Source organism: Pygocentrus nattereri, chromosome 1 (genome assembly GCF_015220715.1).
Source record: "Pygocentrus nattereri isolate fPygNat1 chromosome 1, fPygNat1.pri, whole genome shotgun sequence".
NCBI lineage: Eukaryota > Metazoa > Chordata > Actinopteri > Characiformes > Serrasalmidae > Pygocentrus > Pygocentrus nattereri.
The window spans coordinates 12,423,411-12,495,499 of NC_051211.1; the positions used below are offsets into that span (position 1 = coordinate 12,423,411).

The window sequence follows — 72,089 nt, forward strand, 5'->3', positions numbered from 1 at the left end:
CCTTGCCCAATTAGGCCACTTCACACTGCATTTTTATTGTGTAGGAAAATGTAGCTTTTGGATGGTGAGTCTAAAATTGGCGACATTTCCCTCCTCAAAAACATGTCATATTAACTGAAGGGAAGGAAGTAAATGCATTGTTTCGTACATCGACGTATGAAACATATGGTGGGAATATGCATTATAGCTAAGGCATGTTAAGCACTGTTAGCTGAATGTAAACATGTTGCTTTTGCTCTGGTTCACAGATATTACTGAAGGTCAGCTACGCTTTGAGCGTTTAAATAAAGGAAAACTGAAAAACGAAACTATACTGCAGTAAACACGATGGTTGCAACTTCACAAAAGCACTTTTGCTGCCTAATTTTACAGCAATACAGATACTATATGCTTTGATGTGTTACTACAATGTGGTGCCAATAGAATCTTGCTCCACATATCAGAAACCCAGTTTTATACTGTAAATTTTCATCTTTTTTGTCTCAGTCATGGCTTGGATGCTGCTGTTCTTTCACATATCTTCTTCTCTATGCAAGTGGATTATCATCTATCTTGTCTGCTCAAAAATATCTTCTTTAGCCATTTTAGATGCACATGAGAAAGAAATGTGTGAGGAAATTATGCCTTAGTGCTGGACACTGCCCATTTTACCTGGGAATTACATAGACAGGTGTCTCTGAATAATACATTGCACTGCATTATGCCGATCTACATTATTAGTAAATATGCTATTCAGTCCCCCCCACCCCGTCATCCCATCTGACAAAGCTTGATGACATCAAACCTTCTATTCATCAAGCCTGCACTGTTGTTCACACACTGTGACGCTTCACCTTCTGCAAACCTCTGACTCAGTGGCTGGCCTGCTGTTCAGCAGAAACCACAGCTTAGTCCCCGAGGCCTGAGACTCCACATCCAAACACATTATGGCCCATAATGCCAGTCGGAACAAGCCTCCCCATGGGTCTCCATGGAGATGGCACTGTTTTGGATGCAGCCCATGTTTAATTCCTCCAGGGAGCCTTTTTATTTGGTAACATACTGACAAAACAAGCAATTAATAGATGCCGAGTGCCAAGTGCCTTTAAAGATCTGCTTTGCTGTTTGTTTATATCAAGATGATGTCCTCGAGGAGATAGGAGGAAATGACATCATCGTTTGGTTTGAATAATTCCCTTGTTGATTCACTTGTTTGCTTTTTTACTGGGATGAAATAATTCATCATTTGTTAGCGAGCTTTTCCTAATAAATATGCCCTTGCTGTGTTTTCGAGTCCCTCTCAGACATTTAGCATTGTGCTCTCATGTTCAGCTTGAAGTAGAAAGTTTGGAGTCATTATTAATGACCTGAGCCGATGGTGATTTATGTCGACTGTTCCCTGCCTAATAAGTTCCCCCGTCCCTTTCAGTTTCTTTAGTACTCTTTGCCAAATTAGGCCGCTTCACACTCAAGTGGGCCATTTTTATTGTGTAGGAAAATATAGCTTTTGGAAGGTGAGACTATAATTAGGCAATCTTTCCCTCTTCAAAAGCATGGCATATTAACTGAAGGAAGGGAAATGAATGTATTGTTTCATACATCAAAGACATGCTTGGTGGGAATATACCTTGTAGCTAATGCATGTGAAGTATTGTTAGCTAAGTGGACGGGGAAACGTGTTGCTTTTGTCCTGGTTCACAGATGTTATTGAAGCTCAGCTTTGCTTTAAACATTTAAATAATGGAAAGCAATACAACAAAACTATTTTGCAGTAAAGATGATGGTTGATGCTTTAGAAAAGCACTTTGAGGCCTATTTTTACAGTTAAGCTTCGATATGCTTCAATATGCTTTGATGTGTTATTACACTATGATTTCAGTAATATTGCAGTAATCATACTGTAAAATAAGGGGTTTGACACAGAATCATCTGTCTGTACCAAAGAATGTGTGATGAGAAGAACTGCCACTCAATAATGTCTTTCAGATTTGTCAAATGATCGATTGCGTCCACTTGCAAGTCCAGAACGATTGGGATCCTATAGAGCTTTTCTGCAAAATCATAATTTGTAATATGTTTTAGAGAGTAAAATGCACTACTATTCTTTATACTATAACCTTACTGGACTTTCTAACAGCGCTGATGTAGGTCAGTGAGCATGATCCGCTTCACTTTGCCAATAAGCTGATCAGCTCACCAACCGTTTGTCACAGTAATGTTAGCATCCTGCCGACTAAAATCTGTCTGCTGTAGAACAAAGGAAAGATACTAGTAGGTTTTTTTTATGAAATATATCCTTCTACCTTCCAAAATTAAAGCAAATGTCTGCATAAATGGCTGGAAGCATGTTTAAATTTTAGTTTTTAGCTGTTTAGTTCCACTCACCTATTCTCAAGACTCATTTGCCAGCACCCTCTAGTGTTTTGGAGGCATGATTGTGATATAAAGTAGGCATGTTATAGTGGGCCAAAGTTCTGCAGATTTTAGCGTTTACCATCATCTCATGCTCTGAGATGATGAAGGCCTTACTAATTAGCCAATGAGCTGCTTCAGGTGTGTTTAAGAGGCAGCATGCTAAAGTCTGCAGTGTTCTGGATTGGAGGACTGGAGCTTAATATGTGATATAATGGGAAAAATAGGAAGAGGCCAAGCTCTCCTAAAGCTGGCTCTGGTCTGTACTGTATATATAAAACACATTTAAAGGGTAATACTGGCTAGAACACTGGCTATTATTGTAAAAGTACGGAAATTCTTCAGAATGTAATAGTTCTATTTTCTGAGCTATTTCTGTAAGACTGAACAATCCTGTAGTAAGTGGTAGCAGATAAAACGACATAAATGGTTAAGAGAACTTGGCAAATTGAAAGGGCTAGAAAAATGAGAGGAGATAAGGATCTGGGAGAGCTGTGCTTGGACATTTGTTTGGAGTGCAGGGCTGACAGACTGGCTTGCTCTTCTTTTCCCATTCTCTGTCTTTATCCGGATGAGTTTGCACAGAGTGTCCGTGCCGTCCTGGCCCGGCTGCAGGGATGGGCGCTAATTGGCCCTGGCTCCGCTCAATCCTCACATATCCTGTGTCAGACTTTCCAGGCCGGACGGACGGGCTTTTGAACCGCACACATGAAAGGAGCGAGGATTTATGGGAAAGGCCCGTGGGCTCTGACGTGGAGGTCCAGGCTGGCTGACACACCTCTCCCCACCCTGTAGCCCCCTAACCCCTACCATCTACCCAACCTCTGCCTAATTAGTGATTTGTAAGCAGTTCTGACCAGCCTTCCCAGAGCTTCCAGTGTTGGAAAGCCATAAAAAAGAGAGAGGGAGGGAAAAAACTCTTAAGTGTTCTAACAGCCTGACCTGTATTTCTTCGTCTTCAAAGAGCGCGTCTGTATCTTGGCTTAACATGCTGGAATTGAATCATATCAAAGGCCCTTCCCAGGGGTTATTGACATCCATGAAATCTTTTTATGATGTTTTCAAAGGGGAATTTATGGCACCGTTGGCACCTCTGCTTTTGACTTGCACACTTTACATTTTTCTTTCTGAGGCAGTCCAAAACCATTTGTTTGTTTATGTTATTTTAGGCCTTGTTTAGCACGACTGTCTGATCTTAAAGATTTCTAGAGGGGAGCTGCTGCAATAATCAATAACATTTAGTTCGCTTTGGTTTTGTCGTTAGTTTTAGATGTAGCCACGTTTAATAAAGGCTCACTAATGAATATACAGTATTTTCTTTGTTTATTTTCTCAATGTGAATCAGTCAGTATCATTTTTTACTGCTATTAGATTTTTTTTTATCAAGCTGCACTCTTCGCTGTGTGGTGCCCATTCACAAGAGGGTGTTAATGTCCTGTAAGCATGGGTGTGTGAAGGTCCTTTACAACATACACTTCACTATAAGCTTCCTAATAAGGTCTGGACAGAAACACTACACAATCTATAGCATAGGCTCTAAGATTTAACCTCTTCAAATACAAGAATCTGTATGTGTTTCTAAAGTTCAGTTCCTCTTACATAGTAATTGGTAACAAATTTGTAGAAGTGAATGATACATTCACTGTCCACTTTATTTTAAACACCCACCTTGTACTTCCACTCTTTGGCCACTTCATTAGAAACACCCACTTTCTACTTTCCCTCTTTGACCACTTTATTAGAAACACCTACCTTTTACTTCCACTCTCTGGCCACTATATTAGAAACACCCATCTTGTACTTCCACTGACTGGCCACTTTATTAGAAACACCTCCCTTCTACTTCCACTCACTGGCCACTTTATTAGAAACACCTACCTTGTACTTCCACTGACCGGCCACTTTATTAGACTAACTCTTACCTTGCAAATCCACCATATTGGTACACAGCTACAGACTGTAGCCCATCTGCTGCTCCACAATATATCAGTCACCCCTACCCTGTTTATCACTGGTAGGTTTCTGACCACAGGACCACTGTTGACCAGATTCTCTGTCTAATGTTGAGTTTCCTTTTTAAAGTGATGGATTATATTGTTAGGGATCATAATGATGTCAGGTTCATAGTAGTACCAGCAGATAATCGTTTGAAAACAATATCATCATTGGAGAGATTTAGATAGGATTGATATTTCAAACCAATATTTGATGGCGTATGTACAATGAGTATTTGGACTATAGAATGTGCAACAAATTTTAGTGCATTTGTAAGTGTATAGAAATTAATGCAACACTTCTCAGTATGTTATTTCATGTAGATGTAGTCCTAATAATTGTGTATGGATTTGCAGATCCGTACATGAGAAAATCAGATGGCATCAGCCAACAATTCCCGGTGCATCCCCAGTTATCTTAGCTAATCAAAGGCCAGTTGAAAACAACAAATTAGCTCCCATCAATATTAGTCTGACTAAGACTGCTTATTTAAATCGTGACACCAAAACAGTCACATTTTGTCAGGAACAGTATTAAATAGTTAATGTTTAAAATGCAGATTTTTTTGTTTTATGTCATTAAGGGGGTGTTTATAAAGTCAGAAAAATTCTGGCCTGTATTGAAATTAAACTATAATGGACTTTTACACTTTTGCAAAAATCTTGGTTCGGTCTACTCCAGTTTCTGAAAGTCATCCAACTACAACATGCACATTTTTGAGAAAATCATAAATACATTTACATTTGGCAGACCCTCTTATCCAAAGCGACTTATAATTTGATCATTTTCACACAGGTAGGCGAAGGTGGTGTTAGGAGTCTTGCCCAGAGACTCTTATTGCTATAGTGTAGGGTGCCTACCCAGGCGGGGCATTGAACCCCAGTCTACAGCTTAGAAGACAGAGGTGTTACTATTCCAACCACCAAAAGATCTGGAATAGATCAATCAAAGCAAAACTCCCAAAAGTTTTAAACGTTTGTATAATTTGTTCACTGAGATGCAGTCAGAGTGGCTTGAAGTGAAATGTTTAATTAGCAAAACTTACTTGGATTTCTTCATAGTGGTGGTGATAGGAACCAGAGTCACATTGTCTACAATTCAAATATAGCCACTTTACTTACTGGTGATCCTACAAATGTCTTGTGAGTTTTTTAATGTAATCTTGATCATTATAAAACAGTGTTAAATTTGAAAAAAAATGCAGTTTCTTTGGGGAATATTTTGCCTCACAACACATTGCATGTGCCCGTACACTAGAAATGTATTAAAAAAAAAAATAGAAAAATGTATTATAAAACTTTATGACATAAAATATCTCAGGCATCAGGCACCATGTTCATAACTCTTTATTTTCAGAGGCCTTTACTCTTCATATTAACCCATAGGGAAAAAAATATTTGGACATTTGGTATTTTTGTATATTTGAAATGTGTTTCAAATACATTGTAGTCCGTGCCGAAATACATTTAACATATTGTCATATTAATCAAAATTATTTTAAGATACATTTGTTTTAAAATGTATGGGAAAATATTACTCGTAGAAATCAACCATGAAAAAATTATTTAATGTAAATGTATTTATCAAATACAGTTAGGCCCAGAAATATATATACAGTGACACAATCTTCATGATTTGGGCTCTGCATGCCACCACAATGGATTTGAAATGAAACGACTGCGATGCAGTTGAAGTGTAGACTTTCAGGTTTAATTCAAGGGGCTGAACAAAAATATCCTATGAAACGTTTAGGAACTGCTACCATTTTTCTACAAAGGCTCCTTATTTCAGGGGCTCAAAAGTAATTGGACAAATTAGCTTTACCATAAATAAAATGTTCATTTTTAATATTTTGATGGGAATCCCTTGCAGCCAATGACTGCCTGAAGTCTGGAAAGCATGGACATCACCAAACGCTGGGTTTACCTCCTTTGTGATGCTTTGCCAGGCCTTTACTGCAGCTGTCTTCAGTTGTTGCTTGTTTATGGGACTTTCTGCCTTAAGTTTTGTCTTAAGCAAGTGAAATGCATGCTCGATGGGGGTGAGATCAGGTGATTGACTCGGCCATTGCAGAATATTCTACTTCTTTGCCTTAAAAGACTCCTGGGTTGCTTTCGCAGTATGTTTTGGGTCATTGTCCATCTGTACTGTGAAGCGACGTCCAATCAACCTTGCTGCATTTGGTTGAATCTGAGCAGAAAGCATATCCCTGCACACTTTAGAATTCACTTGGCTGGTTCCGTCACATCATCAATAAACGCTAGTGACCCAGTGCCATTGGAAGCCGTGAATACCCATGCCATCACACTGCCTCCACCATGTTTTACAGAGGATGTGGTGTGCTTTGGATCATGAGCCGTTCTGAGCCTTCATTCTGGTACAGGTTGATCTTAGTTTCATCTGTCCAAGGAATGCTGTTCCAGAAGTTCCAGGCTTCTTTAGATGTTTTTGGCAAAGTCTAATCTGGCCTTTCTATTTTTGAGGCTGATTAGTGGTTTGCACCTTGTGGTGAACCCTTTGTATTTGCTCTCATGAGGTCTTCTCTTTGTGGTAGACTTAGGTACTTATACACCTACTTCCTGGAGAGTGTTCTTCACTTGGGTGGATGTTGTGAAGGTGTTTTTCTTCACCATGGAAAGGATTCACCACTATTGTCTTCCGTGGACGTGCAGGTCTTTTTGACTTCCCAAGCTCACCAGTACTCTTTTTTTTCCCCCCAGAATGTACCAAACTGTTGATTCGGCCATTCCTCACATTTCTGCTATCTCTCTGATGGATTTCTTTTTTTTTTCAGCCTAATGATGGTCTGCTTTACTTCCATTGAACACTCCTTTGACCGCATGTTGTGGGTTCACAGCAACAGCTTCCAAATGTAAATGCCACACCTGGAATCAACTTCAGACCTTTTATCTGCTTAATTGATGATGGGTTAACGTGGGAATGGCTCATGCAGCCCATGAAATAGCTTTTGAGATAATTGTCCAATTATCTTTGGTGCTTTGAAAAAGAGGCAACTACATATTAAAGAGCTGTAATTCCTAAGCCCTTCTTCCAATTATGATGTGAATACCCTCAAATTAAAGAGAGTCTGCACTTTAAGCCCATGTTGATTTTACAACTGTATCTTGAAAATGTTTTGGTAAACAGCTAAAATGCCAAAACTTGTGTCACTGTCAGCATATTTCTGGGCCTGTACATTTGAAAATGTATGAAACTAGTCAAAGTACTTGTCTAATGAATTTTACTGTTTGGATACCTTTTGAAATGAATTTGTATTCCAGTATCTTAGTTTTAAATATTAGGCAATTAACTTTTAAGATAACAAAAGCCAGTGTTGTAGGTATTGATACTCTGTAAAATGCAGTTGTGATTTGATATCTTGTTTATTTGAAATGCATTTTGTGTGAGTGCCATCTTAATTCATACAACCGTTAATGCAAAGTGCAACGCAAAACACAGATGTCCCGTTAATTCAGTTAATGTATATTTAGTTGTTTAGCTGTAATCTTTGTTAAAATTACATACAATTGAAAAAAATAAATAAATACATTTAATAAATAGAACACACTGACTATTTCCATACATTGTAAAAATATACTTGATTTATGACTAAATACATTTGGAATATATATTTTTTGTTCATATGGAGATGCCCGGTTCCTATCAAAACCACTCTGAATGACTTTATTTACATCTTATAGATTGGATTATGCAGGTATTTTGGAAAATGTAATTCCCTTTAAACCCTGTTGTGTCCCTGTAGCAGGAGTGTGATTGCTTTTATTGTGGAACACAGATGGAAAACAGAAGTTCTTCCTACACTGAATTACGCCCCAGGGTTCCCTAATGTTTGACAGAAACTGACTGACCCTCTTTCTCAGAGATTTCACTACTGAATGGCAGTTAATATTCTCACTCAGTAGTCCTGTCATTTCCCTCAGTCAGTCTGCTAAGCTGGCCTTCTCTATCAGCAAAGCTTTGTTTGGCCTCCACAACGTCCAGCCCAGCCTTTGTCCCCTGGGGTTTCCATCCCGCTGATGGAGGGGCATTACCTGCGTCCGGCCTTTCTGCAGTGACCGTGCCCCTGAGCGTCTCGTAGGCCGTGAGACCGCCTGCGTGAACGCCTCAGTGTATCATGTCCAAATAACCCCCTCATATAGCATTACCCCGAAGCCCACCAAGACCCACCACGCTCACCCTGAGCGATGAAAAAAACAAACCTCTTCCTGTTTGAAAGAGTAGCGACAGTTTGTTTTTGAGTCCATCACGGATGGCCTCTTTTTTTTGGTCAGCGCTAGGTTTGTTGATCTTTCCCTCTTCTTCCAATGTCGGTTTAATGCTGATGTTTTTGTTTTTTTTTCTACACAAGGGCCTAACCACAGTTTTAGTGCTCTCTCTCTCTTTCTCTCTCTCTCTTTCTGTCTCTCTCATTTCTGGGCCAACTCTGCTAGATTAATTGGGCTTTCTAATCTGCTGGAATTCAAAGGTTTTAAAGATGTCTAGACAAAGCTTAATTGTGTCAAGGGCCTGGAAGGCTGCGCCGTCCGAGTTTTTTGCACATTTATAAAGGTATTTACTTTGACGCACGGATGCCAAAAACATAAACAAAAACGTCTTATTAGAAAGACCCAAAAGTCCAAGATTTTGAGTCGTAAATCTATCCAAATCTTGTAAAAGCACTAGTGTTTTAAAAAAACAACAGTCACTAGATAAATCCATCCAAATGACTTTAGTGCATCGGGGAGGTTTGAAGAGAAGCTATGGCCCTGCCCCCCCCCCCCTTTTCAGCAACACCTCAGCCTGTCTGAGTGCTTTTCTCAATACAGGAGCGCTGAACACCCACCAGTGTAGGAGTAGAACATATAGCAGAGGATTTATCTACGTATGTGTGATGTGAGGGAACAGAAGCATTCCTCTGCTCTCCAGGGCGCTGCGTCTCTCTCCACTCCTCTCTGGGTGATGTATGCGGGGCCAAAGGGCCGTTCGGCCCTTAATTCATGAGATGATTTATTGCAGTGGCATGAATGCGAGACGACATGTTTTCCTGCATAACGCTGTCCAACTGCACCGACAGATGACAGAAGCTAGTGACACAAGCTTACTGCTTACTGTATATGCAGTACAATACAGTACGTACCATATGGGTCTAAATGCGTCTGCAGTAAATTTTCAAAAATATTTCAAGTCAAATTGCCAATAAACAATACAGCTCAGCATGTTTGGTGTCGCAATGTTGCTTCTTTAGTTTAGTGCTGGAGCTTTAAGGTTAATGTTGATAACAAACACTAAAAGTCAATAGTCACCCAAAACTCAAATCAAGTCCTGTTCTTCATTACGGTTGCACAAATTTGTTGATGCGGTTGAAGACACAGTATGACTTACTGCAAGCTATAAAAATCAACTTTAGACCACCACTTTAGACAACTGGTGTTAAACTGACTCTTAGCTGCCTGTCACATGTGCGCAGGCATATGGACGCTACATATTAGGTTCACAATTTCTGTTGTTTCCCTTTAAAAAATGACTGTTAATCTTGAATTTTCTTGCTAAGAATTTATGCTTAAAAATAGAAGAGGTTGGTTTTAGCATTCATATGCCAGTGTGCACACCGGGGATGGTCCATTTAAACTTAGCACTGCTTAGGGAGAAAATGAATTTATTTCAACAGTGTAACTCATTCATATGTTTTCTTTGTCTTTTCTGTATGGCCTTCTGGAAACAGTACCCCCTACTGTTTACAAAAACAGAGTGATGCTAGCACATCTAGTCAGTTGTAATTTACAGTCATATGCAGAAGTTTGTGCAGCCTTGGTCAGATTATTTTTATTGTTTTGTTGATTTCCTTAGAGGAATGTTAAAAAATCCTCTACAAAGAACACACTTTGGTACATTTTAACGCACAGTTGCTGTTCGTTTGCTGGATTTAACGTTGAGGAAAAAAATAAAACATGAATTTCAGCCTCTGCAGAAGTTGTGCAGGAAGAATGTGCAGGAAGTAGCAAAAAAGTAAATGAAAGATTTGAAAAGGTGTTGCTGAGGAGCATTTATTTTAGCCATGCATCTTTATCGGTTAGGGAACCGATTGAAATGCAACATGCATATTTTCACTTCATTCGTAGTCAACACGCACTTTCTGTTTCAGGCTGTGTTTTTGTGTGAGTAAGTGTTGTTGACAGACTTCATTAGCACGTCTCTTAGCTGTCTTCTCTAGCCCTGTAACACAAGCCGCCGATTGGGATGGGCTGCTGAGAGATGCTCAGGGTCCTGAGAGAGAGCCACTTACACTGGGGTCAGTGAACAGTCTAGAGTGAGGGTGTCCAGCTCTGGGCCTGGGCTTAGTTCAGCACCCACTGACCAAATTGGTGATGTCTGTACTCTGAACCTGCTGTGTGAATCAGGTGTGTTGGGACACTGCTGCTTTAGAACAGCACCTTTCAATAGACTGATACAAGCCCGTGTCCAACGCAAGACAGGAGGTTTGCTCTGCTTTCAAATGTTATGCTTAATTCAAGTGATTTTGGAGATTCGTGGTGTTATGACTTTCTGAATTTCTCCATAAAATATAATGGAAATGACTGTGGTGGCACGGCGGTGACGCTGCTCTACAAATCTGAGCCGCACTGCAAAAAGCGATGCATTCATTGAACTGATTCAAATGTATACATCATTCCCGCATAAATCATTTTACATCACTAATTATTGTCAAAAGCAGTTCAAATGAAAGACGTACAGTCGGGAGAAGGAGGCTACAACCAATATAAGTGACCTACACATACTTGCTCTAAATGAAAGCATAAACTTCCAGCACCTGCTGTTTCTGAGCAATTCAGCCGACTGTGAAGTGAATGCAAAATTTTACAATTTACCCCAATAGGTGGGCTTAACTGGAACTGACTGTGGGGCTGGTTCCAACACTAGCTAACTCTCATAAATCTCACAAATCAACACAAACACAATTAATTCAATGCAATTCTATTTTGCAATTCTGTTTAGACCAGATGAGCTTTCCACCCTACAAACATAATAATATATTCATGAAAATAAATATGATTAGTTAAAAAGGTAGTTTTCTACACTCCCAGAAGAAAAGGTAGTGAACTGTGACTGGGACAGTCCCCCTCTTGTCACTGGGGTGGGACCCTTAAGGATACATCTCGGTACCTTTATTCAGGGAACATAATTGAACCATAATCCACTGAAATTATAGTTCCTAAACTGTATTGACGCAGCACACCCCGTCTCACCTCCAGACTTTTATTTTATTATTTTGTTTTAAAACATTTGGTTATTAAAGGGTACAAATATGTACTTTACACCTGTGAAAAACTTATTTAGGTCCAAAATTGGACCTTAAAAACACTGTTGTACCTTTGGGGGAAGATTTACATTGTTTGTACCTTAATTAACTATAAATGTACCTGCACTGGGCCTTTATTTCTATCAGTGTAAGGCCTCCATGTTGGTGGGAACCTATATTCAATACCAAAGAATATACTGGAGGCATTGGTTGCTTGTCACTTGTGGTAAAACCATTGTTTCTGATTCCAGGTGGGCCTGACCCTCTTAATATATGGAAAGCTCCAACAGACTCATGTAGAGCAATGTTTTGCATTAGTGGCCCCAACAGTAGTTAGGTCTAATCATCACATTTTATCCTTTATGCTGCATGCATATGAGAGATTTAGAGGCCAGGTCAATGAACAGCTTGGCTTTAAATACGAGAAAGGTTTAACATTTGTTCATCACATTTATCATAAGACATGAGAGAAATCCTATAGTTTGGTTAATGTGGTGGCTTATTTTTGTGTTTTAGGCATATAGGGCTTAAATTACTGACAGCTTAAGTATACAATGATGTAACGTGTGAGAGCGATGGTGAGGTGGCGCACATGCTGAGAGAAGCGAGATTTATTAAGGGCAAATCCATAATCAGGGTCAAAACGGTCCAGGGTCAGAGAACCAACACAGAGAGATCGGGGAAAAGACATGACGAAAAGGAAAACAGAAAAACACAATGGAGGCCAGAATAAACACACACCAAACAATATCAAACTATACAAACACTACAAAGCACAATCCAAACAATACAAAGACCAGCAAACTCACAGAGGAAAACACAGGGCTTAAATGCAGGGAAACAATGAGGGTTAACAATACACAGGTGGACAACACAGGTGAGAACAATCAAGGACAGAGTCAAGAAACAAGGGGGCAGGACAGGTAAGAATCAAAACAAAGAAAGCACATGGACAAGACCAAAACAAAACAAAAGCACATGGAGGACTGAGAGGGGCCAATCGTGACAAATGATAACTTACACAGTACCAATTTTTCATGTTTTTGTGTGAAATATTTTCATATGTGGACTGAATTAGTTCAAACTGTAGCTCCACAGTACAAAAAGTCATTTAAAAAAGATTAAATATTCAGACTGTGGATATTTATAAGGATTACGTTAGGATCTACTTAAATCTAAGGTGATAGAATTGATTATTGCTGTCTCAAATAATACGTTGGGTTAAATAGTTTATAACATAATCCCTGTGAATATCTAAGATCTGAATACTGATTTGCTTTTATTTATTTATTTTTTTAATCTTGGGCCCCAATTTGAGCTATATTCTGTAGAGTGGTCCGTATGTAATTGCAATTTTTCAGGCAACATTTGTCACCCGCATAAAAACGGCAGCCTTATTCTGGCTTGAGACTGAGCTTAGTGTGCCAGACTGCTGGTTGTCTGTGGTTGTGTTATGTACACATCATGTGGAAGTTTGGTTGCGTCTGATTGGTCTAACACATCTACAGGCAGCTCACAGACTCCAAGTTAGTATGTAAAAAATGTACCAATTAGAACTAAAAGTGCAGCTCTTGCAATGTGAATATTGCACTCATTCACTTTGCCATTTAAATATGAGAGCAATTAATCTTTCAGCCCTGCTCTGCATCCATTATAGAACTGAAAAAGCGTGGTATTATTTTATCTGGTAATAGAATGCGAAGGCAAAGCCCTGTGAGATGTATGACAATCCTCACTGAGAACCTCTGTGTGTTGGGCTGGAGAAACTTTGACCAAAGTACAGTAGAAGATTGATTTTGCGGATTCTCCGCCTCATTCTTTTCTGAGAGTTTTTGTTTGCGGAGCTGTGGTTTCGTCCCGAGCTGTGATGGATTCAGAGGATTTCCTCGCTGACAAAACATATTGAGGGTTTTTGTGTTTGTTTAATAGCTTAGTAATAGTCGGTTTTATGACCATTTCAGTGCGTTTCTGAGAGCCGTTCTCTGGTTTTGTATTGCAGTGTGTGACTGCGCTGGTCATCAGTTGTGGTTCTGATGTGTTTGTGAGTATTTTGAGAGTGGATCTTGGGGCAGAGTTGTGGAATGTGACCAGCAGTAGGCATGCGGCCTCAGAGACACCCACTGACCTCACAGCATCCATAATTACAACAGCAGACGCCCACAGAAGGGTCAGTCCTGCAGGTGCAGACTTTCTGGTGTCCCCTTTGTGTGCATGTGTGAGTAATGGTCCCAGCAGATCTCCTATAGTCCTGTAAAGTGAGAAGCTCCGCCCCCTGTCTTCCTCTCTGTCTCTAACCCTCACCCTCACCCCATCCATCTAGAGCATTATCACCTTACACACACTCAGTCCCTCACACTCAAACTGGTGTACTGGTGTGGGTGTGTAAGAGGCCTCTTAATGATAATACATTAACAGCTATCAGTGCCAAAGTAAATGAGATTTTTTCTTTGCAGTTTCAACTATTTAACAATTTTCTTTCATTTCAAATGTAGTTTGCCAGCTAAGGTTTTAACCACTATGCTGTCTTTCTGCACTTTATATGTAAAAAATACTGTATTTTGTACTTCTGATTAGATGCTAGCTGCGTTGCACTGGCTCTGTACCTGTACTCTGCACAATGACAATAAAGTTTAATCTAACCCAATCTAATCTAAGATGCTTTGAGTCTAAAAGGACAAAGACAAATTACGGATCAAACAGGGAAGCTTGTGTTCTCAGAAAAATAGTCAACCTCATTGAATGTGTTTGGGATTGTTTGGATTGTGAGAAACAGAAAGTGTAACCAACTTCCAAGGCTGAACTTTGGAGGTGTGTAAGAACATCCCTGCAGATTTCTTTCTTGGAAAATAGAAAGCAGGTCTCCTTCACTGTTATAAACAAAGGATCTGTGTAGATACATTTGGTTTTAAGGTCCAAATGTGCACCTTAAATAGGTTTTTCCAGGTGAAAAGTTTGTATCTGTTCCTTTTCATAACCGAATGTTTTAAAACAGAACAGTAAATAAAAAGCCTGGAGGCGAGGCGGGGTGTGTGGAATCAATACAACTTAGAAAATATCATTTCAGTGGACTATATTCCAGTTATGTTCCCTGACTAAAGGTACTGAGATGTACCTTTGAGGGTCCCACCCCAGTGACAAGAGGGCACTGGCCCCAGTGCCTTTTTTTTCTGAGTGTAAAAAGAACAGAAGCCATAATAAAAGTAAAGGATAGACGCACTATATACTGAAAAAAATGTTATATTGTGAATTACGGTAGTTAAGATGATATTTTTTGTTAAATATAAGTCGCCCGTTGCTGTGAGCCAGGGACACAGCAGGAGTTGCACCACCTGCAAATGTAGAGCCTGTTTCACTCATTTTTTTTCTCACTCATGCTGTTGTATTTAGTTCCATTTCAGTAGCGTGGCAGGCTGAATGCCATGAACAGAGGGATGTCATGACATGTTCATTACAATATTAGGACCATGCCCAGATAGTTTTAGATAACTCTGATCTATAGGAGAGACAGCACATGAAATTTTATTTTATCTGATTATAATGACAGTAAAAGCGTTCCCTTTAAGAACTAGACATGGTTTGAAACATTTAGGTTAAGTGTGTGACTATTAAGGCATGGCTAGGGTATATGCTAGCTTTACATTAGCCTCCCAAACTTTAGACACAGAATATGTCTTTGCAGATTTATGATAAAGGGAAAAACTGTTTTTGCTGAACAGTAACTTTAAAAGGACAAAAGTTGGCCAAAAGACTGAACCACACACTAAAGGATGTAACAGACCTGTGCTGGTCTCTTTTATAGGCCTAGTTATTCTGGGATCCTTTTGGTAAGGTGTCTTTCATCTTTAAGTGCCGTCTTCCAGCCTGCGGGCCTTGGTAAGCATTGAGTTCACATCACCTGAGCTTGCGTTCTCTCTCTGTTCTGGCCTCCACATATAAACCCTTGCCTCAGCCCTCCTGAATTTATAGTGGAAAAACTTGCCTCTTCACTTCTAATACCTTTTCTTGGCCCTGCTCCTAAATGCCGCGTCTCATGCTGGAGCGAGTGTTTAATGTGCTTTTACAGAATGTGGGGCCGTGGGTCAGAGGCAGGTCCTCCACCTGCGCAGGAAGCAGCGAGCCCAGCTAGAGGAAACGCTGCTCTCCTTGGACTAACTTCTCAGTGCTCACCAAGCTCTGTCGCAGGAAGTCACCTGGCCAAAAGGCGTCCAGACCCTCTGACTACAGGATGGTCACAAAAGCACTGTAAACAAATAAATAGAGCAGAAAAAAAACACCCTCGTCACCAGACGCAGAGACGGCATCATATCCTGCTGGTCTTACACTGCAAATAAGCTCCAATGAAAAAGTTTATAGGCACAGTTGCCCGCATCTTATAAAAGCCCCAGAACTTCAAGCCATAAAGGTTTTACAGAGGTGACACCCAAGTGTTCACCTGGGGTGCCAAAAGGTAAACACATCTGCAGATCCGATCCCTCATATCTGCGCTATTATTCACAGTTAATGAAGTTAGTTTTGCTTTGGTAAAATAAATTGGCATAAATGTTGACTTACTTAACCACGGGCTGGTTGGCTTAAAGCGTACCAGAACCTTTCAAACTGCGGTAAGCCGCCATTTAATATGGGACATTTAAAGCCCTGAAAATACCCTTCTTTTGCTGTCTGTTTTTTTCCAAGCCACCAGGGCCCAACGAAAATGATCGATCGTGCCCGCCGCTTACCACAGGCTGGGTATTCTGTTAGAGCAGCAGAGGGAATCCTAGTCTAGGGTCCAGCCTAGTCAAGCACAGAGAAGCTTGCCCAGTAGCCCAGTCCAATGCACAGAAGCTTACACCATGCCGTATCCCAATCTGGTACATGGATGCCAGGCCAGTCTAGTGCAGTCCAGCACACAGAGGCCTAGCTGGATTAGCCTGGAATGGCAAATAGGCTGTGGTCAGGCTTTCACTCTCATAAGCAGCACACAAACCCATAACATTCTGCTTAATATTTCAGAAGGTTACTACGGTTGTTAAGCATCCGTTGTTTTGTAGAACTCTGACTCCTTCCTTATGACTGTATTGCTGCACTGCCAAACCTTTATAAACATTTATAAACATTGATAGGCATTTATTATTGCTTCTTTAACAGTTCTAATACGTGAAAACATTACCAGAAACCAAATATCTGCATGATTGAATCATTGCGATATAAACAATGTGAAATGGTTGATTAGCAAAACGATTTCTTTACAGTGGTGGTGATAGGAACCAGGGGTCATGATGTCTACAGTGTGACTATAGCCATTTTATGTACTTGCTAAAAGTCTTCTGAGTTTTTTATATATAATAGTAATGTTAAAACTGTGGCAAATCTGAGAAATCCATCTTCATTGGCTATTATTTTGTCTCACAACATTCTGCATGTACTTCTCTACCCTTTATGGGTATAATCCTTATCTGTATAAATTTCATAAGATAAGAAGAGGTAAGATCATCCTGTTTTAGTCTCTCAATGGGGAAATTCACAGTGTCTACAGCTGCAAAGAGATAGCATAAAAGTATTTGTAGTCATTTCATGTAATAGCTTTCTTTAAGGTAGCTTTCAGAGGCATTAAATATTGATTGCCTCATTCATTTTAGTGTTGCTGTGAACAGTTCTGACTCTGAGTTTCTCTAGAGTGGTGTATTTTACATGCAGATTTTTTTTTTAAATTTAGGTGGAATTCCCCTAGAAGTTGGACCCCTTGCTGACAGATCTGTTCAATCTTGAGCATGCAGCTTATATAATTGCCATAAAATGGCATTGCCAATGGAATGGGGTGCTCTGCAGCAGCCACACGTGAGCTTAAGGTCACCATACCCAATGAAGGTGTCAGCTAGAGAGTTATAAAGCACCCTTTTTTGCAGCAATTCTCTGTTAATACCATTGATCTCAGTAAAAATGCTGGAGAATCAGGTGTCTACGAACTTTTGGACACATAGTGTAACTTATGCATCAATATTAAGTGAATAATGTCTGAAGAATAGTTCTGCAGAGTGGATAATAACATGACATCATTCGTTTGAAAAGAAAGAAAGTGAGGGAGGCTAGGGCCCTGAATTGCTATTGACTGACCAGTATGAGAGAGAGTCAGCTAAGAAGGAGGGCCAGATACTTCTTTCCAAAATTCTTCATGGTAGAGCTTAAGCAGAGACTTCATTATGCTCCCTAGGTGGAGGGAAGAGTTCACTGCACTGGAACAAGGCCTGCAGAGACAGGCATCATAAGCAATCTTATGTAAGAGGTCAGACCATAAAAATGATGTGTTTGGCCCTTGAGAGGCATGTACTTGCTATTGAGTGCCTGTTCGTTATCTTTTTCTACCTTGGTCAGCCTGCCAGACTGGCAAACTTCAGTGTTCTCCGCAATCAAACTGTTGCGCAGCAATGTTTGATTAAAGTTTTACATGTTTGACCAGTCGAGCCCTCCAAGTGCGTTCCCTTCCAGCCTGCAGGGATAAAGCTTTCAATGTTCCTGAGACCTCTCCATTGTTTACCATTTCCCGGGACCGTAGCAACTGATTATTCTGGGATGTTGCCCACAGTCTCCAGGGCAGAGGCCAGGGCTGTGTTTACGTGGCTGATGAGATCAGTTGGAGCCTCCAACTGAGAGGTAGTGGGGAGCTCAGATGTGAGAGAAAGAAGGTCTCCTTGCCTTCCACTTGGTTATGTTCCACCAGGACTCAAGTCTCTGTAGACCCTGCTAGGGAAAACAGCATAGTTGGGTTTGGAATGCTGGTCAACCAGCATGACTATTGTTGGTGACCAGCTAAACCAGCACCAGACCAACATAAACCAGCATAAACCAGCTTAGACCAGCGTGGGATTCATTTGGGTCCAAGCTGATTTTTTCCACAGGGGAGTCGGCCAGAACAGCTCAGACTTACCAGTGTTGGCTTGCTTAGAGGAAACCTTACCAACGTGTCTAGAACAGGAGTGCCTCAACTCTTTGTCTTGGGAGGGGGTGCAAATAATTAAATAGTTCAATGGTTTCTGTACATATAAGTCCCAATAACCTGTCTTCTAATTCAGTGAATAGAAGTTCTTCACACCAGTGATCTTTAAATCTCCATTATCACATGTTGTGCTCTATTAGCTCATTACTGCTTGCTACATATGTATTGGTACATTTGTGTTGCAGTCAATTACATGGGGTTAAGGCAACTTTCTGGTGACCCAGATCACCAAATCAAATGTCTTTTGTGGGCCAGCTTTGACCTGCTGGTCCACTGTGGCTAGCATTAATCTAAGATATGCTAAAAATAGAAAAGATATGCAGTTTTGGTTTCAGTATAGTTGATTCATGACCCACTCATTGCTCAATCTTGGACATACTTGGCACACACTAATGGTAACTTTGACTCTCTTTTTCTATCTCCCTATATTTTCCTCTTGGACTGCTTTTGCAATGGGTTCCGAAGCTTTTTAAACATGCTAAAAGTAGCAGGGCATGCAGTTTTTGTTTTTGAATCACGACAGATTCCTTGTTTAGTCTCAGGCTTTTGGTTCAGACATAGTAATGAACCCATCTGGTTCTCTAGCCTTCTCACTTCTTCTCAGACGTCCCCTACAGCGGCACCCAAATAATTTAGAATGTGCCTAAAGTACCCAGGACATGCAGTTTTTGTTTCAGGATTGAATTATTTTTGTTTCTTGGTACCAGACACATGCTGATCATGAATTATCAGCTGGTGTTAATTTTGGCTAATTCTTTCTATTTCTCTGTCTTGGTCTCTCTCTCTCTCACACTCTTTATTAGACTCTTCTTGCTCTGGCATTTCAAAGCAATCAGAACATATAATTTTCAGGAACAGTCACTGAATTATGACCCATCCATCTCTCAATTTCAGGTTCCTTGTACCTGACTACTTTTAGCATATTCTAAATGCTTTGGAACATTTCAGGGGAACTTCAAGAGGGAAGAAGAGGCAGAAAGAGAGTCAGATGGAGAAAAAGAGTCAGTGTTACCATTAGTGTTTCACAGGTACCAAGAGCTGAAATTGGGCACCAAATGGGTTATGATTCAACTCTAAAAATTCAAACTGCATGTCCTGACCCTTTTTAATGTGTTCTAATTACTTTGGAATCGATTTTAGGGGTGGGAAAGAGAGTCTGATAGAGAAAGAGCGTGTGTAATTAGCATGTGTCATGTGCCAAGAAGCTAAAACTGAACGACTAATGACTACCTGGGACATGCTAAAGATAAAACTCTTATTCTTTCTACTTCTTGCTCTCTGTCGCACCTCTCTCATTCCAGAACTTCCCCAGAAATGGATCCCAAAGCATTTAGAACCTGCGAAAAGTAGTCAAGACATATACTTGCAGCATCAATAGTTGAATTGTGGCCCATGTTGTCATTCAGTTTTCAGCTTTTGTTACTTGGCACATGCTAATCGTAACACTAGCTGTGTGTATATGTAAAGATTTTTGCCAATCCGGTTGAATACATTCAGATTATAGATGAAGACTGAGGTGTTTACATACACACTCTCCTGAGCAATCTGATGGAAAATCTCTAGCTGTGTCCCATTTCAGGGACTGCGTCCTGCGGAGGCTGCATTTGAAGGCAGAAGTGCGACTAGGCTGTCCCATGTCGAAGGCCCTTTCATATGCAGCTGAGAAATGTGTCCCTCTTTTCCATAGTGATGAAGGATCCAACTGGTGGATTCTTCATCAGCCAACATATCACAAGGTTCATTGCATGCCGGCGAGGATTCGAGAACATGGCAGCGTCAGCAGAGGAGCGAACAGCGGCTGAGGATACACTTTTAAATATGAGTACTGGGTTTAAACTGAGTAGAATAGCTAACGATACAAATGTTCCAAAAGGCCAATGTGGTCTGAAGAAAAACTTACACTAACGTTCATTTTGTTTTAGGGAGCAAAGAGCGGACAGAGAGAAGCATTTCCAGCTCTAATACCTAAAAAAATAAAATAAAATCAAACTTTCTGGCTGCAAAGAGCTTTAAAAGAGCTTGAAAAGAGCAGCGTGTCATGACACAGTGGTGAGGGCACGAACAGCGGTGCTGTGATGCAAACAGGAAATCCACCGTAGACCGTCTCATTCACTTGTGGGTCTACACAGCCTTCGAAGGATGCAGCCCCAGAATTGGAACATAGCTTCTGTTTACATGCAAGTAATCTTATCCAAAATTATACACACACGTAGAGTACCATGCAGTGTAGATGTTACTATGACAACGAGCATCACTTGAGTCCAGTCCAAGTGAGATGAGCAGCAGTGAGCAGTGCTTGTGTTTTTAATTAGTTTAAAATGATGTCAGACTCAGGAAAACGTCCTTCACATGTACTTATTAAAGAAGGCCAAGAGGAAGACGTCATGTTCTGAGACACATAAGATGGAAGTCCGTCCCACCACCATCTTTTAAAGATCAGAGCATAAACTTTGTCTCCTCTGTAGACCAACAGATAGCAAAGGTGATCAGATACAAGCATTTGCATGGCTATTATTATTCTATTCAATGGATTATTTACAGCATTACCCACCTCGTTCAATCAATTAGAAATTGTATTACGAATAGCCTCAATCAGACTAGCCTATTCTGATTGAGGTGTATACATGGACGTATTCTATTCCGATTGAGCCGTTTGTTAGACCAGTAATTAATTATCTGTTCTGCATGCACATGTGGCTACTGGCTCTCTTTCTCCATCTGACTCTCTTTCCCACTTGGACTTCCCCTGAAATGGATTCCAAAGTAATTAGAACACATTAAAGCAGTCAGGACATGCAGTTTTAGTTTCTGGATCAATAGTTGAATCATAACCCATTTGTTGCCCAATTTTAGCTCTCGGTACCTGGCACATGTTAATGGTAACACTGACTCTCTTTCTCTATCTGACTCTCTTTCTCCCTCTCCTTCCCTCTTGGACTTCCCCTCAAAAGGGTTCCAAAGCATTTAGAACATGCTAAAAGTAGTCAGCACACGCAGTTTTAGATTCTGGATCAATGGTTGAATCGTAACCCATTTGTTGGCTAATTTCAGCTCTTGGTACCTGACACATGCTCTCTTTCTCCCTCCAACTCTTTCTCTCCCTGCCTCTCTCTCTCTCTTGGACTTCCCCTGTGGCGGGGTTCCTGAGAGCTCCCAGGCCCCGGCCTGCCTCGCCGCAGACTGTGAACTGGAGTAGCCGTTGATAAATCACTCCATGTAAGGCCTTCACGATTAATTTCTGCCCGTCAGCAGTGAAGCGGCTGCGGCTTTGGGGGTTTGTGTTGGCGGATGGGAGAAAGAAAGAGACCAAGAAAGAGGGAGGAGGGAGGCTGGGGGAGGAGAGAGGGATAGAGGTGGGGGGAGCTGGTCTGAGGGTTCGAAGAGTGGCGCGGCATTCCAAAAACAACATTTCCCGTCAGTGGGGTAAGGCCACCATTGCCTGACAGCCTGGCATTAATCTGGCCAACATGGAGCCAGATGTGAGATTCTACAGCTGGGGAGGAAAGGAGAAATATCACTCCGCTGTCTCTTTCTCCTCGCTCTCAGCCCCCGCTCAAAATATTGCTCCCCAGTTTCTCTCGCTCTGTGCTATGTTCTTTTTCACTTGCTCATTTTTCCCTCCTTAGCCTTTGTGAAACAAAGACCCAGAGGACTCACTCCCGAATTGGACCCGACCCAGTCAGCACTATCAGGCGCAGCCTCTCGTTTTCTAAACCAAGTGCCTGAGTCCTTAGAGAGATGACAGAGAGAGTGTTGCCATTTCAGCTGGAGAAGAAGGCCAAACACAGCCCCGTACCCACCAGGACAATGTCAAGGGAGAAATTCAACAAACCGTGCGTCAGGCCTCCAGGAGAAGGTGCAGGGAGAAAATCGAGCATGCCATGATTTAATGGGATTGCCACATAAATGTAGCAGAACTTTAGCTGGAACCACATGAAGACTCTGTTGATTTTAGCTGCTTGATTGCACAGGGGTTTTTCCACACATAATGCAAGTGTAACATTCCAAGTTGAGCACGATGGCATGAGCAAATGAGAGTTGCGGTTTCTTAATTAGGGACGATGACATTCTCTGTGTACACAAACTTGCTGATTGCTGGGAAAGTGCTTAATAAGCACCCGAGAGTTGGGCTAAACGTAAATTTGATTCTCCTTTGCTGTTCAAAGACACTGAACCTTGCTGAGGTGTGTGGACTGAAGGCCTGATATAGCCAAGTCTTCAGCAGGCCACTAAAATCCTTGCCCTTGCACATTCTCACCATAACTTGTATGCTCAAAGTCTATTTTCACTGTAGCAAAACAGCCCTTGGAGGTTGAGCAAACCAGGGTCATAAAAATGGTATACCCACCTTCAGCCACTTAAAGCCTTAATTACATTTACTTTATTGCATTGGATGGTCCCATTATGAATTTATACATGGTGCTCATATTTCGGCTAGAGTTTATATTTAATGGGAACAATATAAGGCGTAGTGGCCATTAGTCATTTGGGGAATTTTAAGAGGATTTGGGAGAAATAGGTTTATTTATAGTTTGTTAACTAGCCATACAAATATATTTACACCCAGCCCAGTTTACTTTTTCAGTGATGTAATACTTCCTGGACATTAGCGCAAGGCTGTGTTGGGTTTGCAGGGAATGAGCATGGCTTCAGTGGCTGGTGGCTAATTGGAAATGCATGTTTTAGAGAAAGAGGGTAAAAATGGACATCTGTTTGAGATTTTCTGCCGGCTTCTCGTTGAACAGATCCAGAGGAGTGCAGAAGTGCTAAAAGGACCTAACTAACCTCAGCCTTTGAGCCGGACAGCCTCCCACCGCACGAGCCTCCTTCCGGGCGTAAAACAGGAAACCGAGCCATGCGCCACAGCAAACAAAATGGCCGCCAGACCCACATGTGAGCGCTGCATGTTTTTTTTGAGAGATGGAGGTGGAGTTGATTGTGGGATGGTGTATGCGTTCTGAATAACATGCACATCTGTTGCCCAGCTGTTCCACCTGCACTAACTGTCCATTCAGTCGCAGGTGGACTGTGAACGAGTGGCCTCACCGTAGCAGACTGACGTGGGTGGGTCAAAAAGTGAACAGGTTTATTGCTCTTTGATGAAAAATGACAGTTTGTAGAACCATTAAGTTTATTAAACAACCTCCATAACCCCCAAACGGCTTTGGTTTCAGACTCCTGAGATGTGTGGATTGACAGGAGGCCTTATTTTTTATTTTAGCTGATACAAATGTAATAAATGGCCCATATTTGTACAGTGAAATGTATGAGCATAGACACATTTCAGTACAACTTTTAGTGCACATATAGTACTGACCACTTCATGTCAGTAGGGAACCCTCAAGGCCTTCTAGGCCTTCGGGAAAGGCCTAAAGATTTCCAAGAAACATAATCCAAGAAATACTTATCTGTAATAATTATTGAATAGTATCATTTTGGTTGTTCTCTTGAAAGTCTGCAGGTATTGTAGTAAGATGCTTTGTGTTGTCAAGTTTTGGATTAAGATCTTGAAACACACAATGGAAAACAATCTGGGGTATTTTCCTGCGGTACCTAGGTACAACCAAGCAGCCTCTCCCGTTGGTTAGGAGCTCAGGAGCTGGACATAAGGCCTTACACTTTAGAACCATGAAAAGAAATTGTCATTCAACTCCTTCCTAAAGTCCAAGATACAGTACTAACTCTGAATATGAGCAGTAGCTCTATCACAGCACTTTCATTTGTATGTATTTACTTCAATTAAAAATATGAAGCATCTTTTACAGGCTTCAGATGCCCATGTTTAATCTAGAACTACTAAAGTGTTAATGTGCGCCATCATTAGTTTACTGATAATATTCCTTTGTCCGCGTAGGGAAGCAATTAGCTCATTGTTAAGCTTGTTTTGATATTTATAGGCCTATCAGCACACCTTGAATTGCTACAATTGGCCACTGCATGTAGACCCTGTTCCTGTATTATTCTCAGCAAGCCCTCTGTTTTAGGATGGACTCTACAGTAGGCATCTGTCATGTGCTCATCATAGTCATTCTGGTCTGCTGTGCTTGGATTGCCCATCAGTATGAAGTGGTTTCTGAAGAGCACTGCTTTGATGACTGCTGTGATTGTCTTTTTTTTTGCCAAAGCAATAACATTCCCCACTCAAATTCTTGAACTACACAGACAATTGTGCCATCATAGATCAAGACTTTCAAAGAGCCAGGGGTTTCACTGTAGGAGAAAAAATGCACAAAACAAATAAAATAAATATGACAGAGGGAACATAATGGAAAGGAAAACAGAGCGTGGTTGGGTCTTTGTGGCAAACGAAAGATGGCTCTCTAAAAATACAAGGAGGCCGGAGTCATGGTGAGGTAGCCTGCTAAAGCAAACAAACCGTGGCAGAGGCTGTAGTACCTTGGGGCTAAGAGTAGAGGAAACCCCCAATGGAAGTGCTGGGTCGGGGGGGAGGCTGAATGGGGAATTGGTGGATTGATATTTTTGGGGACGGGGGAGGTGGGGGTAGGGGGGGGGGTCAATGGGATCTCTTCGTCCATCTCTCCTCGCTGTCTGCCCAGCTGTGCAAACACACGCCGTGCTTTGGTGGGGAAGGGTGGCCAATAAGCCTGAGACATGGAGGGAAGGAGCTGACCCACAAATCCTCAACACATACTACTACTCTCTCTCTCTCTCTCTCTCTCTCTCTCTCTCTCTCTCTGGCCTAGAAATACTCATAACTACATTCCTCTGTCTCTAGAGAGCCAGGTCACTCCAGCAGTGTTACAAAAAAGTGTCTGCACCTCTACCTCCCTCTTCTCCATCCCTCACTCTGTTCCCCCTCCCTCGGTTCTCACCCTCCCTCTCCCTGCTCAGCTGTAATTCTCTTCTCCTTGACTTCTCTCTCTCTCGCTGTCCTCATATTCCACCATCATCCCTCTCTCAGAGGACTGAGGCAAGCCTCGCTCGCTCTGGAGGAGTGTCTCTCTCCCTCTGAGTCATAACTCCTGACTTGTGTGAGGTTTGCTTGCGTCGGCCAGACGTTTGTGTGCAAAAGAGAGACCTTTCAACGGCGTACGGTGTACGGTGTGTGCGTTTTGGAAAAGCAGAGTCCAGAAAGGTTAGCTGGATGGGATCAAATATTGGATAGGTTTATTTTTTTTTGGCAAACATAAGGGCACAGGCTGTGACTCACGACTGTTTTAGAGCCATTTACCACCTCATTAGAATCAAACGCCCACGCCACCTACACCACCCAATACAGACACGCACACAGATTGGGGGAAGTGGCAAAGAGCACTGTATGAAAGATCTGTGCTTTTCTAACATTTTTGGCGTCTACCGTACACTACTGTCTACACTTAGATGGAAAAAAGTTACTCATTATATCATTACATCACTTCTAATGCACAGAGTGACATTTCGACTGTAGCAGTGTTTATGTCGTGAATGCTTTGCCTGTAAATTGATATTTTGTTTAGAAGGTCCTACAGATTGATCTGTGGCTTTAAATTTAAAGACAGGATTTATGTCTATGGCAAGTTAGGCAGCATTAAAGGTTATGCTCGTAGTTTGGATGGACTGCTTAGCTGTAGTGTTCTATAGCGTTTAGTGCTCTTTTGCATGCATTTTGATTAGAAAGCAAAAGATTGGGATCAGTAGTTACAGCATAAATTATAATAAGGTCTGAAAGTTGCATTTGTAAAAGCATCAAATGATAAACTTGACAATTTTTTTTGTGCAGTGACATGTCTGTGTTGTAACTGGGACATAGAAGCAGGCATATCAGAAGTATGTGCTGGTGTAGTTACTAAAAAAAATGGATCCCTTACAGATTAATAGTTACCTATAGGATTAGTGTACTGATTACTTCTAAGAAAAATCATTCAGCTTAACATCAGGCTGTGGAACAGTGGACCTGTGCTCTCTGGAGAGATGGGCCTCCAATACCTTTGTGATGAGCTGGAGTGATCCAGAACTGATCATCCAACATCAGTACCTGACCTCACTAATGTTTAATCAAATCCTCACAGCAATGTTACAATATCTAGTGTAAAACCTTCCCAGAAGAGTAGAGGCTGTTACTGCTGGAATTAACTATTAACTGTAATGCTTTGCACTACTTTATTATGGTGTGGTGGGTAGCGCTGTCATCTCACAGCGAAGGGCCTGGGTTCAGTTCCCCAGCTGGGTGACCAGGGCCATTTCTGTGTGGAGTTTGCATGCGAAGATATGCAGTCAGGCCAAATGAACATGGTAATTTGCCCCTAAGTGTGAGTGAGCTGGCAACCTGTCCAGGGTGTGTCCTGCCTTCTGCCAGATGACATCTGGGGAATCCAGAATCTAGAATAGTGTTATGCTGTAATAATCAGATCGTTGGAGGGAAGGAGTTTTAATTTCTGTTTGTTGCTGCTGGAAGACACATTAGCTAAGATATGTTTAGTCCTCAGTCTGAACAGAGACATTTTGTTCTGTCAGCTTAACACAAGATAGCAGAACACAACCTGACTCCCTCTCTCTCTCTCTCTCTCTCTCTCTCTCTCTCTCTCTCTCTCTCTCTCTCTCTCTCTCTCTCTCTCTCACTCTCTATTCCCCTTTCTCTCTTTCTCTCCCCCTTCTCTCAATCTCTCTCTCCCTCTCTCTCTCTGTCTGTCTGTCCCTGTCCCTACTTCCTTGCTCTCTCCCTCCTTTTCTCTCTCTCTCTCTCTCTCTCTCTCTCTCTCTCTCTCTCTCTCTCTCTCTCTCTCTCTCTCTCTCTCCCTGTCCCTCTCTCTCTATTCCCCTTTCTCTTTCTCTCTCCCTTCTCTCAATCTCTCTCTCTCTCTCTCTCTCTCCCTGTCCCTCTCTCTCTATTCCCCTTTCTCTTTCTCTCCCCTTCTCTCAATCTCTCTCTCCCTCTCTCTGTCTGTCTGTCCCTGTCCCTACTTCCTTGCTCTCTCCCTCCTTTTCTCTCTCTCTCTCTCTCTCTCTCTGACATTGTGTTTGTGTGTGTATTTAACTGTGTGAGAGAGGCTGTTTAGCTGTTTAAATGTCAGTTGATTGATTAAGAGAGGAACATCAGTAAAGAAGAGAAGAATTTGTTAAAGTGAGCTGTGTGTCAGTTCTGAAAAGGGAAAAAACAGAAAAATTATGTCACAACTGCTCAGTCAGACTTCCAGTTCTCTGGAAATGAACAGAGCAAAACTGGTCCTGACTGGTCCAGAGCCTGAGAATTCCACGCCTGACCATAGCTTAAAATACAACACAGCGTGTCACTACTGCCAGCAGCTCAGAAACACCCCAGAGTAACACCCTGGCCTGCACACTGGCTCAATGAGCAGAGTTTCGGGTCCTGCTGTTCAGTGAAGTATCAGATCAGCAGTGAGGCGGGGTAGATAGAAGGTAGAATGGGCAGGTATTTTGTAGAAACTGCTGAATTGACATGATTCAAATGTGTACCACACAAATCACATACATTAACAAAAATATTATTAGAGTTCATTAAGGAATTGCACTTAGTAACTATGTTGATGAAACATAGTTCATTCATGTGGAGCCTTCTAGCATCCTTTTTTTTGGTGTGTTAACAGGAAACACAGGAATTTCATACCTTAAAACTAGCAAAGTCCTGTACTTTGATACACCTGTACTCTGTTTTATATGAGGTTTGATCTTGGAGGGTCATGATAGTCAACTTATATTTAACTCTGCATTCGTGCCACTGCACAAGAACATCGCACCAGGGTTGGGGCTCCTGGAGGTTTGGTTTGCCACAGTTCTGTGACTGACCTGCTTAAACATACTGAACCCCTGACGTTATTTGTAATTAGGTCAGAGTGACTTACTTAATCCAGAACAGTTTTTACTTAATCCAGAACAGTTCTTACTTAATCCAGAACAGTTCTTACTTAATCCAGAACAGTTTTTACTTAATCCAGAACAGTTCTTACTTAATCCAGAACAGTTCTTACTTAATCCAGAACAGTTTTTACTTAATCCAGAACAGTTCTTACTTAATCCAGAACAGTTTTTACTTAATCCAGAACATCCATCCATCCATCCATTTTCTAAGCCGCTTCTCCGTCAGGGTCGCGGGGGGTGCTGGAGCCTATCCCAGGAGTCTTCGGGCGGAAGGCAGGATACATCCTGGACAGGTCGCCAGTCCATCGCAGGGTAATCCAGAACAGTTTTTACTTAATCCAAAACAGTTTTTACTTAATCCAGAACAGTTCTTATTTAAACCAGAACAGTTTTTACTTAATCCAAAACAGTTCTTACTTAATCCAAAACAGTTCTTATTTAATCCAGAACAGTTTTTACTTAATCCAGAACAGTTTTTACTTAATCCAGAACAGTTCTTACTTAATCCAGAACAGTTCTTACTTAATCCAAAACAGTTCTTATTTAATCCAGAACAGTTCTTACTTAATCCACAACAGTTTTTACTTAATCCAAAACAGTTCTTATTTAATACAGAACAGTTCTTATTTAATCCAGAACAGTTTTTTTAATCCAGAACAGTTCTTACTTAATCCAGAACAGTTTTTACTTAATCCAGAACCGTTCTTACTTAATCCAGAACAGTTTTTACTTAATCCAAAACAGTTCTTACTTAATCCAAAACAGTTCTTATTTAATCCAGAACAGTTTTTACTTAATCCAGAACAGTTTTTACTTAATCCAGAACAGTTCTTACTTAATCCAGAACAGGTTTTACTTAATCCAAAACAGTTGTTATTTAATACAGAACAGTTTTTACTTAATCCAGAACAGTTTTTACTTAATCCAGAACAGTTCTTCCTTAATCCAGAACAGTTTTTACTTAATCCAAAACAGTTCTTATTTAATCCAGAACAGTTCTTACTTAATCCGCAACAGTTTTTACTTAATCCAGAACAGTTCTTATTTAATCCAGAACAGTTTTTACTTAATCCAAAACAGTTCTTACTTAATCCAAAACAGTTTTTACTTAATCCAGAACAGTTCTTATTTAATCCAGAACAGTTTTTACTTAATCCAAAACAGTTCTTACTTAATCCAAAACAGTTTTTACTTAATCCAGAACAGTTCTTATTTAATCCAGAACAGTTTTTACTTAATCCAAAACAGTTCTTACTTAATCCAAAACAGTTCTTACTTAATCCAAAACAGTTTTTACTTAATCCAGAACAGTTCTTACTTAATTCAGAACAGTTTTTACTTAATCCAGAACAGTTTTTACTTAATCCAGAACAGTTCTTACTTAATCCAGAACAGTTTTTACTTAATCCAAAACAGTTCTTACTTATTCCAAAACAGTTCTTATTTAATCCAGAACAGTTTTTACTTAATCCAGAACAGTTTTTACTTAATCCAGAACAGTTCTTACTTAATCCAGAACAGTTTTTACTTAATCCAAAACAGTTCTTATTTAATACAGAACAGTTTTTATTTAATCCAGAACAGTTCTTTTTTAATCCAGAACAATTCTTACTTAATCCAGAACAGTTCTTACTTAATCCAGAACAGTTTTTACTTAATCCATAACCGTTCTTATTTAATCCAGAACAGTTTTTACTTAATCCAAAACAGTTCTTACTTATTCCAAAACAGTTCTTATTTAATCCAGAACAGTTTTTACTTAATCCAGAACAGTTTTTACTTAATCCAGAACAGTTCTTACTTAATCCAGAACAGTTTTTACTTAATCCAAAACAGTTCTTATTTAATACAGAACAGTTTTTATTTAATCCAGAACAGTTCTTTTTTAATCCAGAACAGTTCTTACTTAATCCAGAACAGTTTTTACTTAATCCAGAACAGTTCTTATTTAATCCAGAACAGTTTTTACTTAATCCAAAACAGTTCTTACTTAATCCAAAACAGTTCTTATTTAATCCAGAACAGTTTTTACTTAATCCAGAACAGTTTTTACTTAATCCAGAACAGTTCTTACTTAATCCAGAACAGTTTTTACTTAATCCAAAACAGTTCTTATTTAATCCAGAACAGTTCTTACTTAATCCGCAACAGTTTTTACTTAATCCAGAACAGTTCTTATTTAATCCAGAACAGTTTTTACTTAATCCAGAACAGTTTTTACTTAATCCAAAACAGTTCTTACTTAATCCAAAACAGTTTTTACTTAATCCAGAACAGTTCTTATTTAATCCAGAACAGTTTTTACTTAATCCAAAACAGTTCTTACTTGATTCAAAACAGTTTTTACATAATCCAGAACAGTTCTTATTTAATCCAGAACAGTTTTTACTTAATCCAAAACAGTTCTTACTTAATCCAAAACATTTCTTACTTAATCCAAAACAGTTTTTACTTAATCCAGAACAGTTCTTACTTAATCCAGAACAGTTTTTACTTAATCCAGAACAGTTCTTACTTAATCCAAAACAGTTGTTATTTAATTTCATTTCTCAGATTTTCCCACTGCTCTTTGACATTTTGTTGATTTCTGTTTATTAGCTTTTATTTTTCCTTCAGATATCATTTCATGTAATCAGGATTTTCATGTTTTATATATGTGTAATTATGTATGTATACATTATGTATACAGTATATATATATATATATATATATATATATATATATATATATATATATATATATATATATATATATATATATATATAGGCATAATTTGAAACGGCCCATTGCCCTTTACATTTTGTGTAAATTTCATGATGAATGGACTAAAAAATGTCTTGGAAAAAAGTCTGGTTGCACTGACTTACATTAAAGGTGTTTTTTTCCTTCCTTCTCCTGTAAAATTTTCATTTTACAGATACAAGATACTTTCTTTACTATTACTTTCACTATCACTTTTTTTTCATTTACTATGTGTATTATTACATATAAAACAGTACTGTGCAGCCAAGACAAATTTTCAAAATCTATTTATTTGTGTAGTGTGTATTTACATTTACATATATACACACAAACATACATACATTTTCTAAGCCGCTTCTCCCTCAGGGTCGCGGGGGAGGTGTTGGAGCTTAACCCAGTGGTCATCAGGCGGAAGGCAGGATACACCCTGGACAGGTCGCCAGTCCATCATAGGGCAGACAGACAGACAAATACTCATTCCTAGGGGCAATGAAACATGTCCAATTGGCCTGACTGCATGTCTTTGGACTGTGGGGGGAAACCGGAGAACCCGGAGGAAACCCACGCAGACACAGGGAGAACATGCAAACTCCACACAGAGAGGACCCTGATCACCCGGCCAGGGAAACAAACCCAGGCCCTCCTGTGCTGTCCTTGCTGTGAGGTGACAGTGCTACCCACCATGCCACTGTGCCGCCCTATATATATATATATATATATATATATATATATATATATATATATATATATATATATATATATATATATATATATATATATATAGTGTGTTTGTTTAACCATTTCCAAACCTCTCCTCGAGGAAGTCCAGTATTATATGTAGTTAAAAAGCAGCTCCTGGTTTGACCAAACAGTGCTTCAGTAAATTGTGCTCATGATGTAATTGATGATATTAACACGTCTCTGTGGCGGCTGTGAAGGTGTCAAAGAAAAATATGGACCCAAGAAATTCTTGTTGCTTTTTATTGTTTTTATGTTTATTTGAATTATGAATATGACTTTATTCTAATGGACATTGTGATAAACTCACTGCTGAGGTCAATTGTTTAAAAATGTGCCTAGATGCCTAAAACTTCCATGCAGTACTGTATGTGTATATACATCACTGCCACAAACCTTTCTGTTCTACAATGAATCTTCCCCTGTGAAAGTTACTTATACTTCATTCAGTAACTCCGCGGACTATGATGCAATCTGAGTGATTCTTAAGTTATAGGAGTGGGCATTGGAGGTCTGGACCTACCAGTCATTTAAACTGAATCGTTATCAGTTAATGCCGTAGTACGTTTGTACAGCACTTAAAATAAGGTGTTGTTGATAAGCATAGCCTCTGCTTTCACAGCAGCAGTAGACTGCATGACAAGTGTCCACTGTCTCCATTTCTTGCCATCACAGTTTCAACCCTCACAAAAGTGAGAAATAAGCAGGCATTTATGCTGTGTAAACTGCTAGTGCAGTACTTCAGCTATAAATCCAGTGTTCAGTGAATGTAATAGCAGGCCTAATTGCTTTAGCATAAACTTTGAAAGGACGTAATGGCTGTGCCTCGGGGACGTGCTGAAGCCCACCCACCCCATTCTTCACTGCACCAGCAGGCACAGGAAATTCCAGCCCTGCTCTGAGAAAGAGCATGAAGTAAGGGGGCAGCTCCATCTCTCCAAAATCTGCACCACGCACATAAATCCTGGCTCTTACTTATCACGCAAGCATGTGCAGAATATTAGGTAAATCGCAGTGCATTCCAACTTCCTCAAAGCCATTGTGCATGTTTTTGTTTGATCACTTCGACTGGTTCTCTGCGTATAACTCCTGTTTAAGATTTGGAGCAAACTGGGGCAGGTTCAGTTGCATTTTCCAATACTGCTTTATACACCGATCAGGCATGACGTTATGACCACCTCCTTGTTTCTACGCTCATTGTCCATTTGATCAGCTCCACTTAGTGTATAGCTGCACTTTGTAGTTCTACAGTTACAGACTGTAGTCCATCTGTTTCTTTGATACTTTGTTACCCCCTTTTACCCTGTTCTTCAGTGGCCAGGACCCCCATGGACCCTCACAGAGCAGGCACTATTTGGGTGGTGGATCATTCTCAGCACTGCAGTGACACTGACGTGGTGGTGTGTTAGTGTGCTGGTCTGATCCACTCAGGGTAAAAGGGGGCTAACAAAGTATCAGAGAAAGAGATGGAAACAGATGTAGTTTTCAAACACCTCAGTGTCACTGCTGGATTGAGAATAGTCCACCAACCAAAAATATCCAGCCAACAGCGTCCTGTGACTACTGATGAAGGACTGGAGGATGACCAGCACAAACTGTGCAGCAGCAGATGAGCTATCATCTCTGACTTTACATCTCCAAAGTGGACTGACAAGGTAGTGTCTAATAGTGAGTAAGCACTGCTGTCTGATCCAATCATACCAGCGCAACACACACTAACACACCACCACCACATCAGTGTTACTGCAGTGCTGAGAATGATCCACCAACCAAATAATACCTGCTCTTTAATGTACAAAAGAATGTAGCTTTTCTGTTATTTCAGCACTTCATGATCTATGATCTATGATCATTTGCTGACTTATGGAACCATTCTTAATAATCATTCTTGTTTCTGCCCATCATTGCATTTATCATTGAGTTGTGTTGCTGAAACATGAGGCAATCTAAGACTAAGAACTTTGCAAAATGTTCAGAAGACATTCTAAAAAAGGTGATATAATCATGATAATCATGCTTGCAGAAAGACCAAGGCTCAATCCCATTTCCTATTTTTACCTCTACTGCTTGTTTTCGAGTGTCATCTTGCCCCTTTGAACTGAGTTACAAGAAGTAGTGGTTGAAATCTTCCCCTACAAAATGGGACCCTCAAATAAAAAGAGCCTCACTTCATTAACAGCTACTAGCACTGCTCTGTAGGTGACCCTGCCCGTCTGCAGTGACAGCAGAGGAGGGTAAAGTTCAGCTCCTCACTGCTGGGCTTTAGTTGCGCTTAGGGTATCATTTGCCTTCAAAGAGAGTAAATACGACAGTTATTTATTATTGCCCACCGCTACCTGGTGTGAAGGAAGCTATTCGCCAGCTTCTTGTTTAATTTTTCCCTTTCCACCTTCCACCGTGCAGCAGTTACGCCAATCTGGCACCAATTAAGGTAGAATGGGAAATTTAGCTAGCTAGCTACTGAGACATTAGTGCATTACTAGCGAGCTTTCATGCTTATTATAAAGAAAAGGACCACAGTGCATTTAAACAACATTAAAGTAAGATAATAAAATGGTTATTGTGATTTTTAAAAGAGAAAATAATCACGTTTGTGGGTTTCTTTGGTGGCTTGTGCAGCCGTCTTGTTGGTTTTTCTTTTTTTCTTCTAACTCTCTGTTTGGAGTCTCTGAAAAACCTCCATTTGGAGGCACATGTAACCCTGACACTTCGCCCTCCCCCTCTGTCTCAATAAAAGTCTGGACAACCTACCCTTAGACGTGAACATGCAAAATGGAGGGGTAGGGCTAAGTGGTAGGGGCAAGGGGTGAAATGGGATTGGGCAGTACCACGTACAGTACTCTCAATCCCAACAAGAAACAACTTGGCCCCAAAAGAAATAAAGCACGATGCAATAAATACGCAGAACAAGACAGACAGTAAGTTGACTGGGAAATGTAAAGAGTGCAGTGCTGAGTAGATTAACTGAGAGAGAGAGAGAGAGAGAGAGAGAGAGAGAGAGAGAGAGAGATATGATTTCAGATTTATCTGTGCTGAGGGGGAAATCTACTGGCTGTATAATGTATATGACCCAGAGGAAGAGCTTATGAAGAAACTGAAACAATAAAACAGCACCAGTGTAGAAGCTTAAGATCCAACCTGAGACATCTACATCCACAGCACTGCATAAATATACATTCATATGTACATTACACACAGTAAACGTAACAGACCACCCTTTAAAATGTTGGGTTTATACCCCTCTAGCCAACGCTGGCCATTAGACACAGTGATTTTAGGCTTCAGCATGTCCCGTTTGATTGGTCAGCGCTTTTTTATGGACAATATACAAGCTGTTGGTGTGCAACTGAACACATATGTCAGCAATGAGTGCAGCTGATTTAGAAGAGGTGTCTGGATACTTTTGGACATAAAGTGTATGACGATGAGAAATGTCAGTGTCTACGTAGTGGAGTCTACAAACTGGCCCTGCAGTGTTTGAGTGGTTACGTTCTGGTAGCTTAACCAACCTGAGGGTCCCACGTCCCACTTTCACATCATCTGTTCAATTGAAATCATTCTGGGACACAAAGATGCTCAAACTTTCCTGGATTTGTCAGAAACCATGGGGTCTTGGGTATCACTGCCCACCAAAGTGACCACAAAAAGATTTTGTATCTGTGATGAACAACCCAAAATGTGGATGTAAAAGATGATTCAAGAGTTTTGTAGTAAAGGCAATTGTTCTATCTACAACCATGAACAATCAGAGGACTGTTTGCATGCTGAAAGGGGTTTTTCATCATGAGTTGGTTCTATATAGCACCAAAAAGGATGCTGTTATCGTTACGATGTCAAGCTTGTAACAATAGCAAAACCCTTTTTGGTGCTATATAGAACCCTTTTTCAAAAACGTTCTATACAGAACCATTCACAACATATTATTCATCAGCCTCAATAACCAGTACACCATGCAAATAACCATTTAAGCATGCAAATGGTTCTTTGAGTGTTCATGATTCAACATAGAACCATTGTGTAGAACTGTGCAGATAAGAGACCACCCTTCATTTATTTCAGTTGTAGTCAAAATAGTCATTAAGTACAAGTTCACTTCATTTTCAGAACATATTCCTGATGAGATTAGATGTAAGATAATCCAAACCAAACAGAAAAGTTCAAAAAGTATGAAAAGATGCTGAAAAAATGGGACTCCTAACAATCATCTTCAAGACCTGGTAGACCACCAACACTGTCCCCATCAGATAAACAACCACATTTTGCGGGCACCACTGTAGGTCACTTCTAGGCTTCATAACTTCAGAACAGTTTAAGAAACAAACATGATCCACATATCAGGACATTCAACAGGCCCGCCCCTAAGTAGTCAACATCATCAAGTTGGGACATCAGCATCAGTGAGTAATTTGGCTTGGAAAATCACCTAAAATTCTGATATTATTGCTCTGCTGTTGGCCTTCATAATCCAACAAAGGGTTCAACAGCGACAGATTTAGCACTAAGCATGAATCACAGAGGACAGAAAATCAATAAAATCAATAAAAATGCCTTATGCTGATTGTTTATTTTTACTAATAATAGTCACTAGAACGAAGCACCATCAAAATTGTTGCACTTTCAGCTCACAGATGCTCCAGACTCACAATTTTGGAAAAGAAAAATACAATTCTACTTGTTTTCAAGATGTCTTTAATTATACCAAATTTTGCAGGCGCTTGGTAAATTTCTGATCCAGAAATGACCCAAATTCATAAAGATATCAAATGTCTGTTAGCATTTACGTGTCAAACAATGGCGTATATAAGTAGCCCAGGGTCTCCTGAAAATAACAACATATAGCATGTGTGACTGTCACATGTAAATACTTTATAATTGTAAATTCTAATAATAATAAGGGTTCTAAGGGTTAAGAGAAGGTAAAATCAAGTATGTTTCTGTCCATCCTTCCACTGTGAGAAGACGACTCTGTTATGCAATTTTCTGTTTCATGTATGCTTTCTGCTTTTTTCCTGATGCTGAAAAATGAATGACTTGTGCTTAATGGCTGCTTTTACAGGAAAGTAATGTTTTAAAAGGTCTTTGACTTTTGCATAGTCCACATGTCTATTCACGTAGCTCCAATGCAAAACTAAAGAAGAAAGCTTTATCTTGGCTGATTCATTACATTTGAGGTAAGGAGAGAACTTTTTCCATTGCTTTAAACCTTTTTTTTACAGGCCTCGGACATGAATCTTGCCTTGTTAAAGTTCCTATATGTAAATGCTATCAGAACAGGAGGAATGGCCACATTGGAAAGGCAATAATACTAATAATATATGATTTATACTAATACTAATAACAGTAGTGTCGCCCAGCAGGAGAGGGATTAAAACAATGTTAAGGTTTTACCTAGTTAGCAGTTACACTGAGCGACAATATGTAGAGACATATCTAGGTTTTTAACATAGAGGAGTCACGTTCTATTTGAGTAAAATGTGTAAAAGCCGTAGCCATCTGCACAAGAAATAAAGTTTTGTCTCTGTTTTAAAGCAAGTTTAGATGTGTAGCCGTTTTTAGTTTTTATCTGTTCTTTGGCTGTAGTAATGTTAGTGTTGGGAGGGCCCCTTTGAATCAAAAGGTCACCAACGTCCTCCTTCACACTCAGGCCCAGTCTGCTCCCAGGGCTATCTACCCCCCTGACTACGGGTCACGTCACCTCCCTCTCTGCTCTGAGACACCGCTCTCAATGTTTGTACTCATCTGGGCTGCGATCTTTCTCTCAGGCCACAATTAAAAGCCTGTTTGTTTTGTATTCTGTTGAGTCGAGTAATGACCTTATGATTTTTTTTCCCTCTTTTTTTAAGACTTTATCCACAGATCTTGCACAACAAAGTGAGAGGAAATGATCCTCAACTCAGATGGAGGGAAAGAAGGAGGGAGGGTGAAGGGACTGAGGAAACGGACGGCTATATTACTGTGCAGAGGCCAGTCTTATCTGAGGACCGCTTCCAAAGGCCCTAGGCCAAAAAGCACTGGATCTGGCTGGGGCAGCGTGTTCCGCCTTCACCCCCGCCTCCTCAAGGGACTCTAGTGGTTTAATAACTCTAAAGTGTGTTTCCATGATGTGCGATTTGAATTTGATCCCTCGTGAGTCGACGCCCACCTTTAGGAAATACTTTTTCTTTCTCTTTTCTTTTCACTCGCTATACTGAAAAAAGTTCACTTGATTCAAATGTGTGCATCGTTTCAATGAGAATAAACTGCACGAGTGCTGCCAAAAGACCAAAGGCAAAAGTGTCTGTGTTGAGGTTACATGTTTAATGGCCACACTTTATGGAGGGTCCCCTACAGATATTTAAAACATTCCTGGTGATACTCAGTTGATTATCAGCAACATTATGGTTGGGATTAGGATTAGTGTAGGTTTTGCTTTAAGTTTAAGGTTAGGGCTACGGTTAGGTTTAGTGCAATGGATAGATTTCATAAAATCTTTCACACTGAACTTGTTTTTAGTTGAATGTTACTTGAAGACAGACTAAACATTTATCAAGCATCTACAGTGGACCATCCAAATGACACTCAATATCAATTTCAGTTGCAAAAAAAAAGTATTTCTTAATTTAATGGATATTTAGTTGAATGTTACTTAAAGTAGACCATTCAAATAAAGTGTTACCTCTTTCATTTATTTGGGAATGATGTGTACTTTTGAATGAAGCAAGTAGGGATGTAACATTGGACAGAAATCACGGTTCAGTTCACACCGTGGTCTGGATATGACAGTTCAAGGTAAATTAAGTGACCCTTATTGGTCCCACAATGGGGAAATTTCACCTCTGCAATCTAACCCATCCGTGCAGTGAAACACCACAGTGGGCAACCCTATCTACAGTGCCCAGGGGAGCAGTTGGGGGTTAGGTGCCCTGCTCAAGGGCACCTCAGTCACATAAGGTCAGCTCAGGGGATCGAACCAGCAACCTTCCAGTTGAAAGGCAGCTTTCCTAACCTCCAGCCCACAACTGCCCTCCAGGGTCTGTCATGGTATGGGGGCATAATAGTGGGTAACTTGCACATCTGTGAAGGCTGATAAAATGGACAATGAGTGTAGACTAACGCAGGTGCCTGAGGTTTGTGAGAATATATGTACACTAACACATCACCACTACATCAGTGTTACTGTAGGGCTGAGAATAATCCATCACCCAAATAGTGCCTGCTCTGTGAGGGTCCATGAGGGTCCTGACCACTGAAGAACAGGGTAAAAGGGGGCTAACAAAGTATCAGAGAAACAGATGGACTACAGTCTGTAACTGTAGAACTACAAAGTGCACCTATATAGTAAGTGGATCTGAAAAAATGGGCAATATGTGTGTTTGTGTGTGTGTGTGTGTGTGTGTGTGTGTGTGTGTGTGTGTGTGTGTGTGTGTGTGTGTGTGTGTGTGTGTGTGTGTGTGTGTGTGTGTGTGTGTAAGTGTCAAGTGTGTGTGTGCGCGTGTGTATAAATCATTTGACCTGCATGTTTAGCAGGATCTCCAGTTTACCAAGTGGCAGTGAAAACTCTGAAAACACTTACAATGTGTGAGCAGTGAAGAGGGAGTGTCATTGTTTCTTTGCTTTTCCTCCCTTTATTTTATTTCTTATTTAAAATCAATATTTACCCAGCAGCCCCCGGGGCTCAGGATCTCAGGATTACCTCATATTCTCCGTGTCCAGCTGTGCTTTCTCAGCGTCTCCATGGCAACGGCAGGAATGTGCACATCATGTTTATCCTGCTGCCAGGAAAACAGAAAAGTCACACAGACAAAGAGACAGAGACAGAAAGAGAGAGAGAGAGAAACAGAGAGGGAGACAGAGAGAGAGAGAGAGAGAGAGAGAGAGAGAGACATAGAGAGAGACCGACAGAAAGATAGAGAGAGAGAGAGAGAGAGAGAGAGAAAGAGAGAGAGAGAGAGAGGGAGAGTTCTTACATTCTGTAGATGTCTATGCAGAATTAATGCCACTGCAAAGCATTAGCGTCTTTATCTGATACAGTAGTATGACACAGTTTAGCTGACTTGGTCTTACAAATATATATATATATATATATATATATATATATATATATATATATATATATATATATATATATATGTGTGTGTGTGTGTGTGTGTGTGTGTGTGTGTGTGTGTGCACGTGTGTGTGAGGTGAGGTGAGGTGTCCTTCGATATCACTAGCCAATATTTAGGCTAGAAAAGCTCTCCTTCCTAATTTGGAGACACTTGCCTATTTGACATCCTGCACAAGAGCCATCATCTCACACCTTTTTGATTACTCATAAATATCCCCCAGACAGAGTTCCCCTTATCAGCACGGACCCTCACAAAGGCTTAATACAGACAGAAGAAGGAATGAGCTGTTCTCTTAAATCACTGCACACTCACTCACGGAGACACACACACAGGAAACTGTGCAGGTCAGGTTTAGATCCATATTTCATATCCTATCATATTACAGAGACTGGCTGGCTTAAGAACAAAGCCTTATCCTGAATGACCCACTTACAGTACCGTGCAAAAGTCAGAGGCCACCCTTCAGTTATTTAACTTCCAGTCAAAATGACCATTAAGTGCAAGTTATTTTTCAAAGGCAGGAATAAAGCAGAAAAAATGTCATAGAAAATATACAACTAAATATAATATGTTTTTCACTGTCCAATGTGTCCACTCTTTACCTTTACTACAGCGTCCATTCTTTTCAGGAGGCTCGCTTTCAGTTTTTCAAAGAAATCTGCAGAGATATTTTTCCACACCTCCAAAGTTCAGTCTTAGAATTTGGTTGAGGTCTGGACTCTGGGGCAGTCAGTCCATTGGTCAGCTTCTTTGTTTGATGTGTTCATCTCCTTTTCTCAGTTAGAGCTTCTTGAACAGCTACACATCGTTTCAGATCCATAGCACTGAGTTGTCTTCTCACAGTAGAAGGATGAACCTGGATTGTCTGAGATCTGAAGCAGCTTGATTTTCTCCTCTCTCTCACAGATGAAAGTTTTAAGTGCTGTTTATCTGATGGGGGCAGTTTTAGTGTCTACCAGGTCTTCCAGATGGTTGTTAAGAATCTCAATTTCTCTGTAGCTTTTAAGAATCTTTGAACTCCAGTTTTGGAAACTGTTTTTTCACAAATTTTCCTTCGACTTTTTCCTTCCTTGTGGAGGTGGATTATCTTACATCTAATCTCATTAGAAATATCTCAAAGGATGGTATCTGACTTTTGTATAGGACTGTACTTAGCCTTATAGTGCGTAGTGTATCATGGACTCATGGTCTTTTGTGATCACCTTGGTTGTCTATGATGCCCAGGGTCCTGGGGGTTCTGTTTAATCCAATGAAGTTTGAGCATATACTTTGGGAACAACTTGTTTTGAGTAGAAGACATGGGACCCTCAGATTGGTGAAATTACAAGTACTTAACTGCTTACACATCAAGATACTGTTTGTAAACTCATATTTTAGTTTTGAACCTTTATTCACTATATACCCAAAAGTATTCAGACACCCTTTCTAATAAGTGGATTTTGAGTGCACACATTTCTGACGCAGGTGTTCAAACAGCTTGTATAACCTCTATGGAAAAGCATTGATCAATAGGATGGGATGCTCTGGAGCAGTCGCACATTGCCAGATTGCCATGCCCAATGCCAAGTGTGAACTAGAGGTGTATAAAGCCACCCCAGCATTGGGCTTTACAAACTTTTGGGCATAAATGTATTAGGTCCATTGAAAGGTTCTTAAGGCTACAAAAAGTGATTCCTCCTATGACATCACTCCAAAGAACCCTTCTTGGCACCTTCAGATAAACGTGGCATAGAACCTTTAGGTTATGTGGAGGTTCTTTAAACTTTAAGAAGGTTCTTCACACTCACATCTCCTTTTCAAAAGCAGTTATTAGCTGAATTCTCCACCAAATGGTTTTTCAGGGAACCAAAAGTGGCTCTTCCCATGGCATCACTCCAAGGCGCTCTTCATTGCCACCTTTGTTTTTGAGAGTATCTTCGTTTTCAAAACAGAAACTGCTTTAAAATGTCGAAAGAGCTTCAATTTTTTAACTCTGTTCAGAGACACCCAAGGAAGCTTCACCTTTTCCATGGGAACGGGCAACTATTTGCACTAATTTGCAACAGAAAGGAGGCTTGAGTATGGGCACTGTTGGGGAATGTTATATTTGGTCACTAACATTGGCCGTTTAAGTAACAGAAGTCTCATTACTTAGCCTCCAGTGCACTGGGAAACCGAGCAAACAGGACTGGGTGACCCTTTGTCAAGAGGCTCTCCTCCTCGGGACATCATTAAGGGCTGCCGAGCACCCCTAAGATCAAATGGCAGAACCAGCACTGCAGGACTGATGGACCTCTCTCTCCCTCTCTCTCTCTCTCTTTCTTGCTTAGCTGGACTTCCACAGAAAATGGATTTTGTCCACACCTAAGGACATGAAAGCAGAGGTGAATTAACAGACTTTATTGAAACAGCAGGACTGGGCCCATTGGACCTGTGCCATCAAGGAACTGCCTTCAATGCTCTGAATGGGATTTCCAGAGTGAATACCATCCACGCGACCCGGATTCACTTGCCGTCAGATCGCATTAGTCTTAGACGGGATGACTTCTTCACTAGGCCCTAATCTTCACTAGGCCACAGCTATGTTATAAATGGCCACTGCCTGAAGTCCGTCCGTACATCAGACATGCAGCACCTTTCACTGGACCTCCTCGGTGCGATTCGTCCAGGTGCGTGGACCCCATGTGATTGCCACACATTAACCTAAGAGCCATGGACACGCAAAGGCCGTTCTTTGACCCAGCGATGTTCAACTTTCTCGGCGACATAAACTGCACAGATGTGCCGCCTCGGTGCGTCTTTGGACCCGCTGAAGGCCTCGACGCGCCGAGCCCCTACCACCCGGACCACCACGGACCACGCCAACGCCTGACCTCCGGGAGCGCAGGTGCCCGTGCCCACGGATTTAGCGAGGGTTCCGCTTCTGCTGAGCCGCCCGTCTATCGTGGGGGCGCTCATGGTGGGCGAGTGAAGAGGAAGCGAGTGATCACCACCGTCCAGCGCCAGGCCGCCAACATCAGAGAGCGCAAGAGGATGTTTAGCCTGAACGAGGCGTTCGACGAGCTGCGCAAGAAGGTGCCCACGTTCGCGTACGAGAAGCGGCTCTCCAGGATCGAAACGCTGCGGCTCGCCATCGTCTACATCTCCTTCATGACGGAGCTGCTGGAAAACTAGGACATAATGTTAAATGTACAGATAAACTGGTGGGACCTTCTCGTTTTTAATAGCTTGATGGTCGTCGCTGTGATTGTTATTATCATTATTATCATTATTGCATGTTTGCTTGGGTTATATTTATACGTATAGTTATTGTTGATAACAACAGTAATAATAATAATAATGATGATAAGAAGAAGAAGAAGAATTGAAGTAAAAAAATGTTGATAGTAAAAAATACAATAATTATGATAATTGTTAAATAATAATTATTATATCTATTATAATTATTTAAATTAATACTATTTAAAATGTTTTTAAAATTAGAGTTTATTTGCTTTGGCTATTATTATTAGTAGTAGTATTAGTATTAGTATTATTGTTATTATTATTTATTTTAAAATCTAAAATATATTCACTATTTTTGGCTGTTATTACTACATTTTTGTATAATAGTATAAAAATAACAACAATTGGAATAAATAAACATTATTATTATTATTATTATTATTTTATTCATATACCAATATTACATTATGTATTATTGTGTGATCCAAATTTTTAACAATATTTTTATTGTCCATAGTCTAAATTTGTTTGGTATTATTTATTAGTAGTAATACAGTCGTGGTTGTTGTTGTTAATAATAATAATAATAATAATAATAATACGCCAGTCTTTGTTTTCTGGGACATCTTAATGTAAAAATTAATGTAAACAGGAGAATATGTGTATTAATCTGGACATATTGGGAATAATTTGATGCTACAGAGTGGGATGAATTCTGGGCATCAAGTCAGATTAATATCATTGCAAAATGACAGGAACTATAAAGCTGTTATTTCATTCAGCTGCACTGTCCGTCTGTTTACAGCCTACTTATTTATTCATTTTGCTGATTTGTGAAGAATATACTAATAAGCAACAAGTTCCTTAAAATACCCACCGCTACCTGACGGCCCAAAACACCTGAATCCGCTCCTGTATGTGGAGCAGCTGAGCAGGTGTGGAGACTCTCATCACCCACCTGTGCTCAGGTGTGTCCGACCAGGTTCAGGACCGCGGACAGCGCCGCAGTAACGGCAGGTTCATTCTCTAGAGCACAGAGCTCACCTGCTCACTCACTGACTCCTGGTCAAACTCTGAAAGGATGGAGGCAAATCCGCCCACAAAGGTAAACAAACGCATTGTAAATGTTTTGCTTTGATCTGTTCGACTCTAAACCGGGGGCGTCTCTCTGAACCTGGTGAATGTTGTGGTCACTACACCGCTGACGTCAGAGACTCTCTACGATTCCCTAGAGTTCAGTTATCGATTGCTTTCAATACTGCGCCCCCCTGTGGAGCTTTCGAGAAGCGCAGCTCTTGGGGTTGGGCAGCTCCAGCGTCACGGATGTGGGCGTGTTCTTGTCCTGCAGGTCGCGCAGACGCGGTGCTGCAGTCCGGAGTGTTTGTGTAACGGCGAGCTGGCGCGAGGTCGCCGTGCATTAACGGGTTTTTGAGCTGAAGGCACTTCAGGCCTGTTTCCTTTGGACCGCCTCTCGCGCAGCTGAGCGTTCGCCCTGCTGCTTCACGCGCATTTGGTGCGTCTGCTCTGCTCCAGGCTACCCGCTGTGCGCGCGGATGGAGCTGAGCTCGTGCACGGGAAACTCGAGTCTGCCTCGCGCTCTAAGGCTCAGCCCTCGCGCTGATTCCCAGCGGACTAAACATTAACACCGGCCCACATTTCAGAACTGCTCTGCGCATGAAGATAAACAGAGAGGCTGTTCAGGCCAGACAGACATAGTTATTCCTCAAATAGACACAAATTATATTACAAATACAGAGCAAATAATAATAATGAGCATTATTATTATTATTAGTAGTAGTAGTAGTAGTAGTAGTAGTAGTAGTATAGTACTAGTATGGTAGTAGTATAGTAGTAGCAGTAGTAGTAGTAGTAGTAGTAGTAGTAGTAGTAGTAGTATAGTACTAGTATGGTAGTAGTATAGTAGTAGCAGTAGTAGTAGTGTAGTAGTAGTAATAGTAATATAGCAGTGTCGTAGTAGTCGTATAGTAGTGTAGTAGTAGTAGTAATATATTATTAGTAGTGTAGTAGTAGTAGCAGTATACCAGTGTACTAGTAGTATAGTAGTCGTATAGTAGTGTAGTAGTAGTAGTAATATATTAGTAGTAGTGTAGTAGTAGTAGTAGTGTAGTAGTAGTAATATATTAGTAGTAGTGTAGTAGTAGTAGTAGTAGTAGTGGAGTAGTAGTAGTGTAGTAGTAGCAATATATTAGTAGTAGTATAGTAGTGGTATAGTAGTGTAGTAGTAATGTAGTAGTAGTAGTAGTAGTAGTAGTGGAGTAGTAGTAATATATTAGTAGTGTAGTAGTAGTAGTAATATAGTAGTAGTAGTATAGTAGTGGTATAGTAGTGTAGTAGTAATGTAGTAGTAGTAGTGGTGTAGTAGTAATATATTAGTAGTGTAGTAGTAGTAGTAATATATTAGTAGTAGTGTAGTAGTAGTAGTAATATAGTAGTAGTAGTGTAGTAGTAGTAGTAGTAATATAGTAGTAGTAGTGTAGTAGTAGTAGTAATATAGTAGTAGTAGTGTAGTAGTAGTAGTAGTAGTAATATAGTAGTAGTAGTGTAGTAGTAGTAGTAATATAGTAGTAGAAGAACTATTGGCAGTAGTAGCAGTGCACCCTTAAGATAGATTTCAAGGGTTCTTTAGAAAAGGCAGTGAGTTCTATATGCATTCACTTCATGCTTAAATGGTTCTATGCAGGGTGAGATGTTTCTTTGGACTGATGGAGAATGTGCTCTGTGTGGTTCCAAATAGAACCTTTTTTTTAAATGATTCTACATAGCACCAAAAAGGCTTCTTCTTCGATTCTGATGTCAAGCTTGTAAAAACACAAGAACCCTTTTTGGTGCTATATAGAACCATTTTCAAAAAAGGTTCTGCGCAGAACCATCCACAACACATTCTCCATCAATCTGAAGAACGATTTCACTATATATATATATATATATATATATATTTATATATATATATATATATATATATAGTGATATATATTTATATAGCAATAACAACATAATAATATTGTAATACATTGTTATTCTACATATTATGTTGTTATCAATAAGATCAAAGGGAATCAGTGACGTTTTAGTATCTATAAGTGTCCTAAGCTTCTATGTTTGTGCTATTATTAGCTTTTGTATTGTCATCATCATATTATTAAACAATTTCCACTATAATAATAATATTTAATATTGAAGTAATAATTATCGTAATATTGTAATAATATTGTTATTCTGCTTGTGAACAACAAGAACAAAAACAATCATCATTGTTTTATTATTAGTTGGTGTCCTTAGCCCAAATCTATTTGCTATTATTAGCAATTGTTGTTATTAGTAGTATTATTAGTAGTAGTAGTATCATCTAGCAATTGCCAATATTACTACTGACATAAAAATGCATAATAATATATAATAACTGTAATAATATTGATATTATTATTATTATTATTATCATATTGTTATTGTTAACAGTAAGAAAAGGAGCAGTCATGATTATTTTATTAATAATTTGTCTCTTTAGGTTAAATATATGTTCCATTTTCATTATTATGGTGATAGTTATTATTATTCTATAGCAATGGCAGCTATGATAGTAGTGCTGTTGTAATAATAATCATTATCATTATTAACAATGCAAACAAATGTAATCAGCATTGTTTTATGAGTAATATACATGTGGTTATACATAATAATTGCTTTTGGTGTTATCACCATTATTTTGAACAGACAACGCCTAATATCCCTCCATCGTTGTCCATATTTGTCCGGTAGAGGCAGATATACTGAAATAGTGTTGTTTTCTGATTCAGTGCCTGTGATTTGTTCTCCTGTGTGTCTGGGAGAATGGGCTTCTTGTATAACGGAAACTTTGTTGTTTTCTTTCTTTTTTCAAACAGTGACTTGGCCCCTCCCACTCCTCGCTTCTACGTCACACCCTCCTTCGTCCAATCACGATCCTCCCCTCACATTTTGCCCCTTCCACCCTATAAGAGCTCCAAAAGTTCGTCCTGGTCCGAGCAAGAAAAAAAACCCCACCGTGGCGCACGGGGCCACAGCGCGAGCCCTGCGCGAGACCCTCAAAAAGCTTCTGCACCAAGGGGACACCCGGACCGCCAAGCCCCTCCATCCCCCCCACCCTGTTGCCCCAGCCCGCGATGTTCGACGAAGAGACGACGGCGCGCGAGGAGTCGAGTTCTCCAGCATCGCCCGTGGACAGCCTTGGCAACAGCGAGGAGGAGACTGACGTGAGGCAACCGAAGCGCGGGGGCGCGCGGAAGAGGCGCGCGAGCGCGAGAAGCAGCGGCAGTCCGGCTGCGCCGGGCAAGCGGGGCAAACGAAGCGGAGGAAGCGCGAGCGGAGGCGGCAGCAGCCCGCAGTCCTTCGAGGAGCTGCAGACCCAGCGAGTGATGGCCAACGTGCGCGAGCGGCAGCGCACGCAGTCGCTGAACGAGGCGTTCGCCTCGCTGCGCAAGATCATCCCCACGCTGCCCTCGGACAAGCTGAGCAAGATCCAGACGCTCAAGCTCGCCGCGCGCTACATCACCTTCCTCTGCCAGGTGCTGCAGAGCGACGAGCTCGACTCCAAGGTGGCCAGCTGCAGCTACGTGGCGCACGAGCGCCTCAGCTACGCCTTCTCCGTGTGGCGCATGGAGGGCGCGTGGTCCTTGTCAACATCGCACTAGCGGCGATCGCGTGGACCCAAGTCGGGGGAGGGGGGGGGGGGTTGAAGGGAAGAACATGGTACGCATACCTTAACTTTTCATCTTCACATCTTTCTTCACATCCGATCACATGTTGTTGGAAAATGGTAGTCATTTGCACAACCTGTTACGTAACCTAATCAACGAACAGGTTCGTGGAAGAGCGGGTGACGTGCTGTGCTGGATGTAGGTTAGCTCGACTGCACCAGTCTCTAGTTTCTAGTTTGTGGTGTCTATTTGAAAAAAAAATGGTGGTCATTTGCTTGGCCTGGTATATAATCCAGTGCAGATCTTCAGAGAAGGGCAGATGATGCTATGGATTAGTTGGGGCTCACAGGCAGCTTTGACAGTTTTGCAGCGTGCACCCTTTTAGCTTGTGAAGGTTTGTTTTTTTAAAGAAAGGAAGTCATTTGCAAACATTTTGCAGAGCACAGTCTATATGTAAACAAGCTCTCGTGTATCACTGAGGATAGCCCATACTAAGAACTGGTCACACAGTGTTGCAACAGTGTACCCGCAAACATTTTTCATAACCTTTGAGTTTCATAACCTTTGAGGTTTTTCCCTTTCTTCCAAAAAAGGCAGTCGTTTGCAAAGCCTGCTGTAGAGCCTAATGCACGTCTATATGTAAAACAAGCTATCATGTGTCATATCACTGAGGTTAGTTGATGCTAAGAATTGGTCACACAGTGTGCAACACTTCGCACAAGCTTTTTATTGTAAGATTCTCCCTTTTTTGAAAAAGGCAGTCATTTGCAAAGTCTACTGTAGAGCCTAATGCATATGTTAGGAACTGTATCGTAGGTGATACTAGGACAAGTAAGGCTGGCAGGAGTTATAGCCAGAGTTCTAGGTCTTCTGGACAAAAGGGGTGAAAGGTAATCATTAGGATTTGAGGATAAATGGTCAAATAAGGCAGGGGTTGCAACAATTTGGGAAACACTGTTGATTTTTTTGTTTGTTTCATAATATTGTTAATTTATGCTTTTATTTTTATTTTTTGGTGAAAGATAGTCATTTGCGAAGATTGTTGTATAGACTATATGAGCCAATCCATTGGTTTGAAGTCTATCATACAGAAGGCAAATGGATACATGTATATGGATTATGCACATGGGGCTGAACTTGGTTGCATGTTTATGTAAATGGTAGTCATTTGCTAAACTATTGCATCGCTTAAGCAACGCATACGCGTTCAACATCCGTCACGTAGGCAATATAGGACAATATTAATGTAGCATTGATACTATTTGAGTTTTACTAGCCCTGCCTTCTGTCTTTGTGCAGATATCCAGCTTTGAGGAGCAGCAGGAGCGCAGGACGGAGGAGCCAGAGCGCAGCGCGCTGTGCAGACGGAGCACACTTGGATTATAAAAAGCAAAAATGGGGAGATTTCTGTGTTTGGAGGCTCTCTCGCCGGGGAGGAGCGTGGCGAGCGCTCGGGGCGGTCAGGAGACTACAGTGCACGAGGAACTTGCGCACACAACTGGCCCAGGCTGCGAGTCTCTGACGGCCAGTGTAGGAGCTGTGTGCTGTCTGCTGACGGACGGACCATGTTGTCCAAATCCCTGGACAGAAACAAGCAGACTGCAAGCAGCAGGACACGCTCGTGGAATTTATTTCATGGGAGAACGACACTCGGCTCGTATCTGTGTACTTTTTCCTTCTATTTGTTTCCACTCTGGTCCTTGAAATGTTTATTTATTTATTGATACTTGTCATAAAGCAGGACTGGATCTGGTGTCTTCATGCCACTTCTGTGTTTCATGTTGTAAATATGCGTTTATATTTTTTTCTGCAATAAAACTGGTTTGAATATAAAGTACGGCGGTCTGGTTTTGCAATTGAGGGCAGCGCAATTTCTTGTAGCTACTATTTTTTTCTACAATAAACTATATTAGAATAGCTGGTGCACCACAGTGTAGTTAAGGGCCAGGGGATGTCCAATAAATGCACAACTCCAAACACAAAGCTTTAAATAGGCAGTCGTTTACAAAGCCTGTTGCAAAGCCTTTCCAGTGACTGCCTTTTTAAGCGGCTTTACACTCTGTGCTTAGACATTTTCGTCACTAAAACGATGTATATAGCAGCTCAGGACCATAGACAATAATAATAAATATATTAATAATAGTAATAGTTTTTTAATGTCGGCACGTCTCAAAGACTTGATTTAGCCACCGATTCTTTTTTGCATTGAAGCTGTTTAACCATCGCGACTGTAAACAATAGATTTCAGGCAAGCCAGTATTGCAGGCGTGACATCACAGTCCTAGACTGGCAGAAAGAATCACCAGCTGATTAAGAGAGAAGCGATTATTATCAGGACTGTTTGTAATATGATACAGTTCCGCGCGCGCACACACACAAACACACACACACACACACACACATACTCATCTCGCTGGTGTGGCAGGTTGAAAGAGAGTCTGGGAAAAGCATTTTGGGGATGATGTGAAGAACCAGCATAGCGCCATTTGAAGAAGGTGTGGAAATGGGTTCAAAAGCACGTATGGAATTCCCAGATGGCAGTAAAACGAAGGGTGAGCGCGCTGGGTCACGGAGGGGTGGAGGGGGTGAAGAGGCTTTACTGCCACAACTGGGCCTATAGAAATAATCCAGCCTGAGATAGAGAACAAAGAACACCGTGATCGTCTATTACTGTGATTATATATAAAACCTTTCATTTCAGAGGCTGTTACTATATACAAAACCATAATATATATATATATATATATATATATATATATATATATATATATATATATATATAAAGCGTATATAAAACTGTAATTATATGTATGCATATAAATGTATGTAATATACTGTGATAATATATAGAACCATTATCATTTAAGAGGCTATTAGCATATATGAGACCAGTATCATATATAAGATCATATATATCATATGTAAGACCAGTGCTCATATAGATAGATAGATAGATAGATAGATAGATAGATAGATAGATAGATAGATAGATAGATAGATAGATAGATAGATAGATAGATAGATAGACAACTCATGTCAGACCAGTGACGTATATGACCATTATTATTATTGCAGAACCATTCAAAAGGTTCTCACTCACACTCAACCATGCAAAGCACCTATACATTCAAATGGTTCTCTCAGTAATAATTGTATATATAACTCTGAAGACTGTATAGAGGACCTGTATCATGCGGCATGTAGGGAATGTTATTATTGTATCCTAATGCGTTTATTACCATCACCCGTCTTAGATATTTTAAACCTCGCCGGTGATTAGAGACCAGCGCTCATTTGGGTGCCCACTTGTGAGAAAATAACTACAGGCCTTTCTGCCAGCTGCAGCTATATGTTTGGCAGATTGCAAAACTAAAAGCCCCCCAAACACAGATAATTCCTCCGCGTGAGACGTCCTCGGCCTGGCCTCAGCAGCCCCGGGATGGAGTGATTTAGGCCTCTGAAGTTCAGCTCAAAAGGGCAGGAGAGGCCTGTGTCTGCACCGAGCCTCCTCTGTGCTCCCGCGCGCCAATGTGCAACTAGTTCAGCGGCTTGAGGGACCTGGAGAGGGCCAAAAGGGAAGCGAGGCACCTGAATCAAACTTATTTTTCCCAGATGTTGTTCGTATTTTTCTTTAACGTCACGTGCAGCGAGCAGATGTGGAGCTGCAGCTGCTCGCGGGGTCCGCCTTCGCGAGAGCGCAGAAAGCGAGCGAGACGCTGCGCTGAGGGGAAAATGCGCCTTTTAAGTCCCTTTCAGAAGAAAAGACGCGCTATTTTGTTGATTTTTGAGAGAAAGAGGTTTGGAAGGAAGAGTCTGGTCTGGATCGAGCAACGCGGGCAGCGGCGCGGGCTCTCCCCCCTCCTCTCCCCTCCTCTCCGGGTTTCTGGGGGCAGCTGATGGGGACTGAGCGCAGGAATGTGCTTTTTTACCGGGGCCTTCGCCGAGGAGACTGCAGAGGAGCTCGACAGGACGCGGTAAATATCTGCGCAGCGCTGTTTGCTCTTTCTGAGGGACGAAAAAGGCGAGATGGTGCGCTTTTTGGCCGGGGCTTTAACTTGGAAACTGTCCGACTGCGTTCAGGTTTAGGCTGTATCCGTTCCGAAGGTTATAAAGGGCGCATGTGTCTCAGATGAAAGGCTGCACGTGTCCAAATTTGCCCACTTGTCCAGTTTGTTTTACATCTAAGCTACAAGTTTTAGCTCAAATGAAAGCAGCCTGCGCTTTTAAAAAGGATGGTTCTTCAGAGGTTCTTTAGTAAAGGCAATGGCTCGGTATAGAACCATGAACACTCAAAATGCATGGTGAATGTCGTATAGGGTTCTATGTAGCACCATAAATGGTTCTGCTATTGCTTAAGATGTCAAACTTGCAACAATAACAGAACCCCTTTTGGTACTACATAGAACCAATTTCAAAAAGGTTCTAAATAGAACCAAATACAACACCCTCCATCAATCTGAGGAACCATTTTACCAAATGGAACCAAATGGAACTGGTAATGCTAATAAATATAAATGAAAATAAAACAACAACAACAACAACATAATAATAATAATAATAATAATAATAATAATAATAATAATAATAGTGATAAACAGGTCCATAATGAATGCACACTCTTAAAAAGATGGTTCTTAAAGGGTTCTATATAGAACCGTGAACGTTCAAAGAACCCTTTGCATCATTAAAGGGTTCTTCACATTGATGAATAATGTGCTCCTGATGCTTCTGTTTAGAACCTTTTGAATAGGGTTCTATATAGCATCAAAATTGCTTCTTCTATTGTAACAAGCTTGACATCATAACAGTAATAGAACCATTTTTGGTGCTATATAGAACCCTTTTCAAGAAGATTCTAAATAGAACCACATGCAGCACTACAGCACATTCTCCAACCATCTGAAGAACCCTTTTGCAATGCAAAGAACCCTTTAATGATGCAAATGGTTCTTTGGGTGTGCATGGTTTTAGGTAGAACCATTGTCTTTGCTAAAGAACCCTTGAAGAACCATCTTTTTTTAAGAGTGTACGTTCAATTTTGAAACATAACGTACACAATGGACCTGATGATGATGATGATGATTATTATTATTATTATTATTATACACATTTATTAGCGCTTTAGCAAGCATTTTTGAAAGGGTTAAAGCTACCGAGGCGCTCTAGTTTTTCTCAACATTGCTGCCCAGACTAAAGTCCACCAGCAGCAGCTGGACCTTCTGGTTCTTCAGCCTTGATCCATAAGCGCGCGCAGAGGCTGAGCTCCGTCCAGTTAAGCGCTTTGACGTCTGCTGCTGGAGATCCATCAGGTGTGACCTGAGGGGCATCGAGGGGGAATCGATTCACTGTCTCCGCACGACCGTGTCCGTGTTGTGTTAAACTAGAGGCATGTCATCTTGGTGGGCGTGCGGAGCGGCAGCGCTTCTCACGGCCGCGAGGCTGAGGCTGGAATTCCAGGTTTGAACGAGCGAAACGGCCGTGGAGGGAGCGGCGCACGCGCTCGCGCCCGCGTTTGAAGTGAACTGCGTTTATCAGCCTCAAAGCGTTCCTGGCCCGCAGGATCAGAGCCTGATTTACTGCTGCGTCTGACACGAGGCTAAACCCGGGTCATCTGATACGGACCGTGCAGAACAGCTGGACAAGAAGAACAGCTCACCGCGCTGGAAAAGAAACAAACACACAAACAATTTCAACCATTTAAATCATTTAAATGCTAAATTTACATTTAAATACTTGTTACACGCAATTTGTGCGCTCCACATTTAAAATTTTAAAATGACGTGCAAATTTAAAATAGAATAAAAAAATAACGATTTTACTTGATACATTAAAAACAGCATAAATAACAAAAATAATAAAATGACTAAAAGAAATGGTAATTTTGAATTTTCAGTTTAAATATTTGAACCAAATATAAATTAAAATAAGCAAATAAAAATACACATTTCCGCAATTAAAAAAAAACATATATAATAAAAAATTTTAAATAAATGAAAATGCATAAAAAGAGGACACGAACGAAAGGATGAATAAATAAATAAATAAACAAATACATAAACGGCGTTTACAAACACCCACAGAAAAACGGCAAATCCACAAAATGCGTATCTGTTTGAAGTAAAGCAGAGACAGCATGATGATGATGATGATGATGACGAAGATGAAGATGGTGATGATGACGATGATGATGATGAAGAAGAGGAAGAAGATGATGAAGATAATGGTTATGATGGTGAAGATGAAGATGATGAACATGATTATGATAATGAAGATGATGATGATGAAGATGAAGATGATTATTATGATGACGATGATGGTGATGATGAAGAAGATGATGACGACGAAGATCAAGATGATGAAGATTATGATTATGATGATGATGATGATGATGATGATGATGATGATGATGATGATGGGTGGTGAAGATGTAACAACAGGTCAATCAAGGCTCATTGTTTCAGTGCTACAGCAGACTCTCTGGAACTGCCATCTCGCCGTCCCCACTTTACTATATAGCCTGCATCTGCATATAACATATAATTACAACACGCCTTCTGTCCACGACGTTCAACATGTAATCTACATTTTACAGCGTTTCTACTGTAATTCATATCCAGGTACTAGGTCAGAGCTCGTGAGCATGTAAGGAACCTGTCCTGTGGTTGGTCACTCAGTAATGACCGTAAGATAAAGAGTCTGGCTGTCAGGAGCGGATGAGTCTGAGTTCAGTGTGTCAGTGACCGACATGAAGGAGGTCTTTGACGGTTTTGTAACGTCAAATCAAATAACGTAACGTCACTCCTGAATCCTGATCCGTCGGTCTTGCTTTACATCATCTGTTCACATTGTTCAGCATGTATTTCGGATTTGAACCGATTTCAGCGCTGCGGCTGTTACAGCAGCCTGTGTGAAAGCAGCTGTAGCTCAGTGCAGTAAGAGCATCTTCCCCATAGAGCTGGCGGCGAACAGGTGTTCAGGAAAGCCCTTCATTTGTTTCGGCTGGCGGGGAGCAGGACAGGTCAGCATTCCTCACCACTCTGACAAATCAGCTCTTCCTAAATGTGCAAAATACGGTCTATATATGCGATCAAAATGAATTACTGTTGAATAGAATACAATCTCGGTTCTATTCTCTATATTCTATTCCTCAGTACTACAGGCTGGAATTTAACATTATAAAAGTTCAATATACAGTCATGCAGCCATCTTAGAGCACGTGCACATATTTTAAGGGGTATTTGTTTTGGTACTTAATACATTATTAATGCATAATGGATTATTAAAGTACAATACCTGAAAGAAAAGGTGAGCTTTATAGTGTTTTAGCTTTAAAATGTTAATTAAATACTGTTTTCACTGAACCTGAACACAGATGACTGCTCAGATTTTTTTTAAATTTCAGATTTTTTAGAAATTTGCTTTAGAATTTTGATTAACTCAACCAGAATGCAACCAGAATTATATAGCCACATATATATATATATATATATATATATATATATATATATATATATATGTGTGTGTGTGTGTGTGTGTGTGTGTGTGTATTGTAGATCTGATTGTCTATGATATAAAAACCTATATCAGACTATTGACGTGTGTCAATAAAAATGAAAATAAAAATAAAATCAAAAAATGTTCTTGGTGCCATATAGAACCATTAAAAACTTCTAAAATATATATTCTAAAATATATGGATGTGTGTGTGTGTATATATATATATATATATATATATATATATATATATATTTGTGTGTGTGTGTGTGTGTGTGTGTGTGTGTGTGTGTGTGTGTGTGTGCGCGTGTGTGTGTAGTACCTCCTTTATACATTCTTTTATACACTATCTAAAATACTTTAGTACAAATGTTTTAGGCACCTGAGGCACTTATACATTAAAAGTGAATTTATCTGGGAAAAAGCAGGTTATTTGCCCTTGAACATTAATACAATAAGCATTGATTTCATGTATGTCAGTGTGTTTGCTAACCATTTCCGAACCACTCCTCGAGAAAGCCCAGCATTATTTGCAACCACACACCTGCTTTTATTCATCAATATTTTATGAACTGAAATCAGGTGTGCTTGTGAAGTTTAACAGAACTGTTTTTTTGAATACAAGAAAGTTTTCTTATTTTTATTGCATTCTTTTACATATTTAAATGTTTAGTGTTTAATGTTAAGGTAAATACTTTCAAACAATGTGTTGTGGAGCCTAAGACATCTGCAGAGTACTGTATATCAATACACTTGGCTTCAAAACCACACAAACCCAACAGGCAGGTGCTTCAAAATTTGCTTTCAATCAATGTTTTGTATTCTTTTAGATCAACGCTGAAACCGTCTGTGTTCACTGATTGTATTGTTCATATGTGCTGGACAGTGTATAGGATGAAAACTGCTGAAGAACCTTTTTAATTTATATAGAATTAACAACACCCACACACATATATATGAATATACCATTCGCCCTGTATTGCAATATTCCAAACTATATTGACCCGATACCTCAACAGTAAAGTGATATGCTGTGTGTTATCTGAGCTCTCGTCCGATGAAGTACCGCATAGTCCACATATTGTGCAGTGCTTCACTCTGTGAGCCTGAAACAGCACAGCCTGCGAAGCTGGATTCACGTGTGATTTGATTTGAACGAAGGCCTTTTTGTCTCTGATTTACTGGGTTAAGTTCTTTGGGCCGTAAATGGAACCACATGGGACCTTCTTCTTACAGTCATCTCTGACCTTCTGCATGGAAGATGTGGAGAGAGTGGTTCTGTTCCTCTGAAATGGATTTCACTCACATATAAGATGATCTGGATAGTTGGGCATGCAGATCGGTCATTGCTGTTTTATCCTATAGCCAGATTCCTGGCCTGTGGGACTCAGTGATACTCAGATGATAATATTCTCAGCATTATGTGGGCTGCAAGGTCCATAAAGGCATTCTGTTGGCCATGTATGGCAATGAGTCCTTTAGCAGAGCTAATCCACAAGTTAAATACTTAATCCAAGAGGTAAACACTAGTTAATCTGTTGTGTTAAAGGCTTCTATCCTGATTTATTGGTTGTGGCTGATGGTGCGGCGTGCTGTGGTGGTTTGCTGTTTAGAGACATGAGATCGATCTTTGGCTGACAAACTGGTGCAGGACTATCGGTGTCCAGACACGGTCATCATTTTTGTTAAGATCAGTTTATATTTGGTGTCCATCAGCATGACACTAGTATTAGTCAGTATTAACCCCTTAAAGCCCAGGCTTATTATATACTAAGGCTTATTATTCAGGAGCTACAGGGACTTCAATGCAAACTGGTTAAGTTATTCTTTGGTTACTGAAGTGTGTAGTAAAACTTTGCGGCCACAGGCAGACCCATCTTAAGGGGTCCAGACCACTCTTTCAGATTACCCCTTTAAGAGATTAAGGCCTACATGCATGAATAAATCAAGCTGTATTCACCAAAGTCCATCACAAGTATGATCCTGTGCTCATCCTATGTCTTATATACAGAACATTAGAGGAAATTTATTCACTGATTTATTTTCATCTCATTCTACAGCTTAACTACAAATTGTTGACAATCTGTCTGGTGTTGATTTTCAACAGGATTAGGATTAGGACCAGGATTAAGTTTTGGGTACAAGCAATGATAAGACGAATTTACTTTGCATTTAATAAATATGTGGTTAAAGGGGAATTTCACAGATTTTCAAAATTTCTGCACAATTAAAAGGTAAGGCTGTAAACAAAGTCATTTAGGGTGGTTTGATGTGAAATGCTCCATTCTAGAGAAATTCACCCTGCCAGAATTGTTCACAGTGTTGGTAATAGGAACCAGACGTCTAAAAAACTTTAATGTATCTAAAAGCTCCCTCACAGAAAGTTATTACATGATGCTGCATACATTGTTTTATGGTGGTTTTCACTCTCAGAAAAAAAGGTACGACACTGTCACTGGGGCAGTACCCCTCTTATCACTGTGGTGGTACCCTCAGGGGTACATCCCAGTACTTTCAGTCAGGGAACATGACTGAACCATAATCCACTGAAATGATATTTTCTCCACACATCCCATCTTGGCTCCAGACTTTTATTTTATTGCTCTGATTTAAAACGTTTGGTTATGAAAAGGTACAAATATCTACTTTTCCACTAGGAAAAACTTATGTAAGGTACACCACTGGACCTTAAAACCACTTGTACCTTTGAGGGAACATTTACAATGTTTGTACCTTGAGGAATGAATCATGTACCTGCATAGTATGTTTATTTCTAACAGTGTTGAGGTGGTTTTGGCATAAAAACTCCAGCCAGACAGGTACAATGTAGGGCATTATCAGGAAAAATAGTTTCCAAAACACAGATCAGTAGACGCATGCACGTTCACCAGAACTAAAATAGCTTTTGTGTTTTGTGATATTGTGACCTTTGGTTCACTACAACTGTAAAGAAGTCTTAGTTGGTAAATTTCTCTACATCGAAGCATTTTACATCAATCCACTCTGAATGACTGTTCACCTCAATGACAATGAGAGTTATCTTGAAATAAAAAAAATGGGTGGAATTCTCCCTTAAAGCCTCAAAGGTGAGGTGTGCATCTACAAAGCGTATACAGTGGACCGCCGAGATGTTCCTATACGTTTTCTATGTCATATCATTTCCAGCATGCTTGACAAGTGCATTTGACCGATGCTGTAAATCTGCACCCGTGAACACAGCACTCATTTCCTCCAGCATGCATGAAGCTGGTCTCCTGCCTGGGTGTTTGTGTATAGTTGCAGATGTTGTTTGGCGCTGAGGGCGGTTGGTCAGGGTGCTGCCACCCAGGCAGTGCGTCCAGCCGCTGAGGGTCAGCCCCTCTGCGTGCCATACACAATGATGTCACCGGCAGGAAGGCCAGGCAAAGCCCTGGAACGGCAAGCGTCCGATTGGCCAGAGTGCAGCTTCCATGAAAATAAACAGGCAATCATAACGCTGCGCTCAATGTACACAACTGCTTCGCACGCTTTTGTGCTTGATCAAAGGCGGAAAGCTGTGCTCTTTCCTTTATTTTATTTATTTTATTACATTTCTGGGCTGTGTTTATTTGTGTTCACCGGCCATCTTCTAAATAACGCCCGGCTCCCTGGAGGCGTAAACAGAAAGTCAAGTGGAAAAGCTGCCTGAGCATGCAAAACCATGTTTGAGAGGCTGGGTAATTAACTGGCTATCATAAGAGAGAGAGAGAGAGAGAGAGAGAGGCTGAATAGCAAGACATATTATTCTGTTTCCATTTTCCATTTCAAGTCTGGACAACAGTGAACACTAAGAAAGCCAGCAATGTCTACAGTCCTATGAGAAAGTTTGGATATACACAATAAAACTGCATGCTTTGTTGATTTTTGAATTATAAATGCATCCTCTTCAGGGAACAAACCTAAATACAGCAACTCTCTGCAAAATTTCAGTGCAATTTCTATTTATTCACTGAATTTAATAAATTATGAGATGACAGATAGATAGATAGATAGATAGATAGATAGATAGATAGATAGATAGATAGATAGATAGATAGATAGATAGATAGATAGATAGATAGATGGATAGACACTTTATTGATCCCAAAGGAAATTTAGCAGCCAGTAGCAGTCACACAACACAGGATAGTTATAATAAGGATGATACAATATAAAAAGAAGAATATATATAAAAAGCCCATCTACAGGCAAATATACAAATAGAAATATACAAAAATTAATAAGCTCTGTAACCTGACATGAAAAAGGCAGTGCAGGTAATGACAATACTGAATAAATATGTGCAGATATTCCTACTGAAATAAAGTGTCTAGGTGTGGAGTGTCCAGATGTGTAAGATGTGCGATAAGGTGTGCAGAAAGCACAATATGTACAGTAAGGTGTCCAGATGTGCAGATAAAATATACCTTTAGCATGAGCTTCGGATTACGTCCTCATCTCTCCTCCTACCTCTTCTCTTTTCTCTCTTCTCTTCAGACATAGCGTGTAAAACATGCCACATTTTATATTTTCCCCCCACAATGTCAAATTCAGCAAATAAACAATAACTGTGCAATAAAATGTGCAGAAGTGTGTTGATGTCCTTTCAAAACAATCACCCAGACTTTTGCAAATGCCCTTAACCATACGCCCTCAGTTCATTCCTCTGAGTAGCTGGACTGTGGCAGGAGGTCAAATGTCCCCTTTGGATATATCTAATAGTCAAATATTTTGGTCAGAGGGCATCCTAAACTGACCACTTCTCACATTATACAGCCATTTTAGCACCGTTTGCCAGGAAAGTGGGATGTACTGGATCTTGTGGTCGTTTGGGTTGCAATGTTTAATAAACACAGTACATCACAAGACATTTCCAGTGTTTGGATTTGTGTTTACTAACTCGTGGTAAATGCTAAAATGCTTAGACTTTGAAGGTTTGAACAAACACAAGCTGCAGGTGAGGTCATGTTTTAGGTCAGTGCAATAGACACATCCTCTTCACTTGGCCCTTACTCTGTGCATGAGGGTCGGCCTCAAGCTTCACTCTTATATCTTCAGTAAAGTATAAATATTAGGACTCACAGTCGCTTCTTTCTAGATCCTAAAGATGGTAAACTACAATAAGGACCCCTCAGGGCCTTCTAGGCCTGCAGAGAAGGTCTGGTATTTTTTTAAATAAAACATTTAATATATGTTTTTAGTTCAGTTTTATTAATAGAATGAACATGCTTGTTATATTTGAACTATATATTTATTATATTTGTATTGTAGTAATACTCTTATAAACATTGCTGAGTATTGGTTGGAAACAGAAAGTTACATTTTTGAAATGCCTAATGTAAAATTTCCCAATCAGGATTGTATCTCTGTGCTATGTAGGTAGATATAGCCAAGTGAGCTCTCCCATTGGTCAGGACTTCAGGAGCTGAACAGAAGGCCTAACACATTGGATTAACCACCAACATGAGTTAGAATTGACAGAGTAATCATGTTCATGAATCATGCAATCATGTTTTGATTTCTAATGGATGGGACCAAGTTTGTGAGGACTCTAGGCCATCTGGAAGTCTAACTAGGTTCCAGTCAGATGTTAGAAATTGAAATATAAGTTCAGGATTCTTCACTGAAAGAGTTAAACTGCTGCAAGGTATAATATTTGTTAATATTTGTCAGAAGTTTCATATAAAACAAGGAATGTTATTTACAACATTTAAATATCCATATTTAATCTAGAATAGCCAAAAAAGGTTCATGTGAATAGCCACTAGCTTAGTGCTAACATACTACTAGAATACCTTAGAGATGCTAGCTGAAATAGCAAAAAGAATACAGGTGTTTTGACATTTATGAAGGTCTAGCTGGTTGGTTAAAGTAACAGATTATGTGGAGGGTATAACAGGTCATTGTTAGGATTCAGTAGTCAAGCTGTATGTACCCACTAAATGGCTAGTGTACTTCACAGAGTCACATTAATCATTCATTCCAACATCACAGAGGAGAATAAATTAGGCAAAAGTTGTTTAAACAGGAATTCCACCCATATTTAAAAACAAATCTGCATATTTTAATGGTTAAGATGCAAATACAGTCATTCAGAGGGGATTGGTGTGAAATGCTCTGCTCTAAAGAAAATGTGAAAAGTCAGACTTTTTCATAATGGTGGTGCTGGGAACCAGGCTGAAGAGTTTAAAGTTACCTCACAGGAAGCTATTACATGAAATGGTTATGAATATATTGCTTATATTTAGTCCTTTTTCTGAAATCTATTCAGGATGTTTTAAGGCAAAGTAGTAAACAAACTAGTAACATATTCGGTATATGTTTCCACCATAGATATTGCAACCCCTGGTTCCTATTACCACCCCTGTAGAGATCTGAACTTGTACATTTCTTTACAATTTCACATCACGCCGCCCTGAATGGTTTCTTTACATCTCAGTGATTGAGTTATATTCTGAAAAAGAATTCCCTTTAACGTCTTATGCTAAGCCTGATGTGGCATAACAGGGGCTGAAATATCTGAAATCAACAGAAATATTTTATATTTTATAGTGTTAAGTATGAAGGTGGTTAGTAACAACATCTATTTGTTTCTATTCTTCTTTGCAATTCTGATGGAATTGTATTTTGAAACAATTCATTTGCTTTTATTCAAGTACATTTGTGTCCTGTTTTGCTCATTTGAACTATCATCCTTCACAGAGAATAGAGCCTCATAAACTTCAGTGCCAATGCTAATAGATGCTGGATGGACTAAAAAGTTCCACTGTAGTTCTATAATTAACTCAGTACTGGAGGAGCTTTGGACCTCATACTTTTTCCCCTCAAATTGCTTAACTTGTTCTTGCATTATTGTTCACTCAAGCATTAAAATTCATTTTAGGCTTGTGGAAGACATTCAGCAACTTTCTGATGTCATTGCAAAGCGACAACGCGTCCAGATCCAGGCAGTCCACTGGTGCGACCAAGCCCTTTCTGAGAAATGCAAGTGCTCTCGCATGTCTCATGCAGTCTGCTTCTCTGTAGTGAATTGCACTGTCTAACATGACAAAACCAAAAGCAACACCTTGGCTCCAGCAGAAATCCAGCAGGCCGAGGCTCAGCCTTCTGTGAGGGGGTTTGTTAGAGCGCTGCTTAATGCATCTTTGTCAGGCCCTCCTGGAGGGGATCCGTGGGGGGTAAATCCAGTCCTCCGTCCCCCGGGGGGTAATTAGCCTTCAGTGACACCTCCAAACAATCTTTTACCCCCCTAAAGGGAGGCAGGCCTTGAGCCTTAATTAAGTTTCCTTGACTAGTGTCTCACTTGACAGCTATCCTAAACAGTACACACATCCACATGTGCATGTTTTTCGAAACAGCACTCTGCTGAGGCTCACTTCATGGTTCTCTGGCTCGTCGGCATGTTTGTCTTTATTGCGTTTGTGTGTGTGTGTGTGTGTGTGTGTGTGTGTGTGTGTGTGTGTGTGTGTGTGTGTGTGTGTGTGTGTGTGTGTGTGTGTGTGTGTGTGTGTGTGTGTTTTTGTAACCGTTGTCAGCTGTGTGCAAAGGTGGTTTGGCATGTGGAAGTGTAAATGGGCATCTATGAGGAAAGATATCAAAACAACATGAGAGCGAGGGATAGAAAGAGCAATCACTATTGCAATTAAAATTTAAAAAAGCTGGGACAGTATGTGAAATAATAATTAAAAAGATTGCAGTGATTGGTACAGTTTTGAAAGCAGAAATTTTTGTCATTCTTTGTTGTCTTCATGTTGTATTTTGAGCCACATGTTTTCAATAGGAGACAGGTTTGAACTGCAGACAGGCTGGTCTAGCCTCCAAACCCTCTGATCATGCAGCTATGATGTCACAACACATACATTTGAAATAAGCATAGACAACCCTGAAAAAGACATTGTCTAGAAGGCAGTGTATGTTGCTCTAAAATATGTATATATACTTTTCAGTGTTAATGGTGCTTTCACAGAAGTGAAATTTATCCATTAATAGACCTCATACCATGCCCAGCCCTGGTTTTTAAACTTTACGCTGGTAACAATGGTACTTTAATTCTTTGGCCCAGAGAACACAACATCCATTATTTCCATAAACAATCTCAAAGACTCAGCAAAACAACAAAACCAATTTCCACTGTTTTTCTGTCCATTTCAGATTAAGAGACCCTTATTAGTCCCACAACAGGGAAATCCGACCTCTGCATTGAACCCATCCGTGAAGTGAAACACCACATACACTCTAGTGAGCACACACACTAGAGGGCAGTGAGCACACTTGCCCGGAGCAGTGCCTGGGGAGCAGTTGGGGGTTAGGTGTCTTGCTCAAGGACACCTATGCCTCTGAGGCATCTAGGGCAGTCATGACCTGGAGGTTAGGGAACCAGCCTCCTGACCGGAAGGTCGCTGGTTCGATCCCCAGAGCTGACAGTACATGACTGAGGTGTCCTTGAGCAAGAGGTAGCTTGAGCCCAAAAAGTCATGGTGTTTCTAAACGTTGTTGATGTATGGCTTCTGCTGTGCACAGTACAGTTTTGACTTGCATCTGCAGACACAGCAATATGTTCATGTGGTGATATCGATCACATAATCATGTCGGTTTTAATGTGGTGCCCTCTGAGTGGTCACGGGCATTCAGTTTTAACCTTGACATTTATGCATAGAGATTTTTATGATTTTTGATGATGCACTGTAGAGGAAAAAATCCTTGCAACCACTCATCGAGAGATTATAAGGAACAGAAATGGCCCTAATCACTGTCCCCACATTGAAACACTACATAGACCAATGATATAGGAAAAGGAACTTGCATTTTTACAATTCACATGTTTGCTCATTGCTCTGCAACAGAAGTCTAGAATACAACCCAATGCATTGTGGGTACTCTGAGTTCACAATGATACATGGTTTGTACAGTTACTGCTGCAGGGTGTTTGTGGGATTGTAAGTGCATTATATTTTCAGACACCTCTACAAAAAGGGAGCTAAAAATAATGCACCATTCAGTACATAGTGCATAGCTTTGGTCTTAGTCTTCTAGAAACAGGCAAGGCATCCGAGGGAAGTGGACTTTAATAATGGAAAAACACTAAATTGGTGAAGTCGAGCACCTGTTTTTCTGAGAAAAGCAATTGTTTACAAGTGGAGTAGTCTTTGTTAACAGTGGTCACTACTACAAAAAACAAAGATGCATTTGAGCACTCTCCCATAGCTGAATGCATTTATTGAAACTTGTGGTAACACTTTATTTGGATGGTCCCCTACAGATGCTCTACAGCTACTTAAAACATTAACAAACTTTCTGGTGATCCTCAGTTGATTATCAACAGTTATCAACATTATGGTTAGGGATAGGAGTAGATGTAGGTTTTGCCTTGAGGTTAAGGTTAGGGTTAGGTTTAGAGTTGAGGTACAGATTTAATAAACTCTTTGACACTGAATTTCAAGTTCAGTTGAATTTAATGGGTATTTAGTTAAATATTATCAAAAGGCAAAGCAGTTCAAAGCATCTACAGTGCGGCATATAAGTTATATTCAACTTCAAGTTTAGTGGCATTTAACTACTATTATATATAATATATAATATCTATTGAACATCTACAGTGGACTATCCAAATAAAGTGTTACCCTTGTGGGTGATTCAAGTGGATAAACTTTTCTTTCTACTAGTCATAAAGTTTGTTATTTCCTATTCCTTTGCGCAACACTCTTTCTGAGTAGTGTTTCAGCTCTGATGTGTCTTTCAGACCAGCGGTCTTTTGGGAATTGTGATAGCAACAACAGAGGCCCTCTTTACCTTCAGCCTCTGGCACCTGAAGAGCCCAGCTGATTTTCCCATGGCTGTGGGCCTTACGTATTGACATTCCTTTCAGCATTTAGCTGTTCGGTCCTGAAATCATATGGAAGTGGTATGCGTTTTTTTGGATCATTTCCAGGATGGCGGTTAATAGAGCACACTTAATGTCATTCGTTAATGAAAGGAAATGCAGTTCTGCTTGTGTTTGTTCCAAGCATGACAGTAGTCGAGCTCAGGGAGATTCCTGAGAAGTGAGTCTTCATCTTTCAGTAATCCTGCTTTGCTTGTATAAATAGAATTATCCCTCTCTCTTTCTCTCTCTTTCTCTGTCCCTCCATCACTCTCAAATAGGTCAGCTCCTCATCATCTCAGTCACACAGATGAAAAACTGATATATTTTCAAGTCAGCACTAGTGGATAAATAGGTCACTTAATTTGTGATTCACTCATCTCCACCAAAAACACGCAAACTTACCCTGTCCGCTGATACGCAGCCAGAGGAACGCCCTCATGAGGGACCTACTTCTTGAGTACAAGTCAAAGAAATGTTCATAAGTCAATTGTCATGCAGTACTGTGCAAAAGTCAGAGATTGTCTTTCATTTTAATGCAATTCCAGTCAAAACTGCCCATAAGTAAAAATGATTCATTTTTCAGTGTCAGAAAAATAAGCAGGAACTGAAAAGTTGGGAACATGTTTAACACTGTGGTACCTCACCTTTCCTTGTAACAAAACATAAAAATCATTGGAAAACTTAAGACACCAATTAAGCCAGTTTTGTAAGCAGAAATTTGTCATTCTTTGCTGTCTTCATGTTGTATTTTGAGTCACATGTTTTCAATAGGTGATAAGTCTGAACTGCAGACAGGCTGGTCTAGCCTCCACACCCTCTGATCATGCAGCCATGATGTCACAACACATGCATTTGAAAGCATATATTGAAATAAGCATAGACATCCCTGAAAAAGACATTGTCTAGAAGGCAGTATATGTTTCTCAAAAATGTGCATATATACTTCTTAGTGTTCATGGTGTTTTCACAAATGTACAAATTATTCATTTTTCAGTGTTAGACAAATAAGCAGAAAACATATTTAAAGCTTCACTGTGTAAGTTTTGGGGATTTGAAGACCTCTCTGGTGAAAATGTGTAATTGCACACAACGTGTGAAAAAACGTTGTAATGTGGGTTGTGCCTAAGACCCCTTCCCCAGGTGAATGAACTTGACGTTTGCGAGTGCATTGACGGAGCATTCAAAGAGAACTCAGTCAAAACTTGGAATAGAATAATTTACAATTGTCATCAAATCTTCATCAGTATAATGTTAATTTTAAATTCTGTTCTCATCAGATTCATCCACTTGGTGGGTCCGAAGCGCAACCAACACCAGATAAACAGCACTTAAAGCGTTCATCTTTGAGAGAGAGGAGAAAATCAAGCTGCTTCAGATCTGAAAACATCCACAAGTGTTTCTGTCCATCCTTCTGCTGTGAGAAGATGACTCAGCGCTATGGGTCTGGAAGGATGTGTAGCTGTTCAGGAAGCTAGTACTGCAAAAATAACATTTGCAGAAGACTGAAACTGGGCATCAGAGATGTGGAGTAAAGTTTATGGACTGACAAGACTGAACTCTGGAGGTATGGAAAAATATCCCTTCAGGATTCTTTAAAACACTGAAAGCAAGTCTCCTGAAAAGAAATAAAGTCAAAAAATAACAAAGAATATGATACTGCATTTAGTTGTTGAACTTTTAATTTTATACCTAATCCTTTCTGACATGCACTAATGAATACTTTACATCAACTTCAGTCAAATAAATGACAAGTTGGTTCTCTGACTTTTAGACAGTGCTGTATAAAGTTTGAATATATGCAAATCACATATATTCTTATGATGTATAAAGCTAGAGACACTAAACAAAGCTTAAAGGGACACTCTAAACAAAGCAAAAAAATTCAACCATCACTACATCTGTGGTAAATACACCAGTCATGAGACTTTCTGTAAGTGTTGGCAACCTAAACTCAACCCACTCTGTGTGTCATCTTTAAAGCACAATAGGCTACACATTGACTGCTCTGAAAACCAAAGAACGCAACATCGTCTCAAGGGACATTATTTCAAAGATTCCAAGTTTCCAAAAGAACCTTTCAACTTTTCACAACATATTAGTCCATTGGCTTCTATTATACATCAGTTATAAATCAGTAGCTTTCTGTTCTTCTGTAAGTGCAGGGAAATTGCACACATTACGAGAGCAATGGTTTTAATTCCCTTTTCACTTTTCTCACTTGGTTAACTTCATCCTGTAACAGATGTGAACGATATTTTGGATAGATGAGAAGTAATGAAAACCTGGTTTTAGGAGGGAAGCCATCCCATTAAGAAATATGTGTAATCCACAAGCTACAACAATGCTTAAAATGCCCATTAGGAAATAGTATGATCAAGTACAAACTTGTTCTTGGTGTATTTGATCTTCTGCTTTTGTTCTGAACCATTTCATTATTATTAAATAAGCATCATCATTGTAAAGTGAAGGAAATAAGTGTGTTGCTCTGAGGCAACATCATGCAACTGAGGGAGAAGAGTGAATGGTTTTGGGCTTGGCATTCACTGAAAGAGTAATGGAATCCCTAAACTGTGGACATTTTACAATCTTAGGTCTATGGTCCACTGGATAACCAACTGGTGGGACCTGTTGTTTTAAGAGAGAGAGTAAGTAGGGAAGACAACAAACCTAGAAACAGATGGTCCATCAACACATGTGGCTAAAACTCACAGCACCCTGCTGACCCCCTCCTTCACAGTCCCACTTACAGGAGCCCTAACGGCCTGGGACCCCCTCTCACCTCTAGTACGCGGAAGTGTGAAGCTCAAGTTTTAAGAGTCAGATAGAGATAAGAGGCGCTAAAAGCCGCTGCACTGTTTTACGTCTCTGCAGGGTATTGTAAAACCATTTCTCCTTCATTCTTGAAGTTCCAAAACATTTGGGGTTTTTTTCCCTGGTTTAAGTTCATGTTTAATGCTAATGTCATTTGGTAATGTTTTCCTAGCATTCATCACTTAGCATGCTGTTCTAAACGCTAAAAGTATTTTCCAAGGTCCGCTGATATCATGAAAATCCATCCACCTCTCGGTGACACATTCCTTCTAAATAAACAGAATAGTTACCAGTGTGCAAGTTGGAAGATCATCTGTGATGGTAATTAGATAAAAGTGGTCTTACATATTTATGGCCTTGTTTTGGGATGTCCTCTGTAAAACCTATCATCAGCATATATGCATATATCATATGCATCTTGTTATGCCAATATTTCATAGACTTCGGAGAGCCATGTGTATTCATAAACTAATTATTAGACCTTTCTTTAGACTGTGCCAAACTTGAGCTGTTCCAGCAGAACCTAATTATGAGCCTTTCTGCAAACATTCCATGAAGTGCAGTAAAAGCAGCTTTTTGGCTTGTGGATGCATGTAAATGTACCCATATCGTGTGTTGTTTGCTTGTTTACTTTCTGTGCAGGCACACAGAGCCTCGATGTTCTCCTCATTCCAAACATGAAGCAAACAATAACTCGCCCAAATTAAACCCCTGAATCTTGCATGGCAGCTGGCCGTGACCTCATGGCCATGTTTTCCCTTCGGTTCCTGCTTTAAGTTTTGTTTGTGTGTGCTCTAGGGGCAGCGGCAGCAGCCTTGAGTATCTCAAAGTCTCTTTTTTTCGGAGCTTGGGTGACCTTCCACCTTTTTTTTTTAAAGGAACACGAACAGAACCCATAATGGCCCTCTTCCTGCACCGTAAAGCCACAGCACCGAAGGCAATTAGAGTAACCATGGCGACGGGCCCAGCAGGCCGGCGGCGCTCAAGCTCCAAAACTTCAAACAGACATACAGGAGCGGGGCGGGGCGGGGCGGGACGCCACGGAACGGGACGGGCCTCCTCAGCATGGAGGGCCTGGTTTGAATTAGAAACCTCACTTCTTGTCTGTGAGAGAGAGAGAGAGAGAGAGAGAGAGGAGAGAGAGGGTGGTTTTGGACCATACAGTCTGGGTTTCATTAGAGCCAATTATCTTATCTGTTTCATCTCAGGACAGACCCACGAGGGCTGAAGGCCAAACTCATGCTAACACACTATAACACACTCGTACGCACACACAGAACAAGAACACATTTTTGGGCAGGCGGACAAAAACACATTCAAAGTGCTCCTATGCACATCGAGTCGAGTCAAGTCAAGTTTATTGTCATATGTAATATGCATTTGAATGCTCACTGATGGGCATCAAATGCAAACCTCAATTGCAAAAAAGTTGGGACAGTATGTGGAATGACAATAAAAACAGAAAGGAGTGATTTGTAAATTCTGTTTGACTTCTATTAAATTTAAAGCAGCATAAAAACACAATATTTTAGTGAACTTTATTGTCGTTTTAATAAACATACACGCATTCCGAATTTGACACTTGGGTAGCACTTTATTTGCAGTGGTCCTTTGTAGATGATTAATACACGCTTAACAGAGTATCAGTAGCACACCAACAGCATCTCTGTGAAGTAGCAGTAGTGAAGCATCTGAATACATTGCAGTTAATATCCTGTAGAAGTTCTGTTGATACATTACTTACATTAAGTAGATGTAAGTAAGTACAATACATTACTTCCATTATGCAAAACCTAACCTTACCCAAAACCTAAGCCTGGCCCAAATCCTAACCCTAACTTTAACCCCAACCTGAAGCCTAATCCTAACCTTGATGTCTTTTTGACGTGTCACAAATGCTTGCAACACATTCAAGCAAAGAAACATGCTTACCATTGTGTTACATCATGTTGCCTTTTAACAGCACTTAATAATTGTTTGATCGCATTTTGAAGGTATTATTAGCCATTCTTCCATTCCTGAAGTCTACAATGGCCTTGGCCATTTTCTGATTCTCAATGGACTGTGTATTTTCAATGGGAGACTGCAGGCAAGGGCTGGACTGCAGGCAGGCTAGTGTAGCGCTTGCACTGTTTAGCATCTGATTACAAAACCATGCTGTTTTAACACATGTAGAATATGGCTTCATGTTGTGTTGTTGAGATAAGCCTTTATGTTCTTGAAAAAGATGTCATCTAGAATACGTTGCTACAAAATATGTGCATATCTTTTGGTGTTAATGATATCTTCAAAGATGTGCAAGTTACCCACTAATACTATTATGATGGACCCTGGATTTTCAACTTTACACTGGCAACAATCTGGATGCTACTTTTCTTCTTTGGCCCAGAGAACAACATTAATCATTACCATAAACAATAAGAAAGATTGATTCATCAGACCAAATTTCTACTGTGCATCAATCCATTTCAAATGAGCTTGAGCCCTGAGAGGTCAGCAACATTTCTGGACATTGTTGACATATGCTTCCACTGAGCATAGCACATTCTTAACTTGCATTTGCTGATGCAGCGATAAATGGTGTTTATTGACAAAGTATTCCCAAACCCATGTGGTGATATCCATCACAGAGGCAAGCTGGTTTTCAAGGCAGTGCCATCTGATGGATCAATGGTCACAGTCATTCAGTTGTGTTTTTCAGCCTAGCCATTTACACACAGAGATTTCTCCCAATTCCCTGTATGTTTTCGTGATGTTACACATTGTAGAGGGTGAAATACCTGAAATGCTTGTGTTTGTTCAGTGAGGAATGTGGTTCTTAAACTTCAACCTTAAAGTTCTAGACCAAGGGTATTTAATTAAAATTCAATAAGGTCCAGTTAGAGATCAGTTTCTCATGCAAAGGGCCGGAACATCATAATGTCTAACTTGCATCATGATTCAGTGCCATATACTCTTTACTGAAGTAGCCTAGTAGGTATATCAACATTTTATACAGTCAACAACTGGATGTCAAATCAAATAAAGTCCAATTCAGTGATATTTCAACAACATTTATCGTCAGTTTTCTCTTTTTAGAGAACGCCATGTGAAATAACTTCCCTCTGACTCACTTTCTTGGCTGACACCTTGTCCCTCCACTGTGTTTGAATTACTCACTCGAGTCTCAGTGCTCATTGTAATGCACAGATCTGATTGGCTGAGTAGTGTCACGTGTGACATTTACAACGTATGCGATTGGTCTGTGAGTCTCCTGGGCCGCTAAAGCTACCGTAAAGGCTAGAACAGCTACGCTGATTAAAACCCAGTCGAAATTAAATTATTCTCTATAGTTTATCAGTTATAGGTCCAGGTCCACACAGAATGTCTATTAGTGACCTCTGCTCTAGACCTTTCATCGATACTCCTTTTAAACCCCATTGTGAAATATACCATCAGTTTACAATGCATTTCACAATGTACCTAGTTTTTACGCCTGGAAATGTTTGAAATAGAATGCATAGAAAAGTAGAAAGCATATATTTACAAAAAAAACAATGAATAAAACATTACAAATCTTATCTTTGTACTGTTTCTGTTTAAATGCAAGTCATATTGGATTTGCGAGCCACTGCTTTCTGTTTCATTTGTTTTTTAGAACAAAGGTTTTAACCTGCATTGCTCACTCATTTTATCATGCATACTTACAGGCAGGCATATGTGGGGTACGCCATTATGCATGGGGTACCCTATCCCCACCGCGCACACATGTACACTCATAGAAATACCGAATGCATAAATATAGATACTCAGATTGCACCCCCAGAGAGAATGTATACATGTGCACATGCATAAAGTATATACTTATGCACAGACATGTCGTGCCCCTGATTTCTATGCTTGTCCTCAGGGGAGGTTGAGGCAGACATTTTTAGCACATGGAAGACAAACCTTATTCATATACAGTGCATTAGCCTGCAGGGCTACTATCAAAGACAGTACCATAGCT

At 40.3% G+C, this 72,089-nt stretch overlaps 2 protein-coding genes across 2 annotated transcripts; both read left to right on the forward strand.

The window, feature by feature from the left end:
* Positions 1-42,563: 42,563 nt before the first annotated feature.
* LOC108441446 (fer3-like protein) lies at positions 42,564-47,183 on the forward strand. Its single transcript, XM_017720978.2, has 2 exons — positions 42,564-43,221; positions 47,146-47,183. The coding sequence occupies exon 1, from the start codon at positions 42,731-42,733 to the stop codon at positions 43,190-43,192; it is 462 nt and encodes a 153-aa protein (XP_017576467.1). The 5' UTR covers positions 42,564-42,730; the 3' UTR covers positions 43,193-43,221; positions 47,146-47,183.
* Positions 46,968-49,774, forward strand: twist1a (twist family bHLH transcription factor 1a). The gene is made up of 2 exons (XM_017720975.2): positions 46,968-47,989; positions 49,237-49,774. The coding sequence occupies exon 1, from the start codon at positions 47,404-47,406 to the stop codon at positions 47,929-47,931; it is 528 nt and encodes a 175-aa protein (XP_017576464.1). The 5' UTR covers positions 46,968-47,403; the 3' UTR covers positions 47,932-47,989; positions 49,237-49,774.
* The last annotated feature ends 22,315 nt before the right edge of the window (positions 49,775-72,089 follow it).

Coding starts and splice junctions, on each gene's coding strand:
- LOC108441446 (XM_017720978.2), top strand. CDS start 42,731: ATGGACACGCAAAGGCCGTTCTTTGACCCAGCGATGTTCAACTTTCTC.
- twist1a (XM_017720975.2), top strand. CDS start 47,404: ATGTTCGACGAAGAGACGACGGCGCGCGAGGAGTCGAGTTCTCCAGCA.